The following is a 72,089-nucleotide window of genomic DNA, read 5'->3' as shown; positions in this document are numbered from 1 at the left end:
GAAAACAATTAAACCACTTCACAGATGTTTGTACACATCACAAGTGTGTCAACCTCATTAACACAAATGAGTACAATTTGTTGGAAAATAATTTAAAAACCCACTAATTGTTTATATTTCTTACTAGTGAAGCTAATCATTTCCCTCCCCATTTTTTGGAGGCTTAAACTAATTTGAAAGATTAAGAATTAACAATGTTTCAGGAAAAACGTATATCTAATTTTGTATGTCTCCATTACTTGTTGCAAGAATATACAGAAAGTTGGTAGTAATTTTGTATCTCTGTTTTCCCTTTATTTCTTCTATTTTTATTAATCATTGAAGCATCTATATTTTGTCTCTCTCAAAATCTTTAGGTTGATACATGATTTTCTACATGAACTATTACCACATTTTCTCATGTGGTATGTCTAACGCTTTGTTAGAATTAATTTTAGGAAAAGACTTCACTGCAGACATTGTATACTAAAATGTGTTATAGATATGGTATAGACACTTCATAGGTATGTTCTCACTCTACACATATTTGAAGGCAACTTGGTTTCACTGCTCATTCACACTCTAAGCCCTGTTTTTAGTAATATTTCAATATAATACGATGCTTAAGTTATTTTTTTTTTTTTCTGATGTTGCACTGACTTCTTTGGAAGACCATGCAACATAATACAAACACACAAAAAAAGCTCATACTCCATTTACTGTCCTATTTCCCCTGCCATCCCCATGTGGTGCTATCATAACTGCAGGGAGTGAAAAACCCTATTTCCACATAAAAACCATTTCTAGTTCCCTGATACAAGCCATAAATTCCACCTGCCTTGAGGTGTCAGTTATGAGCCATTGTCTTCTGGCACAACATCAAAACATAATGCGCGCATGCGCGCACGTGCGCACACGCATACAATCTATATCTGGACACACTAAGATATGATATAGCACAGACTTGAAGCTGATATCTCTGTCAGTGGACACACATCACTTCCTCAACACCCCCTGCGGTTTTGGGGTAGAATAAGCTTGCAGAGAAAGGTAATACTCCTACAGGGGTGAGAATTGCAATTTTCCCCACCCCCTGTGTGTACCTGTGGATTCGAGAATTAGGCTTATAATGTGCAAAATTAAAAGAACAGTAGGAAGGAAAATACACGTTTTAAAGAGAATTTTAGACTGAATACAGGCTTTTTCTAAGACACATATAAGAAAACTAGTATAATATTATTAAAAGGAACAACAAAATGCCTCTGATTCTAACATTGTTCAGGTTGTGGGAAAGAAAAAAGAAGACACTCATTTTTGAATGTACTGTATTTTTGAACAAATTTGGTTCCATGTGAAACTGACATTAATGACCAGCAGTTATTACCTTTAAGAATCAGAGAAAAAAGGGATTAGAATTGCGATTTTCAATTTTAATTGAAAAGAGTGGCACAGAGAAAGAACCATTCTTACTTAACTCATAATTTTCCAAGCTATGAGTTTCAGCACTTTTGGAAGAAACCAGATGAAGAAAATGATAATAAACATCCAAACAGCTTTTAGAACCAAAGAACTCCAGCTTTGTGTGTGTGTGTGTGTGTGTGTGTGTGTGTGTGTGTGTGAGTGGTAACATTTTAAGGTGCCAAGAGTGAAAAAAGAGTAATGACCTTTCCTCGTTCAGTTCCAATGAGTAGAATAATTAGCCTCAGTCTTATTATTAGGATGTAAATCTAGACAAATTACTTCTAATATTGCCTTTTTTCAGAATTTCCTTCTATTCGTCTACTCTTAACACTGAATTCCTTCTAAAATTGCATTTTTGTTTTCCTTTATATTAAATGCACATATAGTTGCTTGTGTAGTGTGTAAGTATACTTATAAGAGTAAATATAATATATACTATTTGTATTTTACACATATGGTATGTGTATATATGGAATGAGGTTATGCTTTTCTTCCTTTAATTTCCATTTCCATTCAGATAAGTAGCTATATAGAAGTTTGGTCCATGCTTTGAAAAACATTACTCAGAAAAAAAATCTTATATCCTGAGTTCATTCATTCTATTCATTTGAAAATGATGGACTTCGGGATGGGTTTCTCATTTCTGGTATATGGCAATCTGAAGCCATTGCTACAAAACACAATTACCATAACGGTATGTAGATAAATTTATAGTTTTTGCATTTAAAATTTTTGACAAACCTAATGTAATTAATTACATTATATATATATATATATATATATATATATATATATATAATACATAACATTATAACAACTTTTATGTTTAAAGTATTAGAATTTATATTTTTGCATTCTTCTTTATAGATTTCTGCATTTTAAAATATTTCTTTTTTTTAAGTTTATTTATTTATTTTGAGAGAGAGAGCACACAAGCAGCGTAGGGACAGAAAGAGGATCCATGCTGTCAGCACAAAGCTAGATGCAGAGCTTGATCTCATGAACTCTGAGATCATGATCTGAGCCAAAATCAAGAAGGATGCTTAAATGGCTGAACCACCCAGGAGCCTCTGTATTTTGAGATATTTCTAAGATGAACATATGGCATTTATACTTACAAAAACCATATTTTTGAAACAAGTACAAATTTTAATAACTGCTAAAAAATGGATATGTTGGAAATCTACTAACAAAAAAATTGTCTATTTTTAAGTTTATATTTTTATGTGGATCAACTTTATAGTGAGTTAATGTGGGCTAAAATTTGTGAATGATTCCATTTGCTTCCTTAGAAATTGACTACAATGTTGAAATAATGCAAAAGATAGGACAAATATTTAACATCAAAGAAAAACCTACAATGGTAAGGTCTATGCAATAAAGCATAACTGACAAGTACTTGAAATCCATCTTTAAAAAGAGAGTGGTTGCTGTGTGATGGAAAACCACTCTCTAGATCTTGAGTAAGAAAAAGAATTCTGTGGAAGTAGGTGTCACAATAATAAAAAGTCTATTCAATGATACTTTGACTAATTTGAGAAGGAGGGTAAAGATGGGAGCAAGGAAATCAGAAAGTGTTCTTAAATGTCCTCAGAATATATTTCTTCTATAAAAGAATAAAATGAATCTATAAAACCTAATAGCTTGCTATGAAAAAGAAGTAGCAAGTGAGAAGGAGGTCATGGAAAATAAAAGTACAATTGTCTAGGGAAAAAAATCAATATGTGTATGAGAAAATAAAGCTTAGAAAATCTACCAACATCTCTCTAACAGAATTTTCTGAAAAAGAAAAGAATGATAGTGGAATGAAGGAAATAATCAAAACTAAGAATACATTTTCACAGAGTTAAAGGCTTTGACTTTATTTAAAAGGCCTGTGAAATGTTAGAATTAATGACACCCATATCTATAGATACAGTCTCCTGAAATTCTGGGATTCAGATAAAGATAAAATCATGAAATTTTCAAGAGTGGGAAAATTTAAATGATATAAGCTAAAAGTGTATGAACAAATATACACTGTAGCATACACAGTTGGGAGACCACATGCTCTGTTCTCACCCTTACTGCTGCCCTACATTGTCCCAATCCCAACTTCCAAATGCCAGCACTTGGCATTTGAACTTTCTTAGAACTTTAGAACTTTCTCAGCTCATTGGCTCCCATTCCAGGGAATTCAATTTTACATTGGATGTCAATTCCACACCCAATGCTGGCAAAAACTGGGATACACAACCCCCTTGTCCTTCACTCCTCATATGGAATACTTTCAGGCACATCTACACTGACTTCTAGAGTATTAGGATTCAAAACCCAAAGTGATAGTTTACTTGATAATGAGGTCTCAATTGGCTGCCTTCTCTCCTCTGTGCCCATAACTCCCTAACTGTCAAGTATTTTTTAGGTTCACCTCCAAAATCACCTATTGAAATCAAATCCTTGCCTAAGACTTCTCTGAGGAAACACAAACTAAGAAAAAAAAAAGCCTACAGATTTTATCAGGCTTTTTATTAGTAATTTTAGAAAAAGCAATGCCTGCAAAGTTCTCAGAAAAAAATTTTTTCACCTAAAATGCTATGTCCCATCAACTGCTATAAAAATAACATAAACTGACAACATACAAGGGCCCTGATACATTTCTCAAATTCTGCAAAAGACTGAAAACAAAAACCAAAAGAGCTAAATAGACTAATAATTATTGGAAATAAAGCCCAGTAGCCCAGATCCATATAACCCATTTAAAAGGAAATCAGTATAGTAGAGAATTATTTGTTTTATTTAACAAAGATGTCAATTTATTAAATATATAGATTTTTAAATATCAAAATAGTGGAAAATCATAGGAAATTCTGGTGAAAAAGGGGTTTGGGAAAATATGTACAAGAAAGTGAAAATTTTAAAGTAATGTAAGTTAAAACACTGCAGTTGGTTGAAAATGTGTAAGAAAATACACCACACCTGATCTTGAAATTTGAGATAATGAGCTTAGTGACATACAATAATTATTTCTTTCTCTATGATTAACTCATGTTACTTGGCTTATAGAAAATGTTTATATAATAGGAAATCATCTCTGAAACTGTGAAGAATTACTGCACGTAACATGCTGGTTAAACTCTCAAGGCATTTCTTCAACATAAGAAAACAGACAGAGATTGGGAGATAAAAAGAGGAAGAAGGGAAAAGGACAGAGTTAAGATGGTGGAGAAGTAGGGTGACTGGGATTTTCCTTGTCCCTCAAACACCGCTATACTGAGGTCAGATCACTTAGAACACCCAGGAAATCAATGTGTGGAGTGACAGAAATATCTCCACAGGTGGAGAAGACAGCTTGGCCAGACAGAGGTGCAGGTATGTGAATTGGGGGAGATAAAACAGCATAGGCATAGAGGAGGGAACCCCTTCTGTGGAGAGATAATATGGAGAGGACAGAGAAGCTGTGGAATTGGAGTATTATGCTAATAAAAGAGAAAAACATCTCCAGACCACAGACGGGAAAATGAGAAATATGGAGAGTGCCAGTTTCTATTTTGCAAATAGCTTCAGGAGCTGAAGATTGGAGTTTCAAAAGTGCACAATTTTCTCCAGACTAGAGCCAGGCTTTATTCTCATGCCTTGGTGCTGGCCAGAGGGCGGGGCCTGCGGGTAGGTGGTATGTGTGGAGGGAGCCAGCCCCTAGGCATGGTAGTGATCTCAGGGATGTACGGGAAGAGAGCAGTCCCCTTCCTCTGGTACTGTGTGAAGAGGGTTTATTGCCTCCCCAAGGAAAAAACACCCTGCAAGCACCAGCCAAATTCCTTGAATCTTAATCGGCAGGGCTGAGTGGTGCTACATCAGAACAGAATCTGTGCAGTGCAGAGCCCCATAACACATGGGGTTTTGAATCCCACGTCTAGAAGGTGTGGGAGACTGTGCAACAGTGCAAGCTGACCACCCCTGCACTCTGTGAGGGCTGCCTGAACAGCATGGTTGGAGACACCCAGTCTGGGGAGGAGAGATTGTTGGGGTGTTGCCATTTTTCTCCCCAACACCAACATGGAGGGGCTTCAGGAACAGAAAAATCAGGAAACAGAACAGCAGCCCCCAGTGAAGGCAGGACCTGTTTACAACAAACTCCACCTCTCTGTGCCTGGCCACTGCTTATCTATGGGAAGAAGACTGTCACTGAACCAACCAGGCTGCCTCTCCTCCAGACCAGAATGGCCACCAGTCCCAGGCACCAACAAAAAACTGTCCTGTGGTTTGCATATTAGTTTTGTCTTTTTCTCCCTCTTCTCTTTTCTCTTCCTTTTCTTCCTACCCTCTTCTTTTTTTTTCCTTTGGAGTCAGGCTCATAGTTTCTGATTTGCTTTTTGGTCAATTCATATTTTATTTCTCTGTTTCGCTTGTTTGTTTAATCAGGCATTTTTACTCTATTCTTTTTGCACATTTTCTGTGTCTCCTTTATTTTCCTTTCTCTCTGTTTGGATTAAGCATTATACTTTGTTTTGATTTTCCGCTTGGTCTTTTTTTTGGCCCTTTCATTTGTCTCTTTGTATGGGATCAGGTCCCCCCCTTTCCTTTTTTCCAGGTTTACTTCAATGAAGAAATCAAAGCACACTTGGTGGAAAGTCCAAACAATCCACCACTATGAGCAAGGAGGAGCTTTGCAGAATACTACGAATGGGATAGAGCAGCCAAATACACAACAATAGAGTGCACACAATACACTCCAAAAACCCTTCCTGACATGCCAAGCCCAAGTGTATGACCCCTTTTTAATATAGTAGTACTCACAGGTAGAGGACACATAAGCTATTAAAACACATAAAAGACAGAAACTTAGCCAAAATAACAATATGGGAGAATTCTCAAAAACAAACAAACAAACAAACAAAAAAAACCCAGGAAAATATGATAGCCATAGGAGTGCTTAAAATAGATATAAACAATATATCTGAAAAAGAATTTAGGCTAACAGTCATAAAACTAATAAAAACTGGGCTTGAAAAAAACATAGAAGACAGCAGAGAATATATTGCTGCAGAGATCAAAGACCTAAGAAATAGTCATGATGAATCAATAAATGCTATAGATGAGCTGCAAAATAAACTACTTACAGTGACAGTAAGGATGGAAGAAGGAGAGAATAGGTGAAATAGAAGATAAAGTTATGGAAAATGATGAAACTGAAAAAAAAGAGGGAGAGGAAATTACTAGACCATGAGGGCAGAATTAGAAACCTCAGTGATCCCATGAAATAATATCCATATCACCGAAGTTCCAGAAGAAGAAGAGAGACAGAGAGAGGCAGGTTTATTTGAACAATTATACCTTAGAACCTCCCAAATCTAGGGAAGGAAACAGGCATCCAAGTCCAAAAGGCACCAAGAACTCCCTCCAAAATCAACAAGAACAGGTCAACACCATGAAATATCACAGTGAAACTGGCAAAATACAAAGATAAAGAGAGAATTCTGAAAGCAGCTAGGGACAAACAGGCCTTAACTTACAAGAGAAGACACATAAGGGTAGTAGCAGACCTATCCACTGAAACTTGGCAGGCCAGAAGGGAGGGGCAGGAAATATTCAATGTGCTGAATAGGAAACATATGCAGCCAAGAATCATTTATCCATCCAGCAAGGCCGTCATTCAGGACAGAAGGAGAGAGAAAAGTTTTCCCAGGTAAACAAAAAATAAAAGAGTTCATGACTACTAACCAGCCATGCAAGAGAGCCTAAGGGAGACTCTGATTGGAAAGCAGCAAAGACTACAAAGGATGAGAGACATCATCACTAACAAGAAACCTACAGATAACAATGACACTAAATCTGTATCATTCAATAATCACTCTGAATGTAAACTGACTAAAAGCTCCAATCAAAAGACATGGTGTCAGAATGGATAAAAAAAAAAAACAAGATCCAGCTATATGCTGCCTACAAGAGACTCATTTTAGACCTAAAGACACCTCCAGATTGAAAGTGAAGGGATAAGAAACCATCTGTCTTACTAATGGATGTCAAAAGAATGCCAAAGTAGCCATACTTATATCAGACAAACTATGTTTTAAAACAAAAACCATAATAATAGATGAAGAACAATATATCATAATTAGGGGATCTATCCAGCAAAACGATCTAACAATTTAAAGGTTTATGCCCCCAACATGAAGAACCAAAATATATCAATCAATTAATCACAAACATAAATAAATGTATAGACACTTATACCATGATTGTAGGGGACTTTAATACTCCACTTACAACAATGGACAGATCATTTAGATAGAAAATCAATAAGGAAACAATGGCCTGAATGGCACATTGGACCAGATGGCCTTAACAGATATATTCAGAACTTTTAATCCAAAAGCAGCATATACACACTCTTCTTGAGTGCACATGGAGCATTCTCCAAAACAGATCACATACTGGGTCATAAAACAGCCCTCAACAAGTATAAAAGGATTGAGATCATACCATGCATATTTTCAGATCACAATGCTATGAAACTTGAAATCAACCACAAGAAAAAATTTGGAAAGTCCAAAATACATGGAGGTTAAAGAACATCCTACTAAAGAATGAATGGGTCAACCAGTAAATTAAAGAAGAAATTGAAAAATATATGGAAGCAAGTGAATATGAAAACACGACAGTCCAAACCCTTTGGATGTAGCAAAGGCAGTCCTAAGAGGAAAATACATTGCAATTCAGACCTATCTCAAGAAGCAAGAAAGGTCCCAAATACACAACCTAACCTTACACCTAAAGGAGCCAGAAAGGCAGCAGCAAAGAAAGCCCAAAGCCAGCAGAAGAAAAGCAATAATAAAGATTAGAGCAGAAATAAATATAGAATCCAAAAAACCAGTAGAACAGATCAATGAATCTAAGAGCTGTTTTTTTTAAGAATAAAAAAATGATACACCCCTAGAGGGAGGACTCAAATAGATAAAATCCCAAATAAAAGAAGAGAGATCATAACTACTACCACAGAAATACAAACAGTTATTGCAGAATACTATGAAAAATTATATGCCAACAATGGACAAATTCCTAGACACACACATACTACAAAAACTAAAAAGGTAAGAAATAGAAAATTTGAATAGACACACAGCCAGCAAAAAAATTTAATAGTTATCAAAAATCTCTCAACAAATAACAGTCTTGGGCAAGATGGCTTCCCAGGGGAATTCTACCAGGCATTCAAAGCAGAGTTAATACCTATTCTTCTCAACTGTTATGAAAAATAGAAACAGAAGGAAAGCTTCCAGAATCATTCAATGAAGCCAGAATTACCTTAATTTCCAAACCAAAGGCCCCACTAAAAAGAAGAATTACAGGCCAATATCCCTAATGAATATGGATGCAAAAATTCTGAACATGATATGAGAAAACAGAATTCAACAGTAATCAATCAACATGATATATCACATTAATAGAAGAAAGATAAGAACCATGTGATCTTGTCAATAGATGCAAAAAAGACTTTGAAAAAATACAGCATATTTTATTAATAAAAAACCTCAAGAAAGTCAGGATAAGAACATACCATAACATCATAAAAGCCTATGAAAGGACCACAGCTAATATCATCCTCAATGGGAAAAACTGAGAGCTTTCACCCTCAGATCAGGAACACGACAGGGATGTCTGCTCTCACCACTGTCATTTAACGTAGTGTTAGAAATCCTAGCCTCAGCAATCAAACAACAAAACAAAATAAAAGGAATCAAAACTTGCAAAGAAGTAAAACTTTCACTCTTCGTAGATGACATGATACTCTGCATGGAAAACATGAAAGACTCCACCAAAAGAATGCCAGAACTGATATGTGAATTCAGCAAAGTCGCAGGATATAAAATCAATGCACAGAAATGAGTTGCATTTCTACTCACCAATAACGAAGTAACTGAAAGAGATATCAAGGAACCGATCCTATTTAAAATTGCATCAAAAACTATAAAATACCTAGGAATAAACCTAACCAAAGACATGAAAGATCTTTATGCAGAAAACTATAGAAAGCTTATGAAATAGACTGAAGAAGACAGAAAGAAATGAAAAAAAAAAAAAAACATTCCATGATCATGGATTGGAAGGAGAAATATTGTTAAAAGCAACCTACACATTCAATGCAAGCCCAATCAAATTGGCACCAGCATTCTTCACAGAGCCAGAACAAACGAATCCTAAAATTCATATGGAAACATAAAAGACCCTGAATAGACAAAGTAATGTTGAAAAAGAAAACCAAAGCTGGAGGCATCACAATCCCGGACTTTAGCTTGTATTACAAACCTGCACTCATCAAAACAGTATGGTATTGGCACAAAAACAGACACATAGTTCTCTGGAATACAATGGGGAACCCAGAAATGGACTCACAAACATATGGACAATTAATCTTCTACAAAGCAGGAAAGAGTATCCAATGGAAAAAATTCTCCTTAGTAAAAGGTGCTGGGAGAACTGGACAGCAACATGCAGAAGAATGAAACTGGTCCACTTTGTAACACCATACACAAAAATAAATTCAAAACAGATGAAAGACCTAAATGCGAAACAGGAAACCATTAAAATCCTACAGGAGAAAATAGTCAGCAACCTCTTTGACGGCCACAAAAACTTCTTACTTGACATGTCTCCAAAAGCAAGGGAAATAAAAGCAAAAATGAACTATTGGGACGTCATCACGATAAAAAGCTTCTGCACAGCAAAGGAAACAATCAGAAAATCTGAAAGGCAACCAACCGAATGGGGGAAGATATTTGCAAATGACATATCGGATAAAGGGTTAGTATCAAAAATCTATAAAGAACTTACCAAACCAACACTCGAAAACCAAATAACCCAGTTAAGAAATGGGCAGATGACATGAATAGGCACTTTTCTAAAGAAGACATACAGTTGGCTAACAAACACATGAAAAGATACTCAACATCACCCATCATCAGGGAAACACAAATCAAAACCACAATGAGATACCACCTCACACAGGTCAGACTGGCTAAAATGAACAACTCAGGAAACAACAGATGTTGGTGAGGATGTGGAGAAAGGGGAACACTTTTGCACTGTTGGTGGGAATGCAAACTGGTACAACAACTCTGGAAAACAGTATGAAGGTTCCCCAAAAAATTAAAAATAGAACTACCCTATGACCCAGCACTTGCACTACTAGGAATTTATCCAAAGGATTCAGGAGTGCTGATTCAAAGGGGCACATGCATCCCAATTTTTATAGCAGTGTTATCAACAACAGCCAAATTGTGTAAAGAGCCGAAATCCATCAACTGATGAATGCATAAAGAATGAAATCTTGCCATTTGCAACAATGTGGATGGAACTGGAGGGTATTATGCTAAGCAAAATAAGTCAGTCAGAGAAAGACAGATATATGATTTCACTCATGTGGAATTTGAGAAACTTAACAGATGACCACAGGGAAAGGGAAAGAAAAATAAGATAAAAACACAGAGGGAGGTAAACCATAAGAGACTCAAATACAGAGAACAAAATGAGGGTTCATGGTGGTAGGGGATGGGGGGTGGGAAAAATAGGTGATAGTAATTGATCAGGGCACTTGTTGGGATGAGCACTGGGTGTTATATATTAGTGCTGAATCACAGAAATCTACTCCTGAAGCCAAGACTACACTGTAAGGTAGCTAACTTGAAAATAAATGTTTTAAAAAAAGAGAGAGAAAGAAGAATCTGGGTCATAGGGTAGATCTATTTTTAATTTTTTGAGGAACCTCCACACTGTTTTCCGGAGTGGCTGCACCAGTTTGCATTCCCACCAACAGTGCAAGAGGGTTCCCGTTTCTCCACATCGTCTCCAGCATCTATAGTTTCTTGATTTGTTCATTTTAGCCACTCTGACTGGCATGAGGTGGTATCTCAGTGTGGTTTTGATTTGCATTTCCCTGAGGGGGGAAAAAAAAAGTTAAAGAGGGAGAGAGCCAAACCATAAGAAACTCCTAAAAACTGAGAATAAACTGAGGGTTGATGAGGAATGGGAGCGAGGGGAGGGTGGGTGATGGGCATTGAGGAGGGCACCTGTTGGGAGGAGCACTGGGTGTTGTATGGAAACCAATTTGATAATAAATTTCATATTAAAAAATTAAATACATACATAAATACATAAATACATAAATACATAAATAAATAAAAAGTCTTTATCTGAATTTTTCCTTCTTAGAAAGACACTAGTTCTAATGGAGTGGGGTTCATTTTACTGAGGTATAACCTCATTTTAACTATTTACATCACCAAAAACCCTATTTCCAAATCAGGTCACATTCTGAGGCACTGGGATTAGGACTTCAACATATGAATTTGGGAGAACACAACAAGTCATTATGAAAGAATCACATAGCATAAATATGTTTATGTTTATGGATAAAATGAAAATTATTCATTTCATACAACTAACGATTAATGGTAATTATAACACAATCTTAAAATGACACAAACTTAAGATTTTAGCAGCATTGGTTTACTTAGTGAATTGCTTTGCAATTTTATTTCAAAATTTTGTTCAACTATATCTTATGTACAATCTGTGGTATTCCAAAATTCCCAACATAGTTCATATTTTGTTTTTAATGTTGACAAATGATTTTGAAATAAAAGCACCAGGATAGAAACATCAGCCTTTTCTACTTGAACTTTTGACTAAACAGTTTCTCAGATAAGTTCAATTTATCTGACAAACATGATGTATATCTGTAACATAATTTTTGAAACGGCAACATGGTATTTTTATCACTTATGCCAGGCAAAAAGTGTGTCAGAAGGTAATTGGTTTTCAATAATCTTAGCACAACTGGCTTTTTTTGTCATCACAGAGACTTTCCTAACCTAAACAGTTTCCCCTCTCCATCCTCAAATATTTTCTTTCCTATTATCTTATTTCTTATTTTACCTTTGTTTACATAGTACTTAGCACTATTTGCAATGACGTTATGTGTTTTACTTAAGTGTCATTTTTGTTTTTTTGCTAAGTCGTATGAGTTCCTTGTATATTTTGGATATTAATCCCTTATTCAACATGTGGTTTGCAAACATTTTCTCTCATTCTGTCCATTGCTTTTTCATTTTGTTGATGGTTTCCCTTGCTAAGCAGAAGCTTTTAGTTTGATATAGTCCCACTTGTTTTTTTTTTTTTTTTTTTTGCTTTTGTTGACTTTGCTTTTGGTGTCAAATCCTAATTTCAAGGAACTTACCCCTATGTTTTCTTCTAGGAGTTTTATGATTTCAGGTCTTATGTTCAAGTCTTTAGTCTATTTTAAGCTAATTTTGTGTCTTAATAAGATAGGGGTCTAGTTTTATTCTTTTGTAGGAGGCAATCCAGTTTTCTCAACACCATTTACTGAAGAGAACATTCTTTCCCTTCCCCATTATATATATTTGGTTCTTTTGTTGAAAAGTAATTGACCAGATATGCATGGGTTTCTTTCTGAACTCTCCATTTTGCTCCATAGTCAGAAAGAAATAAACAAATATTGCATAGTATCCCTTATTTAAAAAAAAGTTAAACACAGAAATGGAGCAAACAGAGTTTGGTTAAAAGGGTACAAACTTTCAGTTATAAGATGAATAAGGTCTGAGAATCTAGATTATACAATAATTATAGTCAATACTGTATTGTATAATTGAAATCACCAGGAAAATAAGACTTAAATGTTACCACTAAAAAAAAGGGAAGAGGTAAACATGTGAGGTGATATTTGTGTTAATTAACTTGATGCGAACACTATTTTCATAATTTATACAGATATCTCATTATCATGTTGTATACCCTAAATAGCTTACAATTTTATCTGTCAATTACACTTCAATAAACCTGAAAAAAAACAAAAAAAAATAAGTGAATTTGTTGAAGCAATTTATAGTTATGAAATAGATCTGCTGAGAATAAAGCACACTAAATAAATATAACTCAATTAGTAACTAAAAATTTATCCATATTATACTTCCCTATCAACTGGCAAGCCACCATGATGGAGTTCTAATGGAATTTTTGTTCTACATGAACATATTATATGCATAGTGAGTAATGGAATAAAAAAAAAGAATCTTTCTTACTTGTTACTAAAAGTAATTAGACATGTGTGTGAATGACTATTACTAATAATAAGAATTTTATAGAAAATCACAGGGTCTTGTTTAACAAAAACTCGATTTTTTTCAGTATATAAATAGGCATGTCCAGGAAAACCTAATAGAAGTGAAAAATTCTATAAACTAATTGTCTTATGAGTTTATTTTAAAAGATTAGTTACAAAACTACACAAAGTAATAATTATCAGGGTATCTAGTTTCAACATGACAAGATAGAGAAAATTTTGAAAATTTTCCATATCTTCTTCTTTTTTTTTTTTTTTTGAATAGTTTGAGAAGAATAGGTATTAACTTGTCTTTAAATGTTTGGTAGAATTCCCCTAGGAAGCCATTTGGCCTTCGTCTTTTGTTTGTTGGGAGATATTTTTTGATAACTGATTCAATTTCTTTGCTGGTTATCAGTCTGTTCAAGTGTTCAATTTTCCTATTTCATTTTGGTAGTCTATATACTTCTAGGAATTTATCCATTTCTATGAGATTGCCCAATTTGTTGGCATATATATTTTTTATTATATTCTCTTATAATTGTTGCATTTCTGTGGTGTTAATTGTGATCTCTCCTCTCTCATTAGTGATTTAATTTATCTGGGTCCTTTCTCTTTTCTTTTTAATAAATCTGGCTAGGGTTTTATCAACCTTATTAACATTTTCAGAGAACCAGCTCCTTGTTTCACTGACTTGTTCTAATGTTTGTTTGTTTCTATATAATTTATTTCTGCTCAGGTCTTTATTATTTTTATTTATTATTTGTTGTTTTTTATCTAGCACCTTTAGGTGTAAGGTAGGTTGTGCATTTGAGATTTTTCTTGCTTCTTCATGTAAGCCTGTAATACTATATACTTCCCTCTTATGACTGCTTTTGTTGCATCCCAAAGGTTTTGGACCATTGTGTTTTAATTTTCATTTCTTTTCCCATGTATTTTCTTCATTTCTTATTTAATTTCCTAGTTGACCTATCCATTCTTTAAGATGGTCTTTACTCTCCATGTATTTGTAGCCTCTACAAATTTTTCCTTGTGGTTGACCACAAGTTTCAGCTTTGTGGTCCGAAAATATTCATGGCATGATCTCAGTCTTTTTGTACCTGTTGAAGCCTGATTTTTGACCGAGTATATGATCTATCTTAAAGAATGTCCCATATGCAGTGGAAACTTTTTCTCTTCCTTTCTAGTCTTTGTTACTTTTGGTCTTTCTTTCCCAATTAAAGATTCCCCTTTAATATTTCTTGTACTGTGGCTTAGTGGTTACTAACTCCTTTAGTTTTTGTTTGTCTGGGAAACTCTTTACTCTCCCTCTATTCAGAATAACAGCCTTAACAGCCTTATTCTATTCTGAATTACAGCAGGATACAGTATTCTTGGCTGCATATTTTTCCCATTCAGTACATTCAAAATATCATACCACTCCCTTATGGCCTGCCAAGTTTCTGTGGACAGGACTGCTGCTAACCTTATTTGTCTTCCCTTTTAAGTTGAGGGCTTCTTTTGTTACTTTTAAGATTTTTTATTTATCTCTATACTTTGCAAATTTAACAAAATATGTCTTGGCATTGGTCTGCTTTTGTTGATTTTGATGGGATTTCTCTGTGCCTCCTGGACATGGACGTTTGTTTCATTCTCCAGATTAGGGAAGTTTTCAGCTATAATTTGCTCAAATAAACCTTTTGCCCCCCTTCCCCTCTCTTCTTCCTCTGGGACTTCTATAATATGAATGTTACTATGCCTTATAGAATCACTGAGTTCTCTAAGTCTATATTCATGATCCAATATTTTTCTTTCCCTCTTCTTTTCAGCTTCATTATTTTCCATAATCTTTTCTATATCACTTACTCATTCCTCTGCTTCTTCCATCCTTGTAGTCATTATATCTAGTCAGCTTTGAATCTCAGTTATTCTATTTTTCATTTCAGCCTGACTAGTTTTTAGATCTTTTATCTCTGTGGTAAGGGACTCCCTGGTGTTTTCTATGCTTTACTCAAGCCCAGCAGCATTCTTATGATTGTTGCTTTTAACTTCTAGATCAGGCATATTATTTCTATCTCTTTTGATTACATCCCTGACCATGAATTCTTCTTGCTCTTTCTTTTGGGATGAAATCCTCATTTTGGCATTTTGTCTAGGTCTCTTCTCTGTGTTAAGAAAGCCTGTTATGCTTCTTGCTCCTGAGACTAACTAATGGTTTTATTAAGTGGTCATATACTGTCCAGGGCTGGGTGCTTCAGGAAGTTATCTCTGGTGTATGCTATGAGCCTTCTGTTGCTATGTTTTTGTTGCTCCTTCCCTCAGGTAATTCCTCTGCAGCAGTTTCTCCTTGCCTGCAGTGGGGAATGTTTGGACCTCAGCCACAATGTAGTGAGTTTTAACTAGGTGTGCTTTGGTCTTCTTGTTAAAAAAGACCTAATTATATTTCCACTAGAACTGAAGCTTTGCAGAACTCTATGGTCAGCAGACATGGTATGTGTGGAATTGGGGGAGAGGGGTTGTGTTCCTCTGTGGGAAGGGCCAGCTGTTCTGGTTCTCAGGCACACTTAACTGAAAAAAGCAGCACGGTCAGAGTGCAGGAAAGTGGAGCTTGATGTAAGCACTTTGGGCTGCCACTGTTGGTGTTGTCTTGCTTACCAAACTTAGATTATGTCAAGGGGCAGGGGAGGAAAATGGATACAACCCGCTCCCTAGTCCCCAGGGAAGGGAGTATGCACCAAGCCACTATCCAGGAAGCCTTCCCAGAAGAGTGAACAATCTCTCCTCACGTGTACCAGGCATCCCTCAGCTTGTTGCCTTCACCTGTGTCTGGGTCATCTGCCTACCTGGCAGTGCAGTGTACCTTTAGGGCCCATCCCCGACAGGCTAGTTGAGTTTTAAAATGCCAAACTTTTGGGATGGTGGGACCCATGATGGTCCTCTGGGGTAGGGTCTTGCCACCCTGGAACTGATGCATGTTTGTCTCAGAAGGGCAGATGCACCAAAGTGCAGGGGTGTTGAGTTTGGTGCAAAGTACACAGAGCCAGTGTCCAGGTTAACCATCCTCAGAAGGTGTCTCTGAGCCTATGCTGAGGGAAGGAATAAGGAAATGGTACCCACTGGCTCTTTTGTCCTGGGAGAGGCAAAGCCACTTCTCTCAGATGCCCTCCAAGAAGGGGGAACAGTCTCTCCAAGTACATCTGAGGGGATCCCTCAGATTATACTGTCTCTCCTAGGGCTATCTGTCCTCCTTCTCCACAGAAGCACTGCAGCACCCTCAGGGCTCTACACCAGTCATGCCATGGACCTTTTCTAAAAGTCCAGTCATTGAGCCCCACTGGTTGCAAAAACTTACAAAAATCAGCCCTTCTCATTTTCCTAGTCAATGACTTTGGGGAAGTTTTTTCTTTGTGTGATCTCCTGTGTGCTCCTCTCTCTCTCCCTCTCTCTTCCCTCTGTGAACAGGGTTCTCTCTCCTGCACAGTACATGAGATCCATTTCTCCCAAAACCAACTCTGTATCTCCTACTTTCCACAATGTGGTCTCTTTTTTCTCTCTAGTTGTGCAGTTATCCAGATCCATATCCTGGGTATTCAGAATGATGTAATACTTATCTAGTTGTGTTTGGAGGATGAGGCAAGCCTAGAATCCTTTATTACTCTGCCATCTTAGCTTCTCCCCCCAAAATTTATCTTTTTATCCACTATTAGTTTGGCTTAATATTTTAAATGTGGCACATGTAATCTTAACTAAAAAAATTATCAACATAACAGGAAAAAAAGACAAACAAGATGAACGGACACATCACAAAATAGATATATTAATAGATGATAAACACTCAGATGTTCAAAACCATTCATTATCAGAGAAGTTCAAATTAAAGCCACAATAAGATATTGCTACCCACCAGCAAAATTTCTCAAATTAAAAAAAAAAAAAGTTCTAACACCAATTGTTAACAAGAACATTAAGCAAGAGAAGAGTAATGTTGTAAAATCAATTTGAGGAATTCCTTGTATTTTATGTCACATACTAGGAAACAGTAAATATTCCTTTTAGATATATACCCAATAAAAATTTAATATATGTATCAAAGGACATGGACAGACATACTCACCTATGATATTTCACTCAAAACACTAGTATTTTCATTGTTTCATGTTTCTTTATAATCTTGATTCAGATATCTCATAATTTTAAATACTTAAATCTATGAGATAAATGTATTTCTGTAACATAATCAATGTCTTTCAAACATGTTAAAATTCAAAAACACTTATTTTAGGCACAGATATACTTCCATGTTTAATTAAAGGAGGCTTGATGTTTCTGCATAAATACCTGTTTGAATTGAAATTTGGCAATTTATAGACTAAATCAAATTATCATCATAACAAAAGAAGACATAACTGTAAGTATTTTAACTAGAATTTTTTGATAAAAATGTTTACCCTCCAAAAGACAACATTACATTTCCTCACTTACTATTTTTTCTGCTTTGTTAATTTAGTTGAAATTATGTTTGTTGTTAATTAAACTAATATGAAAATCCAGTTGGAAAATATGGTTATGAAAATTTTATTTTTCTTTCACTTGCTCATTTATATTTAATGTATGGCTGAAATACACCTTGTGTGATTCTACTTGTTTATATTGGAAAGAATTATAGCTACACATAATTTTTAATAGAGCCCTGAAAGTCTTGTGATTTAATCAATATCCACTTAAATATGCCAAACTTTATGAGTCTGGATATCTCTTAAAAAACAAAAGTTTATCATGAACTATTGTTTACGCCATTTATTTGAGAAATTTATGTATTGTTACCAATCCTGCTACTCCTTTTTAAAGGTCATGCAAATGTATGTTAAGGCATTATTTAATAATAACTGCAAAAATAACAATTCAAAGTACAGTTTTCACATCCAAATCTCATTCCTGAAAATATATAAATTTTCGCGGTTTTCCAATAAAGCAAATGTACAATTTTAAAAAAGGATACTGGCACCAACACCTTACCATTCATTCTGGTTCTAAGTTTCAGAGTTCTTATGCTTCTATCATTCCTCAAATCCTTTATTTAAAATTCTGGTATTTTTGTGCATCTAATCTTATCTGATCCTTTCAAGCAAGCTAATTTTCTTCAATTATTCCATAAATATTTGTGCTAAAAAATGTTTATTATCTTTTGTAGATAACTCTATTTGGTTGATTATCACATACTTTAACTAAATTATAACTAAATATTATAAAATATTCAGACTTTTGCATGGAGATATTTACAAAGTCTTCAATAGCACTTCAATACCCATTTTATTTTATTTTGTAATTAATCAAACTATAGTAAATTTATCTTTAAAGGTGAGTGAGCAGAACTTCTAGTTTCAACTCCAATACATAAAGAACTGGGAAGTCATCACCCTTCTTACAACAACAAAAAGATGGACATATTTAAATCAGTGACCTTCCTTGGATCCATCAGAGCAAGCTACCACCTGAATATCTACAAAAACAGACACAGTCAGAGAGATACAGCAACTGAGATCTGCTTTTCTAGAGCAAAAGTGGCTGCAGTGATAAACTAGTAAGAACATTTACATGGTTATTTAAATGAATTGGTGGAGACTGAATGTGGAGTTGGATGAGAGCGATAAGCTCCTGGAAGCCACCACATTTTCATAGGCTTTCCCTGCAGAAATTTGCCACAGCCTTCTGTCCACTCTAGTCCCTGGTTTCCATGGTGAAGATCTCTCAAAGATTCCCTCTTGGCTTTGGGAGTGACGACTCTAATATATATCAAAGCCTTCTCAGTAATAAAGGCCTACTCTTAAAGAAAAGTAACTTTGCGAGAGTATAATTCTAAAAGCTTACTGCAGGTGGGGGAAGGGAATTTGTTCTCCAGTACCCTCCAGCCTCCCTGTCTCACCTAAGGGGAAAATGCTAAAACACAGTTAACAGGGGTCAAGGCGTCAAACAAACAAACAACAAAAACAACAACACACAGATTGGGAACACTACAGCCAGGGAAGAGAAAAACACTGTACTACTGAAAAAATGCTAATAAGTGCACAGCCTTGAGACACAAACCACCTAAAAGATTTAAAGGATTATAGAATACTATCTGTACCCCACATCTTATCATCACATTTACTACATTCCAATATAATAACAGTGGATTACAAATGAAAGAGCTTCAAGACACAAACTATCTCTAAGGAAGGGTCTTCAAGGAAGCTTAAAAGAAAAAGGGAGACAAAAACAAAGACACAAAAGGAATTTGCACCTTCTGTTACCTAGCTTAACAAATACTAAAAACCCAACTACTATTCAAAATAACAGATCTGTACTGTAAAGTCTAGTTAATTTATTCCCTATTATCCAATACAAAATGTCTGACATTTAACAACAACAACAAATACAAGGCATACCAAAATGCAAAATTAATTATATTATTTGAAGTGATAAAGCAATTATAATAAAATTCATATATTGCACAGGTGCTATAATTATCTGACAGGGTATTTAGTGAATTTGATTATATGTCAATAGAAATTTTGTACACTAAAATTCAAAGGAAAAAAGAATGGGGAAAAAAAATGAATATCCTATTATATGAGACAACATGAAAAGCTACAAAATATGTGTAATCCAAATACCAGAAGAAAAGGGAAGAATACAGAAAAAGAAATATTTGAAGTAACAATGGCCAAGAAATTTCCAAAAATAGTATATATCAAATTATACATTCAAGAATCTCAGTGAGTACCAAGCAAGATTTAAAAGAGGAAGAAAAAGAAGAGGGAAGAAGAAGAAGAAGAAGAAGAAGAAGAAGAAGAAGAAGAAGAAGAAGAAAAGAAGAAGAAGAAGAAGAAGAAGAAGAAGAAGAAGAAGGAGGAGGAGGAGGAAGAGGAAAGAAAGGGTAAGCAAAATCACACTTAGCATATCAAATTCAACTGCAGAGAGAAAAAGAGAAAATATTAAAGAAGCAATCCAGAGAGGTGGACAACAGTTTACTTATAGAAGAACAAGATAGGAACTACAGATTTACTGTCTAAAACCATACATTCTAGAAGAGAGTGGAGTGATATTTAATGTGGTAAAAGAATAAAACCACCAACATAGATTTCTATATCCAGTGAAATTATCCCTCATTATTAAAGAAAAAAAAGAAGATATTCCTAGGCAAACAAAAACTGAAGGAATTTATCACTAGCTTAACTTCCCTGAAATAGATGTTTAAAAAGTTCTTCATGTAGGAAGAAATTTTATATATGTCAGAATTCATATCTAAATAAAAAGAAGGTCAGAATAGGAATAAATTAAGGTAAAATATTTTTCTATTTCTTATTCTTAATTGATCTAAAATATAACTCTTTGCTTAAAGTAATAAAAGAAAAATGTATTGGGTAATTATGGCATACAGGTAAGTGTAATAGTTATAGCATTATCACAAGCCAACAAGAGAGGGGAATTAAGCGTACCCCATTATAAGGTGCCAATGCCACACATGAAGTGGTATAATGCTATTTGATGGTGGATTTAGACTAGTTACAAATGCATATTGTAAACTCTAAAATAGTATTTTTAATTGAAATAAAGTTGATATACACAATGTTACATTAGTTTCAGGTGTACAGAATAGTGATTTGACAAGTATATACTATACTCACTATAAGTGTAGCTATAATCTGTCACCATAAAAAGCTATTACAATCCCATTGGCTATATTCCCTATGCTGTATAACCAAAACCTTTTTTAAAGCATAATTTGTATGCTAAAAGATAGAATGGAATAAGATAAATGCTCAATTAGAAAAAGGCAGAAAATGGCGAGGGAACGAAGCAAGGGCCAAATGTAACAAATAGATGAGTTATATATATGTTACATATTAATACAACTACATCAATCATCACTTTAAATTTAATGAATAAATACACCAATTAAGAGACAGAGACTGCCATAGTGGGTTAATTTTTTTTTTTTACCTTATTATATGTTGACTGCAAGGAATCAACTTTAAATAAAGACCTGCGTAGGTTACAAGTGATATGATAGAGAAAGATATAAGAAGGGCTGAAATAGCTATATTAATTTCAGACAAAATAAACTTCAGAACAAGAAATTTATGAGCAATAAAGTGGGCATTACAAAATAATAGAAGGGGCAATTCCCCAAGAACATGTTAGCAATCCCAAATGTGTATGTACTTATAAAGTATCAGAATACATGAGGTAAAAACCCCAAGGAGAAATAGACAAATCCACTATCAGTGTTGTAGACTAAAAATACTCTCTGTTGATAATTCATTAATCAAGCAAACAGAAAATCAGTAAGAATATAGATGACCTGAACAACACAATAAATTAACTTGATTTAATTGACACTTACAGAAAACTTTAACAACAACTGAATAAATGTTATTTTCCAACTCATATAAAACGTTCACCAAGACAGGACACATTCCAGGCCATAAAACATAATTTAGCAAATTAAAAACATATATACAAATATACTCGATAACATAATTAAAATAGAAATCAACAGCAAAAATATAACTAAAAAATGCTTTGACATTAAACACCACCCTTCTAATAACCAACAGATGTTTTTAAAATGCCTCAGTAGAAATTAAAAAAATAAAATCTTAAACTAAATGAATATAAAATTACAACTTATCAAAATTTTACTCATAATTTTGTGCAGCAAAAGCAGTGTTTGGGGGAGAAGTATAGCATGAATACTTTGAATACTTGTTAGAAAATAATAAAGATCTAAAATTAATATAACTAAGCATCCACCTTAGAAAACTGGAGAAACAAGAACAAATTAAGCTTTAAAACCAGGAGAAGTAAAACAATAAAAAAAAAAAAAAAAAAGCAGAAATCAAAGAAATTTAAAACAGGAAAAAATAGATAAAAATCAACAAAACCAAAGTTTGGACTCCTGAAAACCTTAATAAAATTGATGAACCTCTAGCCAGGCTAACCAAGTAAAAAGAGAGAAGACACCAATAACTAATATTATAAAGGAAAGACCTAGGACACTGACATACCAAATGCTGGCAAGTATAGGAGCAACAGGAAATCTCATTAACTGCTAGTGGGAATATAAAATGGTAAGACCGCTATGGAAAACAATTCGGCAGTTTCTTACAAAACTAAACAACTCTTAACATATGATCCAGTAATTATGCTCCCTGATATTTACCCAAAGGGGTTGAAAATGTAGGTCTACACAAATACCTGTAAATGGATATTTATAGAAGTTTCATTCATAATTGCCAAAACTTGGAAGCAAAATAAACTATGATACATTTAGACAATGGTATATTAGTGCTAAAAATAAATGAGCTATCATGAAAAGACACTTGAGGAACCCTGAATGCATGTTACTAAGTGAACAAAGAAAATTTGAAAAGCTACATACTATATGGTTCCAACTATATGACATTCTGGAAAAGATAACACTATAGAGACAATACAAAGATCAGTGGTGTACAGGGAGGGAAGAGGAGATAAATATAGGCAGAGCACAGAGGATTTAGGGCAGTAAAATACAAATGATCTTTGCATAATGCAGGAATTAGGGGTTCTAACTCCATAGCAGTTGAAAATCTACAAATAACTTTTGACTCCTTAAAAAGTTAACTATTAAAGTCAACTTAAAAGTTGACCAGAAACTTTATGGATAACATAAACAGTTAACTAACACATATTGTGTATGTTATATGTATTTTATACTGTATTTTTGTAACACAGTAAGCTAGAGAAAAGGAAATATTAAGAAAATTATAAGGAAAAGAAAATACATGTACCGTACTGTACTATATTTATATTTGTCCACTTATATGGACACTCATAATTCAAACTTGAGTTGTTCAAGGGTCAACTAATACTTGGTATATTATAATGATAGATATATGTCATTATGCATTTGTCAAAACCCATAGATTGTACAACAAGAGTGAACCCTAATGTAAATTATGGAGGTTGGGATTATGATGTGTCCAAGTAGATTCATCTAGAATAAAAATGCATCCTCCTGGTAAGTGATGTTAATAATGGGGGAGGCTGTGGGTGTAGATACACTGAGGTACATGGAAAATCTCTGTACTTTCCTCTCAATTTTAGTGTAAACCTAAAACTGCTCTAAAAAATAAAGTCTTAAAAAATAAGAAAAAAGGGGAGTTATTAGTACTGATCTTAGGCCCACTAAAAAGATTACAAGAGGATACTACGAACAATGCAATACCTATAGCTTGAGACCTTAGATTAGATGAAAATTTCCTTGAAAGACACAAACTGTCAAACTCAAAAAAAAAATTTAATAGGCCTATACCCACTAAAGATATTGAAGCAGTAATTAAAAACCTTCTTTAAAAAGAAAGCACCAGGTACAGATGATTTTGCTGGTAAAATTTTCTAAACATTTAAAGAATAAATAATACCAAATCTCTACAATCTCCTGAAGCTGAGAAAACACTGCCTAACTTATTCTATATAGTCCATAATGCCCTGATACCAAAACAAGAATATGGTATTACATGAAATAAAAGTGACATGGAATTATGTCATGAGCATAGATGCAAAGATATTCAAAAAACATTGGTTGGTTCCACTGATTCCATCAATGGTATATACAATTATACACCAGGATCAAACAGAATATATTCCAGGTATGCAAGGCTGGGTAATCAATGTAATCTAAAATATTAACAGGCTAAAAAAGCAAAATCATAAGATCATATTAATTAATAAAACATAATCCAACCCTCATTTATGACATACACACTCAGAAAATTATGAACATGGAAAACTTCCTGAACTGATAAATAATGTTTACAAAAAGCCTACAGCTGATATCATCATTACTATATAGGTGAAACAGAAGATTCTTTTATTCTAAGATCAGAAACAAGGCAAGGCAAGGATATCTATTCCTATTAACACTGTACTGGATTGCTGGATGTGCTAGCTAGTCCAAGATAAGAGGAAGCAAGGAAGGAAGGAAGGAGGGTTAAAAGAATGAAAGGAGGAAACAAAGAAGGGAAGGAGGGAGGAAGGAAGGAAAAGAAAGAGAGGCAGGGGTGGAGGGAGGGAAATAAGAGAAAGACAAATAATGTATGGTCTCACTTATATGTGGAATCTAAAAACAAAAACAAAAAAACCCCACAAAAACAACAACCAAAAAAATAGATACATAGAAGATATTTTGCTTGCCAAAGGTGAAGGGAGGGGGTGGGGAAATGGGTGAAAAAAAATGAATATAGTTACGATCACAGGATATATGGTCACTATACAAAAGTCAATTGTATTACTACATGACAATGAATAACTGAAATTTGAAATTAAAAAATCAACACCAATAAAAATACACCAAAAATTCCTTCTAAATATATCTATCAAAATATGTATAGGATCTGTATGCAGAAAACAACAAAATACCAGGGCACCTGGGTGGCTCAGTCAGTTAAGCATCAGACTCGAGCTCAGCTCAGGTTGTGAACTCACAATTCATGAGATCCAGCCACATATCAGGCTCTGTGCTGATGATGTGGAGTCTGCTTGGGATCCCCTCTCTCCCTCTCTCTCTCTCTGACCCTCCCCCACTGGCACTGTCCCTCTGTCTCAAAAAATAAACTTAAAAAAAAATAAAGAAAACAACAAAACGCTCATAAAAGAAATCAAGAAGATCTAAATAATGGCAAGATATTCCATGTTTATGGATTGGCAACTTGATTTACAGATTTAATGAATTTACAATAAAAATCCCAAAAAGTCATTTGCAGTAATGAACAAATTTATCCTAAAAGCTAATGTATGCAATTAAAAACAATCACGTAGGCAATTGGGACATCCCAGATTGGCTTGCAGACAAAGAAATCCAATTGTATTACAAATGAATGAAACATCACTGAAGGGTCTGAGGGAGAAGAAAAAAGTTAACTGATATAATTCTAAAAATGAGTGAGGAGTGATACATAAGAATTGAACTCTAGTTGATAAAGTTATTTCCTGTGAGGGTATGCATTAGCAATCCTAAAACCACTATACATGTATACTGGAATTGAACAAATAAATAGAAGACAGATTTAGGAAACCAGATTTTTCATGATTGGAATGGAGATTACACAAGCTGGTGAACAAGGCTAGAATTATCCACAGAGTAATATATCAGAGTTGAAGCCATCGGTATGAACTCAGGTTAAGCTTAGTATGGAACTAATGGTGATATGTGTAAATATATGTACAGACACAAATGCACACATACACATATCATATGTACATGAATAGAAGTATAGATATATCAAAGACTTTGAGTCTGGAGTTCTCTCTTGTCCAGCAAGAGAGCGGACACAGAATTGAATACAAGAGAGGCTAATGTCTGGGAAGAGACAAGAGCCCCAAGTAAGGGTCCTTGCTCTGTATTTATTAGGATCAAAGGGCTTACAAATGTGATGGACATACAGAAAGAGACAATGAAACAGTGATCATTAATTCAAGCCTGTCATAGAAGGGGGGTTTCAAAGACATGTGGGTTAGGGGTTTGGGTCAATTTAAAACAAAATCCCAGTGCTGAGCATATGGCTGTTTATGGCAGGCACCAGGCACCATGTCTGTTGATCTTAACTTGTTTATGGGATAACACAGATACAGCATACTACCTCAAGTTCAACAATGCACTTTTTTTTTTTTTTTTTGTTAATTAGCTCTGGGCAATTTCACCGTGCTGTGGTGGTCTTTCACCCTATTTACCTGTTTACCTATTCTCTGATGTGTTCGTCCTGTGGGAGCAGCTTCCCGTTCTATGCTTTTGTTCTAGCTGGGGGGTGCTTTTGCACTGTGGCTGCTTTCTGCTCTAAGCCTTGTTAACCCATTGGTGCAAGCTCAGGGAATTCTTAAACTTATTCCCCACTGAGATATATGTACATACACAGGTTACATACACATATATTTCCTTGCTCTGTCAACTGAGAGGGACTAAAGGCAGCAATATGCTCATAGCAATGAACACACAGAGACCATTGGTTTTGAATACCATTTATCAGTAAGAATAACCAGAGCTTCTTAAAGAAATGGCTAATTCTAGGATTGAGAGAGGGAATATACATGAGGATCCCAAAGCATCTTGTACTGTTAGAAAGCAAGAAAGTGCTAAAACAAACAGACAAACAAACAATGATGGAAATATGTAAAAAAAGATATAGAAGCCAACTGAAAAAATTCCCAATGACCAAAGACGGAAGAATATGAGCATAAAAAATATATTTATGAGTCCATAGAGGTATAATAAGTGATTGAATAAATAATAATTGGGTGAGAAAAGACAATTCTGCTGTGCAGAAAATATCCACATAATTTATGTAGATACACTGTCCTCAAAAAGGTACAAGATCACACAACATAACTACTCACTCCTTGAGTATCCTTCAGTGATGGCTACATATAATGATCTATTTTAAAGAGAACATATGGAAAGGGGAGAAAAATGAATTTCTTTACAGTGGAGAAACCTGACAACCAATGCCTCTGCCAAACGATCAAGGTCAACCTCAACCTCAGCAGTGATATGTCATGTTGATACTATGAATCCTTGATATGATGTGATAAGAATTACATCTTACCTTTGTGGTCTTCTTCCTTCAAACTATAACCCTAACCTAATAATTGATAAAAAAAAAATCGGACAAATCCTAATTAAGAGACATTCTACAAAATACCCAAGTGGTATTCCTCAAAATTCTCAAGATCCTCAAAGCAAGGAAATCCTGAAACCTGTCTTGACCAAGGAGTATCTAAGGAGACATGATAACCGTAAGTAATATAGAGTCATGAATAGAATCTTGGGACATAGAAAGGAGATTAAGTATAATGTCAGGAAATCCAAATAAAATATGGACTTTAGTTAATAATATATTAATATTGGTTCATTAATTGTAACAAATGGAACATAATAATATGATAATAATAGGGGAACCTGGGTGCATGGTACATGGGAATTCTTTTTACTATCTTCATATTTGTACTATCTTCACAATTTTTCTTTACATCTAAAACTACTCCACAATAAAAAATATACGAAGAAAAATAATGTGATTTGAGAAAATAATCAGTGACTACTTTTTTTTCCTTTTATTTATTTTTGTTTGTTTTGGCTTGGGACTTAGCAACACATTGGAAATGTATGTATTTTCCCCTTTGTCCATCAAAAATAGGACACCCAAAGATGTTTGTTCTGAAGTTTGGGCTTCATTAGAAAAGAGAAGTATTTATCAGGTTTTTCTGTTTCAGGTGAGTTCCTTATTAAAAGGAACATTAAATAGTGCTCTTGAAAATGGACCTTTGCCTATACATAATATAAAACAAAACAAAACAAAAAAAGAAATGAGATAAAGTAAATAAATTAGAAGCTATACATGGTAGTGGGTAATTTTTTAGACTTTGAAGTCACAGTTTATTCACATTTCAACTTTAGAACCTGATGCCTGTATAACACGGGTTAAGTTTGTAAAATCTAAATATTAACCTCTTTATCTGTAAAATGTAGATAATAATCATACCTTTCTAATAGTCCTTCAAGACATAAACTATCTAAATTACTTGGCATATAAAATGTGCTTAATAAATGTTAGTCAATATTACATTATTACCATTAACTCTCTTTTCACAGCCTCTTGGCTTCTTCTAATTTTTAACCACTGTAAAAATACAGTGCACATTCGGGCCACCTGGGTGGCTCAGTAGGTTGAGCATCTGGCTTCAGCTCAGGTCATGAACTTATGGTTCCTGGGCTTGAGCCCTGTGTCAGGCTCTGTGCTGACATCTCAGAGCCTGGAGCCTTCTTTGGATTCTGTGTCTCCCTCTCTCTCTGCCACTCCCCTCCTCATGCTCTGTCTCTCTCTCTCTCTCTCTCTCTCTCTCTCTCAAAAAATAAACATTAAAAAATTTTTAAATATAGATAGTACACATTCTATAAAACATGTTTTTATTAATTTTATGTATACACACATATTTTTGTGTGAATATACTTATACATACCTATGTCTATACAAATACTGTTTATTTTATTTGATTGTTTGACACCATGCCTTGCTATTTTTGCTTAAGTATACTAAAAACCTTTGTCTACACTTTCATGTTGCATATTACTTCTTGATATGGATCATATATAATTTATTGAGCATTTCTCTTTAGGTGGACATGTAGTTGTCTCCATTTTTAATCTTTTGAATGATGGTACTTTATGTATTTGTACACATTAGTAATAATAATAATAATAATAATAATAATAAATAAGATTTCCATAGTGCTTAATATGTACCCGATACCTTTATAAGTGATTAACAAATATTAAATCATTGAATACAACAACCCTATCTGTAGATATCCTCATCCCCACTTGACAAATATGGAAAAGAAGCACAGGGAGAATATCTAACTTGCCCAAGTTTTAATAGATGTTTCTTCTAACTTTATTTTAATGTCATAACTATATCTGAGGTTCCTATATCCCCCTGAGCCTATTTGATAAACATTTTTATATAAAATCATGCATTTGACATTTTAGATACAATTCCTTTTTATGTTTACTTATTTTTGAGAGATAGAGAGAGAGAGAGAGAGAGCAAGAGCATATGAGTGGGGGAGTGGCACAGAGAGAGGGAGACATAGAATCCTAAGAAGCTCCAGGCTCTGTGCTGTCAGTACAGAGCCCGACACAGGGCTCAAACTCACTAACTGTGAGATCATGACCTAAGCTGAAGTTGGACACCCAACTGACTGTACCACCCAGTCGCCCCTCAGATATATTAATATACAGTTATTTGTATCACCACCATTTATTTTATTTACTGATAGGATTATTTCACTTTCAAAATTGGTATTTAAATTATTTCATAGATACAAAAAGGAATAAAGATCAACATAATACACATTCATAGGCATATGTCCCAGTTTAAGGCAGACATATGACCAATATTGTTGGCACTTCTTGTGAACCCTTCCTGTTTTCATTCTCTTCCCTAACCCAGATCAAAGTAACTCCTATAGTTAACTTTCTGTTTGTCATTCTTTTTCATGCCTTTATAGTTTTATGAAGATATATGTATATATAAACTACATGGAGAATTGTCTTGCCAGTTTTTAAGCCATATATAAATATATCATGATGTGTATATATATTGTTTTTCAACTGTCTTTTTATTGCTTCATATTTTGTTTGTAAACTTTATGTGCAAATCAATAGCTCCAGTTTATTCATTTTAATAGCAGTAGGATATTTTGGGTACATGAACAGAGCACAATTCATTTATCTATTCTCTTGTTGATGAAATTTCAGATTAATTCCAGGATTTTACAATTGAGAAGAATACTATGGATGTTTTTATATATTCCTCCATGTGAATTTTTGACACACTTTATTTCAATACATACATCAGAGGAGAATTCTTGAGTCATGAGGTTAGCACACATCCTGAGCAGACTAAATGAGGGATACAGTAAGCAGAGTTAAGAATGCAGATATTAGAATCAGATTCTCTCATATAAAATTGACACTATTGACTCATGAGACTCATTTTCCTCCCTTATACAGTAGAGATACTAAAACTCGCCTCATGGGACTTCCATGGTCATTAAAGGAGCTAATATACATAAAGCACTTAATATTGCAGCTGGCATATAGAATTATATTGATAATTATTATTATCACTGTTATTAATATTATTTTGGTTTTTATTAATATAAGTATTAGGAGTTGAAATCATAGTGGTAATGAGAAGTCAATTCAAGGTCAAGTAGTTCATAGAAAAGACTTTGATTTTCTATGAGAATAGAAATAAAAGCAAGAAAAAGGAAGAAACAATTATATTAAAGATGCCACTGAGACTTTTCAGGAGAAAGAATATGATAGTTTGGAATATGTGCTTGTAATGGAGATTGTAAGAGGTGGTCAGACTCCAGATATATTTGGAAAGTACAAAAGCCAGGATTTGCTGATTTGTAGATAAGAGGAAAGTTAGGGAAGATTTTGAAGTGAGTATCCTAAATAGATGGAAGACTATAGAGTTGGCATAATTTAAAATAATGTATAATGAGTAGGGTTAGGGATAATCCAAGGAGGTCTGTTCTGGATGCATTAAGAATTCAAGTGGAAGAAACAAGAAGATAGCTGAATATTAGCAATTCCTAGTGCTGGTCCAGGCCATATATAATCTACATAAACATAGATATATAGGTTAAAAGAACACCGGTTATTAGAACATTTAAATTGATGAAACACTTGGGCACCTGGGTGGCTCAGTCGGTTGAGTATATGACTTTGGCTCAGGTCATGATCTCATGGTTTATGAGTTTGAGCCCTGCATCAGGCTCTGTGCTGACAGCTCAGAGCCTGGAGCCTGCTTCAGATTCTGTGCCTCCTTCTCTCTCTGCCCCCACCAGGTTCACACTTTGTCTCTTTCTCTCTCTCTCTCAAAAACAAATAAACATTGGAGGAGGGGCCAACATGGCAGAGAAGTAGGGGGATCCAAACTTCCCTCTTCTCTCAAACAAAGAAGTTAAAGCACAAGGAGTTTGAATCCCAAGATTCTGGGAGGAAAAGAGACCAGTTGTGCTTCCAGGGAACTGCCAGGACAACCTAACAGGCTATTATAGGGCTACTTCAATAAACAAATCAAAGCACACCTGGTGGAGGGTCCAAAACATCACTACAAGTAGGGAGATAACCAAAGTCACAACAGAGAGCAAGTAATACTTTCCAAAAAGCATCTCCTAAAGGGTTAGGCCCTGGACAGTGTATGACTCCTCTTTAATATAGTAATGCTCGCAGGTTCAGGGCACATAACAAGCTTTTAAAACACATAAGAGACAGAAAAGTAGTCAAAATGATGAAATGGAAGTATTCTCCTCAAAAGAAATGTCAGGACAAAATGATAGCTAAATAATTGATCAAAACAGATATAAACAATATAACTGAACAAGAATTTAGAATAATAGTCATAAGATTAATTTCTGGGCTTGAAAAAAGCATAGAAGACAGCACAGAATCTATTGCTGCAGAGATCAAGGAACTAAAAAATAGTAATGATGAATTGAAAAATGCTATATATGAGGTGCAAAATAAAATAGAGGTGGTCACAGCAAGGATTGAAGAGGTAGAAGGGAGAATAGGTGAATTATAAGATAAAATTATGGAAAAAGAAGGAGCTGAGAAAAAGAGATAAAAAATTCTGGATCATGAGGGAGGAAATTAGAGAATTAAGTGACTCAATGAAACAGAACAATATCCACATCATAGGAGTTCCAGAAGAAGAATAGAAAGGGGCTGAAGGTGTATTTGAACAAATCATAGCTGAGAACTTCCCCAATCTGGGGACAGAAACAAACATTGAAATCCAGGAGGCACAGAGAACACCCTTCAGATGTAACTTGAATTGATCTTCTGCATGACATACCATAGTGAAACTGGCAAAATACAAAGATAAAGAGAGAATTCTGAAAGCAGCTAGGAATAAATGGGCCTTAACATACAAGGGTAGACACATAATGGTAGTAGCAGACCTATCTACTGAAACATAGCAGGCAACAAAGGAGTGGCAGGAAATTTTCAATGTGATGAACAGGAAAAATATGCAGCCAAGATCCTTTATTCAGCAAGCCTGTCATTCAGAATAGAAAGAGAGATAAAGGTCTTCCAAAACAAACAAAAACTGAAGGAATTCATCACCACTAAACCAGCCCTACAAGAGATCCTAAGGGGGACTCTGTGAGTGAAATGCTGCAAGTACCAAAAAGGACATGAGACATCATTACAAGCATGAAACCTACAGATAACACAATGACTCTAAAACCATATCTTTCAATAATAACACTGAATTTAAATGGACTAAATGCTCCAATCAAAAGACACAGGGTATCAGAATGGAGAAAAAACAAAAACAAAAACAAAAACAAGATCCATCTATTTTCTGTCTACAAGAGACCCATTTTAGACCTGAGGACACCTTCAGATTGAAAGTGAGGGCATGGAGAACCATCTATCATGCTACCAGAAACCAAAAGAAAGCTGCAGTAACCATACTTATAGCAGAAAAACTCGATTTTAAACAAAAGGCTGTAACAAGAGATGAAGAAGGGTATTATATAATAAATATGGGCATCTATCCATCAAGAAGAGCTAACCGTTATAATGTCTATGCACCAAATTTGGAGGCACCCAAATATATAAAACAATTAATCATATACATAAGCAATCTTATTGGTAAGAATGTGGTAATTGCAGAGGACTTTAATACTCCACTTACAACAATAGACAGATCATCTAGGCAGAAAATCAGTAAAGAAACAATGGCCCTGAATGATACACTGGACCAGATAGACTTGACAGATATATTCATAACTTTAAATCCTAAAGCAGCAGAATATACATTCTTCTCACATGCACATGGAACATTCTCCAAGATAAATCACATACTGGGTCACAAAACAGCCCTCAATAAATATAAAAGAATTCAGATCATACCATGCACACTTTCAGATCACAATGCTACGAAACTTGAAATCAACCACAGGAAAGAGTTTGGAAAACCTCCAAATGCATGGAGGTTAAAGAACATCCTACTAAAGAATGAATGGGTCAACCAGGCAATTAAAAAAAATTTTAAAATATACAGAAACAAATGAAAATGAAAAGACAACAATCTAAACCCTTTGGGATGCAGCAAAGGTAGTCTTAAGAGGAAAATACATTGCAATCCAAGCCTATCTCAAGAAACAAGAAAAATCCCCAATACAAAATCTAACAGCATACCTAAAGGAACTGCTTCTAGGTTCTGCTTCTAGAGCAGAACAGCAAAGAAACCCCAAATCCAGCAGAAGAAGAGAAATAATACAGATTAGAGCAGAAATAAACAATATAGAATCCAACAACAACAACAACAACAACAACAACAACAACAGAACAGATCAATGAAACTAAGAGCTGGTTTTTGGAAAAAATAAACAAAATTAATAAAACCTCTAGCCAGGCTTCTCAAAAGAAAAGAGAGAGGACCCAAATAGATAAAATCACAAATGAAAATGGATTTATTACAACCAAACCCTCAGAAATACAACCAATTATCAGAGAATACTTGGTTGAAATATATGCCAACAAACTGGACAACTTGGAAGAAATGGACAAAGTCCTAAACACCCACACACTACCAAACTCAAATGGGAAGAAATAGAAAATTTGAACAGATTCCTAACTGGTAAAGAAACTGAATCATTTATCAAAAATCTCCCAACAAATAAGAGTCCTGGACCAGATGGCTTCCCTGGGGAATTCTACCAGACATTTAAAGCAAAGTTAATACCTATCCTTCTCAAGCTGTTCCAAAAAATAGAGATGGAAGGAAAACTTCCGGACACATTCTATGAAGTTAGCATTACTTTGATTCCCAAACCAGACAGAGACCCCAGAAAAAAAAGGAGAACTACAGGCAAATATCCTTGATGAACATGGATGCAAAAATTCTCAACAAGATACTAGCAAATTGAATTCAACAACATATATAAAGAATTATTCATCATGATCAAGTGGGATTCATTCCTGGGCTGCAGGTCTGTTTCAAGATTCGCAAATGAATCAATGTGATACATCACATTAATAAAAGAAAGGATAAGAGCCATACGACCCTGTCAGTAGATGCTGAAAAGCATTTGATAAAATAGAGCATCCTTTCTTAATAAAAACCCTCAAGAAAGTAGGGATAGAAGGAACATACCTAAACATCATAACATAATAAAAGCCATATATGAAAAGCCCACAGCTAGTATCATCCTCAATGGGGAAAAATTGAGAGCTTTCCCCCTGAGATCAGGAACTCGACAGGGATGTCCACTCTCACCACTGTTGTTTAACATAGTGTTGGAAGTCCTAGCATCAGCAATCAGACAACAAAAGGAAATCAAAGGTATCAAAATTGGCAAAGAGGACATCAAACTTTCACTTTTTGCAGATGACATGATACTCTACGTGGAAAACCTGAAAGACTCCACCAAAAGAATGCTAGAACTGATACATGAATTCAGCAAAGTCACAGCGTAAAAAAATCAATGTACAGAAATCAGTTGCATTTTTATACACCAATTATGAAGCAACAGAAAGAGAAATAAAGAAACTGATCCCGTTTACAACTGTACCACGAACCATAAAATAGCTAGGAATAAACCTAACCAAAGATGTAAAAGATCTGTATGCTGAGAACTATAGAAAGCTTATGAATGAATTGAAGAAGACACAAAGAAATGGAAAAACATTCCATGCTCATAGACTGGAAGTATAAATGTTGTTGAAATGTCAGTACTATCCCAAGCAATCTACACATTTAATCCAATCCCAATAAAAATTGCACCAGCATTCTTCTTGAAGCTAGAACAAAAAATCCTATAGTTTGTATGGAACCACAAAAGACCCTGAATAGCCAAAGTAATACTGAAGAAGAAAACCAAAGTGGGAGGCATCACAATCCCAGACTTTGCCTCTACTACAAAGCTGTAATCATCAAGACAGTATAATATTGGCACAAAAAAAAAAGACACAGAAATCAATGGAATAGAATAGAGAACCCATAATTGGACCCACAAATGTATGGTCAACTAATCTCTGACAAAGCAGAAAAGAGTATCTAATAGAAAAATGACAGTCTCTTTAGCAAATGGTGCTGGGAGAACTGGACAGCAACATGTAGAAGAATAAAACTAGACCACTTTCTTACACTGTACACAAAAATAAACTCAAAATGGATGAAAGACATCAATGTGAGACAGGAAACTATCAAAACCCTAGAGGAGAAAGCAGGCAACAACCTCTTTGACCTCAGCTGCAGCAATTTCTTACTCAACAAGTCTCTGAAGGCAAGGGAAATAAAAGCAAAAATGAACTATTGGGACCTCATCAAGATAAAAAGCTTCTGCACAATGAAGGAAACAATCAACAAAACTAAAAGGCAACTGATGGAATGGGAAAAGATATTTGCAAATGACATATCAGATAAAGGGCTAGTATCTAAATCTATAAAGAACTCACCAAAGTCCACACCTGAAAAACAAATAATCCTGTGAAGAAATGGGCAGAAGACATGAATATACACCTTTCTAAAGAAGACATCAGATGGCCAACAGACACATGAAATGATGCTCAACGTCACTCATCATCAGGGAAATACAAATCAAAGCCACACTGAGATACCACCTCACACCAATCAGAGTGGCTAACATGAACAAATCAGGAAATTATAGATGCTGGCAAGGATGTGGAGAAACAGGAACCCTCCTGCACTGCTGGCAGAAATGCAAACTGGTGGAGCCACTCTGGAAAACAGTGTGGAGGTTCCTCAAAAAATTAAAAATAGAACTACCCAATGACCCATCAATAGCACTGCTAGGAATTTACCTAGGGGTTACAGGAGTGCTGATGCATAGGGGCACATGTAACCCTATGTTTATAGCAGAGCTTTCAACAATAGCAAAATTATGGAAAGAACCTAAATATCCATCAACTGATGAATGGATAAAGAAGATATGGTTTATATATACAATGGAATACAGCTTGGCACTGAGAAAGAATAAAATCATGCCATTTGCAGCAACATGGATGGAACCGGAGGGTATTATGCTAAGTGAAATAAGTCAGAGAAAGACAGATATCATATGCTTTCACTCATAGGTGGATCTTGAGAAACTTGACAGAAGACCATGGAGGAAGGGGAGGAGGGGAAAAAGTCACAAAGAGAGGGGGAGGGAGGCGAACCATAAGAGACTCTTAAATACAGAGAACAAACTGAGGGTTGATGAGGCGGGGGAGAGGGTAAAGAGGGTAAAGGTGATGGGCATTAAGGAGGGCACTTGTTGTGATGAGCAACTGGGTGTTGTATGTAAGCCAATTTGACAACAAACTATATTTAAAAAAACAAATAAACTTAAAAAATAATAAAATAAATTGATGAAACACTAAAGAAAGATGGCTCTTAAACTTACAGCCAGCATACCCACATTATACACTGGAGTAATAAAAAGAGGAACTAGAAAGGAGACTGAGAAGGCAACCAGAATAAAGGAGGAAACCTGAGACAGTGTGGTATCCTGCAAGTTTAGTGAGGAAAAGGTTTTTCAGTAAGAAAAGTGGCCACCAATGTTAGATTTAGTTCACAGGTGAAGTAAGAAGCATGAGAATGGACGAGTAGATTTACTGGTTGAGTAGATTTACAGGGAAGTTACTGGTGAAAAACCGATACATTTGGTGGAGTGGTGAGAATGGATATGTGACCTATGTGGGTTTAAATAAGTACTGAAATTAGAGGCAGTGAGGAGAAAACATTCTTTCCAAGAGTTTTTGTCTGAAGTGAAGTAATAAACTGTTTGATAATATTTCTAGGATTTGTTATTGTTACTTGTTTTTGTTAGTGTCACATGGTCTTTGTAAGGACATTCAGTCTGCCACACTGTCAAAAACAAAAGCCACTAATATTGATTATATATGTTCTGCCTTTGATCTTAATACCACTTCATAATTATTTACTTTCTTGGTCTTTTCAGGAAATATGCAGTCAGAGGACCCAACTATCCTGCTTTTATCTTTCATTTATTTTTAATGTATATTTTCTCTGTATTTTTAAAATTGGCTTTTTTCTCTAATATTTTGAAACCATTTTCCTAATTCATTTTCAATACTGTTTTTCCCATAAATGAATCCAAATCTGCCTATTTTTCTTAGTAAAGTTAACCATAGTCCAGAGACTTAAAAATTCAGTAATCTCATTTCTCCATATCATTTATTTAAAATGGTTTTAATATCAACTTCTTTATTAATTCAGTAATTGTCTTAAAGGTGAACATTTTACATTTCAAAGAGAATTTTTCAATATTGGGAAAAGGGTGAATTTCTCTCACTTCTCTTCCTTCCTTCCTTCCTTTTCTTCCTTTTACTTGGAGAGATCATTAAAATATAGATTACTCAGCTTCTCCCCCAGCTTCTGATTCAGCATATATGGAGTAAGGATGAACAATGTGCATTTCTAGTAAGTTCCTAAGATATTCTAATTGTGCTAGTCTATTAACTACACTTTTAAAAGTACAGTGCAAAAGATTATCATCTGTAAAATTCTTATTTTTGTAATTTATTGTCTTTGATTACATTCATCATTAACTTTAATAAATATTTTGAATGTAGTATGTATGTTTGGTTATACACTTATATAAGTGTAAATATACACACATAAAATATGCATATCATAAATCATATGTACATATTTCATGTGAAAAAAATTAATTTTTACTGAAATTTTCATAAGCTTTTAAATATTTTTGCTTTTCATGAGCTTTTGCTGAGAGAGAGGGTTTAAAATTTTTTCTTACCAATATTGTGTTTTTGTCAATTTCACATGCCATTTTCTATTATTGTAATTTATTTCAAAGTTAGTTTCATAGGTTGATAAAGTCTAATGTTTGCTGAGTAGATTATGACTTCTCTCAACATAAAATATTTATTTGTCCTTTTTAATATTTCACCTTGCCATTTGCAATAACATGGATGGACCTAAATGGTATTATGCTAAGGTACATTAGTCAGACACAGAAAGACAAATACCATATGATTTCTACTTATATGTGGAATCTAAAAAAATAAAACAAACATGCAAAAAAATGGAACCAGAATTCTAAATAGAGAATAAACTGGTACTTTTATTCAGTTTGCATAAAAAGTGAGGTGAGGTGGGTAGGGAATTGGCAAAATAGGAAAAGGGGATTAAAAGCTATAAACTTTCATTTATAAAATAAATAAGTCACATAAATGAAAAGAACAGGATAGGGAATATAGTCAGTAATGTTGCAATATTGTTGTATGGTGACAGATGGTAACTACACTTATTGTGGTGAGCATAGCATAATGTATAGAAACGTCAAATCACTCGTGTGTACACCTAAAACTAATATAACACTGTATGTCAACTATATTCTGATTTAAAAAAATTTTTAATGTTTATTTATTTTTGAGAGAGAGACGGAGCATGAGTGGGTGAGGGGCACAGAAAGAGGGAGACACAGAACTTGAAACAGGCTCCAAGTTCTAAGCTGTCAGCACAGTGCCTGATGTGGGGCTCAAACCCACAAACCACAAAATCATGACCTGAGCCAAAGTCGGATGCTCAATCAACTGAGCCACCCAGGCGTCCCTGTACTCTGGTATTTTTAAAGCATGTATGTTTAAGTATAATCAATGTGTGGTGACATGTCAAGCTTGTGGAGATTTACATTCCATTTTCACGTGAAGTATTTACCACTGGATACAGGAACAAACCAAAAGATTTCACCTTGGCTTCTACTGCCTGATAGTCATATTTATGCATCTGCCCTCTTTTTTTTAATTTCTGCCTGGCATATATTTTTCTGGTTCTGTATTCTTAACCTTGCTGGGTCATTTCGTTTGCTTTATAATCCTTATACATAGAATTTGGCTGAATTTTTGCCTGTTGTTTTTTTAATTTTATTTTTAACCTTTCTTAAAAGTCTCAGAATGTAGTATGAAAATATAACCAGTTCGCACATGATCTTTGAAATTATTTTTGGTAACTCTTTTCTCTTACTTTTTCATGTTATTCTTCCATTCCCTCTCATAGTTATTTGAATTGTTTGAGATGTCTTTTTCTTAAGTCTCTCTCTCCCTTCCTCTTTCTCTTTTTCCCTCTCAAAGTTCTATGTATCTATTCCTATTCTTTGACTTATACATTAAGAACATATTTAAGTTTACATGCTTTCCATACTTTGAATTCATAACTATAAACTACAGCATCATTTTGCTCCATATCCTCCACTCTACCATCTAATTCTTTGTCATAAATAGTAATATATAATTGTTTTTAAGGCTTTAGTCTATGGTACAATTGATAATCTCACATTTATTTTCATGATATTTTCTTACCATTACTTCTTACAAAATATATATTTTGGCTTAGTTTTTTTGTCTGTTTTAATCACACTCCTTTAAACATTTTAACTCAATTTGGTTTTGAAACAATGATTCTACATCCATTATGAACTAGCATTCAAGAGTGGGGCAAAATATAGAACTAATAACCACTTGAACATGTCTGAGAATATGATAATCTTTTGTGTTTTCTTTAGTTAATTTTTTCAAATGTTTATTTATTATGACAGAGAGAAGGAGAGAGAGTACAAGACAGGGAGGGACAGAGAGAGAGGGAGAGAGAGCCCAATGTGGGGCTTGATGTCATAAATCATGAGATCGTGACCTGAGCTGAAATCAAGAGTCAGACACTTAACCAACTGGGCCACCTAGGTGCCCCTCCTGAGATTTATTTGTTTTACATTTTCAATATCATTCTACTTTCCTTGGGATTTTTGAGTTTGGAACTACTTCCCCTAGTGTTGACTCCTTCCATTTATATTTGTAATCCAGTGTGAACGCATAAGCCATACTACTTATAATAATTATTTTATTTTGTCTTGATTTTGTGGCTATATATATATATATATACACACACATATGCATAAGTGCATAAAGTCTACTAATTATAAACACAGAGCACAGTTAACCCACTCCATTTTACATATGTAGGTACCTGTACAACTACCACTCAGATAAATATTTACAACATATTTTCAAAACTCCAGATGTTTCCTACATGCTCCTTGCCTTACATATCCTGTTGAAGAAAACACTATTATGACCTTTGTCAACATAGATTATTTCTGTCTATTCCTGAACTAAATACAAATTGAATAAATATATATTTTATATCTAGTTTCTTTCACTCAACAAAATGTCTGTATGATTTACCCATGTGGCAGTTGTCAATTCTTTTTCAGTTGTGTGTAGCGTTCTGTTGCACATACCCACAAGTTTCAATCCATTCTTCTATTGATAGACTTAGAGGAGGATTTCCATGTTGCTGGGATCCCAATCACTAAGAAGGAAATGCTACCTAAGTGGCTTTCGTATCTCTGAGTGGGCATTTTGTTGCACTCAAGAGTGAAAAATTATTTTGGGGTGACAAGGTGGGGAACTAGAAGCTCAAAGAAAATTGCCAGTCACGTCTTTCTGGCATCACAGTGTCTATTCAGAACCCCACAATGGAAAATTTTATGAGGGAGCCAGCTGGCACAGTAACTTTGTCATTTGCAGAGCCCCAGCTTCAACATCCTAAAGCATAGCATGGTAGGTTGGGTTTTATGTTGAAACAGAAGATTTTAATAACCAGCACTGATGTCAGCGGCCTGCTTCTAGCCATTGTTGGAGAGAGACAAGATGTGGGGTTGAACAAGCTTGTTTCCTTATCTTATGGTGACTGTAAGCTATCTATCTATGGGTCTATCTATTGATCTATCTATTATTTTAAAGAATGAGAGAGAACAGAAATGGAGGAGAGGAGCAGAGGAAGAGAGAGTTAGAATCTTAAGTAGGGTTCACGCTCCACTGAGCCATTTAGGTGCCTCTGTAAGCTATTTAAATGTCTTTCCTAATATCTTGTTTATCAGTACAACTGCCTCAGAGAACAGAATGTCATCCTTCTATCTCCCTTTATTCTTCCTCTATGGATGCCGCATGAAAAAATATGTCAAAATGTGCTCTTCTATTTTCTTGAGCCCCAAAATTCATATTACAACATTTCCCAGTAAGGTCAAGGACTTTGTTTAGAATCTAGGTGTGGTTTTTACCTGGAAGACAAATGCCATTGCTAACTTCTGCTCAGTGTTAATAGAAGAAGAATGGTTTGACTAACATTCTGTTTAAATTGCTGAGCTCCTTCTTGCTTTAATTGATGACTTCTGAATTCAAAAATTTCAGGGTATCCTTTGAAGAAAATCTCTTATTTTAGTTTTTTGTACTGGGACTTAAACTACACCATTTTCCATGCTCTTTTATTTACTGTAATATGCAATTCCCTTGAAATCAACCATCTTGTCTTTTCAGTACCTTTATGAATATGCTCATATATGTATTAACATATTAATAAATTTTAGTAGGAAGGAGAAGTAGATAGTTTGATTCAGATAATCATCTTGATGCACTTTCACTTTTCCTTAACTTGAAACCATAAATTATCTTGTAGCTATATAGTTTTTCCAAATCAACAGCTAGGTGAGTAGACTCTGACAATTAGAGTGTAGGGAAAAGAGAACACAAAGATACTCGAAGCATGGGATACTGTAGATCATGTTGGGTAAGTTGGGTTCTTGTTGGAAATAAAAGGTTACACTTAAAGATTATAAATTAAACAAAAATAAACTTCTGGGAATAAAATAAACCTGTTTTCAGCTATATTTTTAACTGCGTAGGGCTTCTCATGCTTTGGAGTGATTTTTATGCAAGACTTTCAAACCTACATTTCATAAAAGAGATGGTCTTACATAGAATTTCAAAGGATAGAAAGAGTAACCAAAAAAAGATTAATGATTTTCTTCACAGAAAAAAAAAAAAAAACTTGATAATTTAGATTTGGATAGCACTAAACCAGTGGTTCTCAAATTTCATGCAATAGAATAACTTGGAGGGCTTGTTAATACACAAATTGTTGGAAACCTATCCCTGGGTTTCCCATTCCAGTCTGGGGTTTGGAGCAGCACTGAAGGCCTGCCTTTCTGAAAAGTTCCCTGGTAATACTGATACTGCTACGCAGAGACTCCAGGTTGAAAACCCACTGCTGTAAAAAGATATTGCAAAATACATAATCTATCAAATAGAAAGATAAGATAATCATTACTCAATTAGCAATAGAATATATAACTAAAATTGTGTAAGGCAGATTCTGTATACTCTTAAATGTGTTAGCTGTAATTTAATTAGTCTTAATATAACCTAGATGTACACCTATGTGCCTGTTCTCAAATTCTACAAACCTATCACCTCAAGGTCACTCCCTGTTGACCTTTTTAAATTCTGACCTGTAGAAAGCATCTGAGGGAGATCTAATGACATAGTGAGTACATTGAATAATGAAAACAACACAAACCATGCACTCTATAATATAGTAAACAAAATATTTTATATATATACAACAATTTTACTTATATATTTTTCTGTGCCTAGAATCATCATTATTTATAAGGTCCATGCATATGTCACTGCTGAGAGTCTATAAAGAGGAAAACTTAGAAAGTACATGCAGAATGCAAACAGCAGCCTTGAGAACAGTGAACATTAATTCAAAGTGTCTGCAAAGAAGGAGAGTGTTAATAGTTTTATAAATATAAGTATTTTTTTCATAATGGAAATCTTTTTCACTTTAATATCAATATGGATATATTGATATTATATCTATATCTATATCTATATATATAGATATAGATATAGATATATATTTTACACTAAGAATGTCCATGATTACCTATGACTGCTTAGAGAGAAATGTTTTAAAACCTACTGTGGAACAAATCAGGTTAATTCATAGCAATCCTCAAGGTCTGCCTATAGGGCTACACAAAACTATCAGAAGATATTTATCTATGACAACTTGGGTTTGGTTACCTGACTATCCAATGACCAGAGAAGGAGAGAATCGTCAGGTTTAGAGACAGTTTTATGTCAGGAGGAGGAAGGAGCAAAGCAAGGGCTGAGGAGGAGAACTGGAGAATGAGTGGTAACTTGTAACCGGGTGGCCTCAGGTAGGGAGTAGTGTTGTTTAGTAATAACATTGCTTGAGAAATGAACAGGTCCTCTACTCTGTCAAAGAAGGAATCAGAAGATATTAATAGAAATTATCATCATTTCTTTTAACAAAGGATGTCACCAATAATGAAATTATTTTGTGCCTCTGTCAATCCCAGAAAAAAAAAAAAAGAAAAAGAAAAAGAAAAAGAAAAAGAAAAAGAAAAAGAAAACAACAGGAAGATGTGAAATCAGTGAAATAAATCTATTTTTCTTTAAGTACAAAGTCTTACCAACAGCAAAATGTGTTCTTCTTACCTTTTTTTTTTTTCCTCCAGGAGAAATGGAATGTGGCTTTAATAAAGTAACTTACAAAAAAAAAAAATGTGGAAGGCCTCAGTACTCAGTGGTGAGAATATTGAGAATTGTCAAAGGGAGAGACTCATTAATCATAGCCCCGGGAAAGAGGGCCTAACAACCCTATAGCATCCTTATGCATCTTATCATCCCAACAGCTGACCTTTCTAATTAGAGGTGAAACAGAGGGAAGATGGTGGCTTAGGAGGATGCTGGGCTCACCGCATCCTGCGGATCACTTAGATTCCACCCACACCTGCCTAAATAACCCAGAAAATTGCCAGAAGACTAGCAGACCAGATTCTCCGGAGCCAAGCGTAGACGAGAGGCCCACGGAAGAGGGTAGGAAGGGCAGAGAGGCGGTGCGTGCTACAGGGACTGGCGGGAGGGACCAGGGGCAGAGGGGCAGCCTATCAGCCAAGCAGAGGCCCCGAGTCTGGCTTGCAAAAGCAGAAGGGCCGGAAGGAGTGTGTTCTGACAGCAAGCGGGACTTAACATCTGGAAGGTTGTAAGTTAACAGCTCTGCTCAGAGAACGGGAGGGCTGGAGGACAATGGACAACGGGAGGGAGAGTTGGTGAGCCCCGGATGACAGAGCTCAGCTTGGCGGGGAACAAGGCACTCACCAGCGCCATCTCCCTCGCCAGCCAAAATCCCAAAGGAACCTATTCCTGCCAGGGAACTTGCTTGCACCGGCAAACACCCAATGCTGTGCTTCTGCGGATCCATCCCTCTGGTGGCAGCTCTGACTCCCTCCTGGTGCAGCAGGGCCCCTCCCAAAGCAGATCTCCGAAGAAAAAGGAAGATGGAAAAGCAAGCTGAGCCTCCCCCTCCTGCCCCTGTGCACCTTGCCAATCCAGAGCAGCTAATACCCCAGATCCCCAGCACCACAAGCCTGGCAGTGTCCAAGTAGCCCAGATGGGCCACGCCACCCCACAGTGAACCCCGCCCCTAGGAGAGGGGAAGAGAAGGTACACACCAGTCTGACTGTGGCCCCAGCGGTGGGCTGGGGGCAGACATCAGGTCTGACTGCGGCCCCGCCCACCAATGCAAGTTATTCCAGACAGCACAGGGGAAGTGCCCTGCAGTTCTGTACCACTCCAGGGACTATCCAAAATGACAAAACGGAAGAATTCCCCTCAAAAAAACCTCCAGGAAATAACGACAGCTAACTAACTGATCAAAAACGATTTAAATATAAGAGAAAGTGAATTTAGAAAATAGTCATAGAATTAATCGCTGGGCTTGAAAACAGTATAAAGGACAGCAGAGAATCTATTGCTACAGAGATCAAGGGACTAAGGAACAGCCAGGAGGAGTTAAAAATGCTATTAATGAGCTGCAAAATAAAATGGAGACGACCACAGCTCAGATTGAAGAGGCAGAGGAGAGAATAGGTGAACTAGAAGATAAAATTATGGAAAAAGAAGAAGCTGAGAAAAAGAAAATCCAGGAATATCAGGGGAAAATTAGAGAACTAAATGATGCACTAAAGAGAAATAATCTACGTATAATTGGTATTCCAGAGGAGGAAGAGAGAGGGAAAGGTGCTGAAGGTGTACTTGAAGAAATAATAGCTGAGAACTTCCCTGATCTGGGGAAGGAAAAAGGCAGTGAAATCCAAGAGGCAGAGAACTCCCTTCAGATGTAACTTGAATCGATCTTCTGCACAACATATCATACATAAACTGGCAAAATACAAGGATAAAGAGAGAATTCTGAAAGCAGCTAGGGATAAACGTGCTCTAACATAAAAAGGGAGACCTATAAGACTCGTGACCAATCTCTCTACCGAAACTTGGCAGGCCAGAAAGGAATGGCAGGAAATCTTCAATGTGATAAACAGAAAAAAAATATGCAGTGAGAATCCTCTATCCAGCAAATCTGTCATTTAGAATAGAAGGAGACATAAAGGTCTTCCCAAACAAACAAAAACTGAAGGAATTCATCACCACTAAACCAGCCCTACAGGAGATCCTAAGGGGGACACTGTGAGACAAAGTACCAGAGACATCGCTACAAGCATGAAACCCTCAGACATCACAATGACTGTAAACCCATATCTTTCTATAATAACACTGAATGTAAATGGACTAAATGCGCCATCCAAAAGACATAGGGTATCAGAATGGATTTAAAAAAAAAAAAAAGACCCATCTATTTGCTGTCTACAAGAGACTGATTTTAGACTTGAGGACACCTTCAGATTGAGAGTGAGGGGATGGAGAACTATTTATCATGCTACTGGAAGTCAAAAGAAAGCTGGAGTAGCCATACTTATATCAGACAAACTAGACTCTAAATTAAAGGCTCTAACAAGAGATGAAGGGCATTATATAATCATTACAGGGTCTATCTGTCAAGAAGAACTAACAATTATAAATGGCCATGTGCTGAATACGGGAGACCCCAAATATATAAAACAATTACTCACAAACATAAGCAACCTTATTGATAAGAATGTCGTAATTGCAGGGGACTTTAATACCCCACTTACAACAATGGACAGATCATCTAGACACATGGTCAATAAAGAAACAAGGGCCCTGAATGATACATTGGATCAGATGGACTTGACAGATATATTTAGAACTCTGCATCCCAAAGCAACAGAATATACTTTCTTCTCAAGTGCACATGGAACATTCTCCAAGATAGGTCACATACTGGGTCACAAAACAGCCCTTCATAAGTATACAAGAATTGAGATCATACCATGCATACTTTCGGACCACAATGCTATGAAGCTTGAAATCAACCACAGGAAAAAGTCTGGAAAACCTCCAAAAGCATGGAGGTGAAAGAACACCCTACTAAAGAATGAATGGGTCAACCAGGCAATTAGAGAAGAAATTTAAAAATATATGGAAACAAACAAAAATGAAAATACAACAATCCAAACATTTTGGGATGCAGCAAAGGCAGTCCTGAGAGGAAAATACACTGCAATCCAGGCCTATCTCAAGAAACAAGAAAAATCCCAAATACAAAATCTAACAGCACACCTAAAGGAAATAGAAGCAGAACAGCAAAGGCACCCCAAACCCAGCAGAAGAAGAGAAATAATAAAGATCAGAGCAGAAATAAACAATATAGAATCTAAAAAAACTGTAGAGCATATCAATGAAGCCAAGAGTTGGATTTTTGAGAAAATAAACAAAATTGATAAGCCTCTAGCCAGGCTTCTCAAAAAGAAAAGGGAGAGGATCAAAATAGATAAAATAATGAATGAAAATGGAATTATGACAACCAATCCCTCAGAAATACAAGCAATTATCAGGGAATACTATGAAAAAGTACATGCCAACAAACTGGACAACCTGGAAGAAATGGACACATTCCTAAACACCCACACACTTCCAAAACTCAAACTGGAGGAAATAGAAAGCTTGAACAGACCCATAACCAGCGAAGAAATTGAATAAGTTATCAAAAATCTCCCAACAAATAAGAGTCCAGGACCAGATGGCTTCCCTGGGGAATTCTACCAGACATTTAAAGCAGAGATAATACCTATCCTTCTCAAGCTACTCCAAAAAATAGAAAGGGAAGGAAAACTTCCAGACTCATTCTATGAAGCCTGTATTACTTTGGTTCCTAAACCAGACAGAGACCCAGTAAAAAAAGAGAACTACAGGCCAATATCCTTGATGAATATGGATGCAAAAATCGTCAACAAAATACTAGCAAATTGAATTCAACAGCTTATAAAAAGAATTATTCACCATGATCAAGTGGGATTCATTCCTGGGATGCAGGGCTGGTTCAACATTGGCAAATCAATCAACGTGATACATCACATTAATAAAAGAAAAGAACCATATGATCCTGTCAATCGATGCAGAAAAAGCATTTGACAAAATTCAGCATCCTTTCTTAATAAAAACCCTCGAGAAAGTAGGGATAGAAGGAAGATATTTAAAGATCATAAAAGCCATTTATGAAAAGCCCACAGCTTTTCATCCTCAATGGGGAAAAACTGAGAACTTTCCCCCTGAGATCAGCAACTCAACAGGGATGTCCACTCTCACCGCTGTTGTTTAACATAGTGTTGGAAGTGCTAGCATCAGCAATCAGACAACAAAAGGAAATCAAAGGCATCAAAATTGGCAAAGATGAAGTCAAGCTTTCACTTTTTGCAGATGACATGATATTATACAGGGAAAATCCAACAGACTCCACCAAAAGTCTGCTAGAACTGATACATGAATTCAGCAAAGTTGCAGGATACAAAATCAATGTACAGAAATCAGTTGCATTCTTATACACTAATAATGAAGGAACAGAAAGACAAATAAAGAAACTGATCCCATTCACAATTGCACCAAGAGGCATAAAATACCTATGAATAAATCTAACCAAAGATGTACAAGATGTATGCTGAGAACTATAGAAAGCTTATGAAGGTAATTGAAGAAGATATAAATAAATGGAAAAACATTCCATGCTCATGGGTTGGAAGAATAAATATTGTTAAAATGTCAATACTACCCAAAGCTATCTACACATTCAATGCAATCCCAATCAAAATTGCACCAGCATTCTTCTCGAAGCTAGAACAAGCAATCCTAAAATTCATATGGAAGCACTAAAGGCCCCGAAGAGCCAAAGTAATTTTGAAGAAGAAGACAAAAGCAGGAGGCATCACTGTCCCAGACTTTAGCCTCTACTACAAAGCCGTAATCATCAAGACAGCATGGTATTGGCACAAAAACAGACACATAGACCAATGGAATAGAATAGAAACCCCAGAACTAGACCCACAAAAGTATGGCCAACTAATCTTTGACAAAGCAGAAAAGAATATCCAATGGAAAGAAGACAGTCTCTTTAACAAATGGTGCTGGGAGAACTGGACAGCAATATGCAGAAGAATGAAACTAGACCACGTTCTTACACCATTCACAAAAATAAACTCAAAATGGATAAAGGACCTGAATGTGAGACAGGAAACCATCAAAACCCTACAGGAGAAAGCAGGAAAAGACCTCTCTGACCTCAGCCGCAGCAATTTCTTACTTGACACATCCCCAAAGGCAAGGGAATTAAAAGCAAAAATGAACTATTGGGACCTCATGAAGATAAAAAGCTTCTGAACAGCAAAGGAAACAACCAACAAAACTAAAAGGCAACCAATGGAATGGGAAAAGATATTTGCAAATGACATATCGGACAAAGGGCTAGTATCCAAAATCTATAAAGAGCTCACCAAACTCCACACCCGAAAAACAAATAATCCAGTGAAGAAATGGGAAGAAAAGATGAATAGACATTTCTCTAAAGAAGACATCCGGATGGCCAACAGGCACATGAAAAGATGTTCAACATCGCTCCTCATCAGGGAAATACAAATCAAAACCACACTCAGGTATCACCTCACGCCAGTCAGAGTGGCCAAAATGAACAAATCAGGAGACTATAGATGCTGGAGAGGATGTGGAGAAATGGGAACCCTCTTGCACTGCTCGTGGGAATGCAAACTGGTACAGCCACTCTGGAAAACAGTGTGGAGGTTCCTCAAAAAATTAAAAATAGACCTACCCTATGACCCAGAAGCAGCACTACTAGGAATTTACCCAAGGGATACAGGAGTACTGATGCATAGGGGCACTTGTACCCCAATGTTTATAGCAGCACTCTCAACAATAGCCAAATTATGGAAAGAGCCTAAATGTCCATCAACTGATGAATGGATAAAGAAATTGTGGTTTACATACACAATGGAGTCTTTCTCATACACAATGAGAAAGAACGAAATATGGCCCTTTGTAGCAACATGGATGGAACTGGAGAGTGTTATGCTAAGTGAAATAAGCCATACAGATAAAGACAGATACCATATGGTTTCACTCTTATGTGGATCCTGAGAAATTTAACAGAAACCCATGGGGGAGGGGAAGGAAAAAAAAAAATAGAGGTTAGAGTGGGAGAGAGCCAAAGCATAAGAGACTCTTAAAAAACTAAGAACAAACTGAGGGTTGATGGGGGGTGGGAGGAAGGGGAGGGTGGGTGATGGGTATTGAGGAGGGCATCTTTTGGGATGAGCACTGGGTGTTGTATGGAAACCAATTTGACAATAAATTTCATATATTAAAAAAATAATTAGAAGTGAAACAAGGTCATGACAATTAGTTTTTAATGGAGACCACATGAAATGGAAAGCAACTTTGCTAGAGGAAAAGAAGTGAGAATGTTTAAAGAACAAGGTATCTTCCTATGGGAGAGGTGGAATTTTCCCAAGGGAAGGCAATAGGCCTGGCAGTGGAAGAGAAGGAAGGAAATTGGTGGGGAATGAGAGTGAGGTGAGGAATGGAAGGAGGAAATGCTCAGGGACTTCTTCACTGTGAAAGTATAGACATTTAAAAAGGGATCAGTCTCTGTATAGATGTAAATGAAATTCCAAGATACCTAGTAAATAACTATCATTCCTACATGAGAATTTTTTAGGAAAGAAACTTGCAGTTAGTTCCAGGGAAGTTGAGGGAAAAGGTGGACTACAGGAAGGGAAGCAAATACACTCAATTCTCCCAGCTACAGAGACCCAAGAGGGAGCCCTATGTCTCCATTATTGTTACATTGTGGTCATTAAAAGCAGGGAGATTGAAAAATACCCATTCAAAATATTCCATGGTCTTAGGGGAGTGTTCTTTGAGGGAAAAAAATCATGAGAAATAGTAAGTGAAAATCTTTTGATTGTCCCAAAAGGCATCCAATGGTTTCCCTTGAGTAGGGCCTCAGAAAATTCCTCGGAGAAATAAATGGAGTTTGCAAGATGTATGTGTTTGACTGTGCATGTGTCTTGCATTTTTTTCCTGAACCTGGGCATACTTTTTTAGTGGTTTGTACCTAATTGGATAAATATACAGAGAGAAGTTACAGCACTGCAATGCAGAAAAAATAAGAGTTAACTTTCCCAGGATAAAAAAAGAAATGGGAAACATTTTGTTTCTATTGTTTAGGGCACTGTTAGGTTTGCCAAAAAACAAAAAAAGAAAACAAATTAAAAAGCTAAGACCTGAGTTGTCATCAATAAGGAAACATAAAACCAGGATTGCAGCAATGGAGACCTGCTATGGGATTATAAGACTAAGTCTGTGGCTGGAAGCAATGTGGAGAAGCCAGGTCTCAGATGCCCTACATTAAACTAGGACCCATGTAGCATGCTAAAATGATCTCATCAGTGTCCATTCACTCCTGGTAAAAAAACAAACCTAAATTGCTTTTGGAAGAAATTACCACAAATTGGGTACAATTTAGATATAGTTTGTAAAAAATAACTAAGTATATCTTATAAATGAGCTTCAGCAAAAACCACAGATTTAAACTTTCAAAGACTTTTCATTTTGGAATTATATAAAGAATATAAAAAAGCTAAATCTGATCATTTAAAAATATAGAATTAAAATTAGCAATCAAAAAATGTATTATGAGTTAGAGGGTAGAAGTGAAGGAATAAATTAGAATAAAGGACAGAAAGACAGTATGTTGGAAACATGAAGTAAGCTTAGCAACCTGGAGGATAAGCAGCAAGATGGGACCAAGGATTTGTAAGGAGCATGTGGTGAATTTCAAAGTTATCACCGATATTCTAATTTTTAAATTGACAGGAGGGTTCATAAAAGCTCACTTCAATATTATCATAATATATTATTCTATTTGGAAAATCACAGTATTCTCTCATTCCTTCTTTCTGTTTATTTATCTCTTTCTCTGGTTTTTTCTCTCTCTTTTAATTACTATAATAAACCAAGGAGGCACAGACATGCTTTTCAAGGAATATTAAGATTTTTTATTATTAGAAGTCTTCTTAGGATATAAGACAAAGAAGGAGGGAAATGACCATAAAGTATTAAAAGTTAAGCCAGAAATTTAATTCTGCAGAGGCTGGTTCAAGTATCTTGATTTTTTTTTTACAAATTTATTTCACAGCATTTATTGAGTACCTACATTAGCAGGTGTTCTAATAGACATATACAATTAAGTAAGACAAGTTCCTAGAAGATTATTTTCTAGGAAACAAAAATGGATGAATCCACTTTTAAAATGGATGAATAAATGTATAATGTGTTATAAGAGTTACGGAAAATAAGTAATTATATAATGTGTTGGGCATTGGGAGTATTAGTCTACCTATCCTGCCATAACAAAATGCCAAAGACTAGGTGCTTAAATAACAGAAGATTGTTTCCCATAGTTCAGGAGGCTAGAAGTGTAAGATCAAGGGGCCAGCAAGGTGTGTTCATTCTGAGGTCTCTTCTCTTGGCTTCTAGGCAGGTGCCACCTCAGTGAGTGCTCACCTGATGTCTTTTGGCACATATGTGGGGGGCAGGGGTGTGGGGAGAGAGACAAAGGGAGCAAAAGCTCTCCGGTGTCTCTTCTAATAAGATCATTAATTTCATCATGAAAACCTCCCTCTCATGATCTCATCTAACCCTAATTACCTCCCAAAGACCCCATAACCAAATACTATCACATTGGAGGTTAGCATTTCAACATCTGAATTTGGGGAGACAAACATTCAGCCCATAATAGAGGGGGATATCAATAATGTTACTTTAGGAAAAATGAATTATCTAGTTCTTTGGGGATTCAACCAGAGATCAAATAATATAATTTCAATATCATTTCTCAACAAGTGCACTACTTAACAACTGTTTCACCCTAACATTTAAGGAAGTTACATACATACATGTTATGTTAGTTTATATATATGAAGGGGGCAGATGAAATTGCAATATGAATATATATCTTTTACCTCATTACACTTCTGATTCTTAAGAAGCTGCCATGACATTTAATTGCATATCTAGGTAGCTACACTGTGGTGAGCATAACATAAGGTATAGAGAAGCTGAAACACTATGTTGTATGCCTGAAACTAATGTAACATTGTGTGTAATCTATATTCAAATAAAAACAATTAAGTGATTTGTACATCTATTTACTAAAAATTACTAAGACATCAAGAGTTACACAGAAAGTGGTAGAATGAAATCAAATTGTAATAGATGTTCCCTATTTAAACAATTTTATAATTCTTGCCATTAAAAATTCGCTTAGAGCACAGAACCATGTATTTCAGAGAATGACATTTAAAAAGAAAAATGAGAGAACTATTTGGCATCAATTCATGATTTTGGCTCAGGGGATTTTCCCTCTCCCTCTCTCTCAGGCCCTCCCATGTTCGTGGGCTCGTGCGCGCTCTCTCTCTCTCTCTCTCTCTCTCTCTCCCAAATAACATATAATGTTATTTGTGTGGTTGTATTAGATTTTGGATTTTCTCTAATTTTTAAATTTCAGATTTGGTGTCCGGTTACCTCAGGGCTCAGGCAAGGAAAGGCCAAATACAGCCTCATGCTTCAGAATATGATTCAATCCCCTAAAAATTAATAGAAGGTAAATTCCTATAATCTTAGATCACGAAAAATAAAGCTGAGAATAAGCCACAAAATAGGTAGATAAAAGTGACTTGTCAGCATATAGGAAGCTAAGAGTAGATTCACTCTCCCTTGCCTCTGTATCACCAGAAGGATTAGTTGTATGTATGTATGTATGTATGTATGTATGTATGTATCTATCTATCTATCTATCTATTCCTGCCTGAGAAAAATATTCCCCCTCAGTTTAGAGAATCTGATATTTGCAACAGAAAAACATCAGCGAGAAGAGGATATTTTGGAAAAGTTTCTCCTAATTTTTAAATTTTATGTGTGGCTGAAACATGATTAATCTGTAAAAGAGCACTTATTTTGTAGCATTATAAACACATCAGTTGAGTGTATTATCATAATAATAGACCTGGCTATCACTGATTGAACACTTAGTATGTACTAAACACAGTCACGTATTTTTAATGCATTTTCATTTAATTTTCATAAAAACTCAATGTGCAAATATTATTTTTCTCATATTAAAGGTTATAAAAACTGTACAAAAATTACAGGGTTAATTATAATCCCCAAGATCACATATCTAATAGTGTAGCTTAAATTCAAATACACTTAAAAAAATAGACTTTGAGGGACGTTTTAAGTTTACAGAAAAATCAAGCAAAAACTTTCCTATCAGTTACCCCTATTAACTTCTTGCATTGGAATAATATGTTTGTTATAATTGATAAGCTAATATTAATAAATCATTAACTAAAATCCATAGTTTACATTAAAATTCAGTTTGTACTGTACATTCTATGGGTTTTGACAAATGTGTAATGACATATATCCACCATTACAGTATCATACAGAATAGTTTTACTGCCCTAAAGTCCCGTGTGTTCCACCTATGCATCCCTCTCTCCCTCCCCTGGAGCCTCAGGTAAACACTTATCATCTTACTGTCTCCATAGTTTTGCTTTTTCCAAAATGCCATATAGCTGAAATCATATATGTAGCCTTTTCAGATTGGCTTCTTTCACGTAGCAATATACAATTAAGTTCCCTCATATATTTTCTTGTTGTTTTTTTTTTTACCCAAAAAATAAGTTTATTTTCAAAATCAGGAAACAACCAGCAATGAAAAAACAGCGTTAGGTGAACATTTCATTACGCACTATTTTATTTGGAAAGATAAAATCTCAACAGATAAAGATTAAATAATGAATAATGTATTCTTTTAATTTTTTTTATTTATAATCCAAGTTAGTTAACATATGGTTCCTTCATGTATTTTCATTGGCTTGATAGTTCATTTCTTTTTAGCACTGAATAATATTCCATTGTCTGGATGTACCACAATTTACTTACCCATCACCTACTGAAGGAAATCTTAGTTGCTTCCAAACTTTGGCAATCATGAATAAAGCTGCTATAAACATCTGTGTGTAGGTTTTTGTATGGACATAAGCTTTTACTTCATTTGGAAACAAACAAATGAACAAACATGGAACACAATAGCTGGATCATAGAGTAAGAGTTATGTATATATGTATGTATGCATGGATATTTGTTTGTAGTATACAAATATAGACTAAATTGAGAAAATTAGGTGTGTATAAAAGCTGCTGCAGGTAATATAAAAATATTTCAACTAAAATTTTGGCAACATTCCTATCAACATGTCAGAGAAATAATTTATATTGAAGGGCCAAGCAAACACTAAAAAAAAATGATAATAATAATAATAGAGGAAGAGTCAAAAGCAGTATGTTAAGATATCATGGTTTTCTTTCTCTAGAGCTCTGTTCACTAATCTATACAAATCAGAGGTTTTTTTGGTATATTTCAATCTGGGGTGGAACTACAAAGAATATCATCTTCCCAAACTCTCCTGGCATGATATAGCCTAAGTTAACTCTAAGTACATTTCTGTCAAGCATTTGGAGAGTTAATCCCAACATACATTGAAGTTTTTGGATGTTCAAAACTGTCTGTGAGACTCTAAAAATAAAAGGAAAAACAAGTCCCAGGGCACCTGGGTGGCTCAGTCAGTTGAGAGTCTGACTCTTGATTTCAGCTCAGGTCATGATCCCAGGGTCATGCGATCAAGCCCTGTACTGGGCTCCATGCTGAGCATGGAGCCTGCTTACGATTCTCTCTTTCTCCCTCTACCCACTCCCCACCCACACTTTCTCTGTCTCTCTAAAAAAACTGAAATAGAAAACAAAACAAACAAAACTTCAGTTCCTACTATATCTTGTACATGGTATAGGTATTCCATCACCTTCCCCAAAATATAAACAACTAAATTCCAGTCAAAACTATGTTCAGAGAAGCAGAAAAAGAGGTGATTACTCATAGAGATGACTACTTATAAGGAGAAACTGAATTTTTCCCATAATGAGTATGTATTATTCAATTACCAAACTGCTCTGAACAAAATAAAAAATGGCTGTGAGATAATTACATACTTGTGGTTTTATAATACAGTTTGAAATGTCCTCTAGATTTTTAAACAATTTTCTCTGCAAAAAGAAATAGACTTATCTAGTGTTCAACTCCAAAGCACTTTTCAAATATTACATGCTGTACCATTTAGAATTTATGTAACATTTAGGGATCTTACTGAGCTGGAAAATAGAGAGATGCTGTTTTTTTTTTTTTTTTTTCCAATTAGTTCTTCACTCATTTTCCAGTCTAGTAGCAAAATACTGCTTAGAAAGTGAAAGTCAGAAAAAATGCTATAGGCTGTTCATGGTTTCCACTGGGAAGACCAAGTAGAAATACTTGATAAAATTTATATAGGTCTGAGGCAAAGGCATCTTAGCGTCAGAAGTAAAATATTTTTTAAACTGGTTTTGCAAAGTAACTGTAAATATGCTCTCTGAAGATTGAAAATATGTCAGATATGTTGCATAAATTGATTTAAAAAGCATAATATTATGCAAATTTTTATAAATTAAGTTCATGGTCTAGTTATCGAAGCACCCTACCAAAAATTAAAAGATGTTCTAAGGAATTCTGAATCTCATTATTTATCAGCAAATAACTGCTGGAAAAGGCTTTAGACAAGTAATCTTTCTAGGGCCAACATTTCTTTACACTTCAATTTCTCTTCAAATACAGCAGTGCTCAGATAAGAAAACAGAATTCAGTGAACATCTTAGAGGGCAATCCTAGGGAGTAGAAGTGTGTGAGTCTCAAACAAAGCATACTTTATTTAGATAGAGGTTGACTCTTTGTCCACTTCCCATAATCCCTGTGGTATAGCCATCTACTGCAGAGAACTGGGGAGCTCTCTCTCCAGACCCAGAGCACACTCCACTATGGTATCAGGACAATCAATTCAAAACACACTCTGCACTACATGCTACGTAGATACTATGCCACTGCATAATTTTATTTATCTGAGAGAAATTATTCTATTTTATATGACTGAATTAAATAGCATCTCATAGATTGAAAGAGTTAAAATAGCTAGGAAAATTAGTTAACTTACATTCATGGAGCAACGTGAATTAAATGAAGATCAATTTTTTAAAAGTCATACATTTTAATATAATCTCTAGTCTTTGCATCTTTCTACACAGTTCATACATGGCAGTGTATTTTGTAAATTCAAATAAATTGAAAGGTACTAATTTTTTTGTTTTAATTTAAGAGATGGTGTTTTGTGTTGAGAGAGAGAGCACACACGTACATGCATGGTGGTCAGGGGCGGGGGGGACAGAAAGAGAGGAAGAGAGGGAATCTTAAGTAGGCTCCACACCCAGCATGGAGCCCAATGCAGGGCTTGATCTCATGACCATGAGACCATGCCTGAGCCGAAATCAAGAGGCTGACACTTAACTAACTGAGCCTCCCAGGCGCCCTTAGAGAAGGTTTTTTGTTTGTTTTTAGGTTTTTGTTTTTGTTTTTTACACATAATTCTTATGACATAAACATAAAGCTTAGTCAAAAACAGTGATTCCAATTTCAAAATCATTTGTTCATCATTCCAGATCTCAAATTCTTATTCCTATATAATAATTCCTGTATAATATCACCACCACCCCCAAAGAAAAACCCAGCAAAATGAAATCTTTTTGCTCTGAAAAACACCTGGAAAACACAAGAATTCACTTTATAATCATCCAGTTTGAATTACTATTTCCGGCTATCTACTATAAGGCTGAGAGATGGCTTACATATTGATCTTGGACGTATGTACAGTTATACTGATAGTGCTTAAATGTCATTCTGTGAATTAGCTAAGACTTATTAACAAGCATGTTTTCTGCCTATATGCAGCAATTATATATGATACTATTAGCAGTATCAATTAAGATAAAGTAATAGCCTAATTGAATGCATGAGGAGTCTAATGGCTTTACTTTTCCTGATAATGGATTGCACTCTATCCTCATGTACAATAAGGTAGACACAGGATCAATAGAATTTTATGCTTAGAAAAACTACTAGCCCGAAGGACAACAATACCTAATTTAGGACTCATTATACAGGTTTTTATTTTAACCAGTGAAAAATACACATAAAATTAAACAGTCATTTCTAAAAACCAAAGTTCATGTCATTTCAGCCAAAAAAAACCAGGACTTTTATTATTTTTTTTTATATTTCTATGTATGAAGAGTTCATCTTACAGCTCTAATAATTCAGTTCAAACATTTTGTCTTGTTTTGAATTTGCTGTTTGACATTTTTACATTATACAAAATGAAATTTGGCATGGGTGAGACAGTATACCAATATTCCAGTTGCATAACTCAATTACCCATGATAAAATCTGAGGAAAAACATGAAGTTATTGTAACTTGTCTGAGCACTCCCCTGGTAAACTTATTTTGGTAGAGAAACTAATCTTTATTTTTCAGAGCCTTTGAGAATGATAGTGTCTCATATCAATCACTGCCTTGCATTTGACTATAAAACAGCCTTGGGAAAGCTTCAGGCTTCTAGGTATTTTCCAATATTCTTGATAGAAGCAATTCTGGGAAAGCAGGAAGGATGACAAATGTATTCAAGTAGTTTCAGTAGGTAACCTACTCAGATGAAGCTAGGGTATTTTTAAGCAACTACAGAGTGAATGAGCTCTGCCACAGTCTAAGCTTTAACTAAAGCTTTGTAAAATTCTTAAGTCTTACTTCTTGTACTTCCCTCATCATCTAAGTCAATAATGGGAGATACTAACCAGAATGGTAGCTATTTCATAGAAAAGGAAGAGGCTTGTTGTGAGAATGTTACATTGCAGTAGTCACAGTCCACAAGTGTACAGAACAATGACACGGGAGACTTTTAGTCTCCAAACACAGTACTAGTGCTCTAATTTAGCACACTATAAATTTAAATATTCATATTTTAGTGGAATATGGGTCAATAGGCACAGACACAATTAGTTAGGAGTGAAAACTGGCACAAACTAACTGGAGAATAATTTGTATGTGCATGTAAAATGCATGTAACTGCTGACTCAGCAATTTAATTGCACTACCTTATGTGAATATACTCATAAAACTTTTCTGAGATGTATTATAATGTAGCTTAGCTTGAAATAGCAAAATTAGGATACATTCAAAATGTGAATAAATATTTGAGTGATTATTAAATAATCTATAGTACATATACATGAGGTATATCTACATGTATAAATACAGAATATTTGCAAAATATATTATTATAATTAAAGGCTGAAGTACACACAAGATTTAGTGTACAATCTCATTGTGGAAATAAAATTAAGAGTATAAAATAAGAGGGACACCTGGGTGGCTCAGTCAGTGAACCATTCGACTTCAGCTCAGGGCATGATCTTACAGTTCGTGAGTTCGAGACCTGCATTGGGCTCTGTGCTAAAAATATTAATATATACTATACTAAAAAAGTATATAGTTGCATAATTATTCATAAAGTAGTTTATGTTAAAATAAATATTCATTTTACATGACTATACATTTTTTATCTAGTTATTACATTTTTGGTGGCAAAACCATTTTAATTATCTAAGCATCTTTATCAACATAATTCTTTCCTGGGTTAGAGAATTTCAATCCTGAGATATTGACCATTGTGAGTTTTTGAGAAAAACAGAAAATAAATCAAAAATAGTATTATAACTATTTTGATTATTTTGTTACATAGTTTTAATAACATTAATTTATATTAATGTTCATTAATGGCATCTGTTACACTATATCATGTTCATTGAGGTTCTTATGGCACATGAAGCAAGCATAAGAGAAGACTGTTTTCAGTGGACGGCTTCCTAAAATTTCTGAATCAAATCGATCAGGTAGAGTACACTACAGGCTGTGTTTCACACAATTAAATCTTCAAGTAGAAGTTAAAAGTCATTTCTACTGTCTTAATGTAGAAGACATTGAAATAATGCTTTATAACAATAATATTTTTCTTATTTTCTTTGCCTTTTTCATCTTTTATCACATTATAATAAATAAAATTATACTTGGCAATGGAGATTTGTCCCATCCTTATATTTCCAAATATAGTAATGTCATTTTCTGGACTAGGATATATATTTGGAAGACTGTATTAACTAAGTTGACGTACTTAATTTAAATTGTCAGATGGACAAGATAAATATAGAAATGTTAATAGCAAATTTAATAGAAATTTAATCTTGACAGAAAAAAAAAGTCTCCTTGTAAGCAAATGTTTTATTGCAGAAGTACCAGTACACAGGATAATACATAGAATGATGATACAGGAGTAATTATGACCCTCAATTATAGCACTTAAGCACACAGCACATAAATAAAAATATTATTTTTACATAAAGAGTTCTTACTGAATGTAGGAAAATTTTTGTATATAGCAAACAAGCAAATAATAAGTGAATGAATAAAAATTACTAACTATCTACAATGCTAAAATATTCATAGGACTTTCAGAAGGTGGAGTAAGACCCTGAAAAAATCCTTTCATGAAGAAAAGCTGTGAGAACTATAGCAAAAACTATCAAAATCAACTTTTCAGGACTGAAAATTAAACCAAAGATCTGCAACAATCTAAGGAGTGTTTACTTAAGAAAAACAGCTAAATTTCAGTAAGAACAGTAACCTCTGTGGCATTTTAACCTTCTCTAATTCTTTCTCTTGCCAGCTCTGTGGTAGGTAGTCTTAAAAACCAAGACCACCCTATTAGAGTAGCATTGAAATTTAGCTGTCAAGTAGCCTCTGAAAGGTGCAGAACCAGTTTAGAGCTCCACAAAAGTCCCATTCCCAGAGAATGGTCACTATTTTGTTTTTATATTTTTTATTCTAAAAAATCAAAGTTTGATAATACATTTTTGGTGAGGTTTCTTTTTTTTTTTTTTTAATATATGAAATTTATTGTCAAATTGGTTTCCATACAACACCCAGTCCTCATCCCAAAAGGTGCCCTCCTCAATACCCATCACCCACCCTCCCCTCCCTCCCACCCCCCATTAACCCTCAGTTTGTTCTCAGTTTTTAACAGAATGGTCACTATTTGATCTGTCTAGCATCTTGCTGAAAAGCTCCATTCTCAGGGCCTGTGTTTATTTGACCTGATTCAGAGCTTACTCTGTGCAAATAGTCTTATTCCAAAAGGATTTGTTTAAAAAAAATAAGTGACAATTGTTTAACATCACAGCTGTCTGAGACATCATTACCAGCTAGGACTGTCAGGAGGCAGATCAAAAAACTTGAAACAAAAGGAATTAATGTTCACAGGACACTGAAAAGATCCGGCAAACTGGGAATATCTAGAAGGCCACTTGCATACACAGGGTGATGCACTTGCTCAGGAAAGACCAGCAAAGGCCTTAATTTCTTATCTCTGGCCAGCCTTATCTTAAGGCAAGCAGAAAATGAATAAGGCAGAAATGCAAACTGCCTACTAAGAGTGTTGAAGTCATAACATGACATATACAAATAGCTCCTCAGTGAAAGCTGGGAATCTTATTAGTTCAAGGTATTTAAGGAAATCTCTGCCTAATAATTATATGAGCACTAAGCTAATCAGGCAGAGACTTCAGTGGCCACATATAACAATACAGATTTAGAGAATTAGTCCAGAAAAGTCTCTAAATAAACAAACATCAAGAATAGCCACGGCAATCCCTGCGTGAAGTAATGTGAGTGTGTGGGGGGGTATCTGATTTCTAAAATTGCCACTTTGCATTTTTAATACATGTATCTGCTTCAATAATGTATATAGAAAACTCACAAGGCAACAACAACAACAAAACCCAACAACAAAAACCCACACAGTTTAAGAAATAGGCAAAGGATATGAATAGGCATTTCTCAAAACAAGAAGTACAAGTGGCCAATAAACACATGAAAAGAGGCTTAACATTATTAGCCATCAGGGAAATTCAAATTGAAGGCACAAGATACTCTTTGCTTGCCCTGTGATAACTATAATAAAAAAAGACAGATAATAAAATGGGTTGGTGGTGTTGTGGAGAAATCTGAATCTTCATGCATTGTTAATAGGGACATAAAAGGTTGCTTGCTGCCTGTTTGGAAAAGTGTGACAGTTCTTCAAAAAGTTAAATACGGTTATCATATAGTCCAGCTACTCTATTCCTAGAGAATTGAAAGCATATGCGCGCGCGCACACACACACACACACACACACAAACTTACACACAAATGTTCATAGTAGCATTATTCATAGTAACCAAAAATGGAAACACACATAGGTGCATCAACTGATAAAGAGATAAAGTGTGGCACACCATACAATAAAATGTTATTTTGGACAAAAAAAATAAACAGAATTGTATTACAAATGAAAATCTAGGGATCAGGAGTGTTCAGCACTATTGAGTCATTGCTATTTCCTTATCTTTTCAATGAACAGAGCTCAGAAATATATATAATGTGTGTGCATGTATGTATCTCTGTACATACACATATTTGTTTTTATTTTCTTTATAACTATATTTTCAACTACATACTGAAATCCATAAGTTCAGACCAATATTTTCAATGCCAATCCAACACTAGAGTCCATTCCCATTTATTTTTTTCTCTTGTAACTCTTTATTCCAATAGTGAGAAATATGGCTCCTATTATTGTCATTATTTTTACTTATTCAATCAATAACTAAACCAATGTTCCATAGCTGGCAGCCAACCACTCTCCAACCCCAGCATAAAAGCATTTCTCCTCACTTTGATTCTAACATCCTTTCCTAGACCACTACTATCTCTACCTTCTGTACAAACGACCTCTTCACCCAAATCAGGCTTCAACCCAGCATGCCATGCTAACACCCCTCCCTACTCATAGACAACATTTTTACTCTACACAAACTTCCAATACACTATTCAGGATGAAACACCCTAGCGGTGCCATCTTCCTCACCTTACTGGTGTTACCTCATCCTGTGTCAGGCCTCCAATGTCACCTTGCTCCCACAATTGCTTTCCTTACCCCACTTTGGCTTCAGTGCTATAGTGTAGAACTCATGCATCCCAAACTCCACACAGATATCATTCTCACACACTTTAACATCTGACACACATAATGGGTCACCCTCCTACTCAAATGTCCTCCTCACATTGTTTTGTCTCTGAAGACTTCCTCCACATCTGTCACAGCTCCCCACCTCCTGAATGGCTATCCTCCTCACACTGGTCCAGTTAAGACACTCCCAACTGTCACTCAGCTGTCATCACAGCTAAATCTCACATGATATCTATCTTCCTGGGGCTCTTCAAAACAGACTGAGGGAAGGAGAGGGAAAAAAAGGAAGGAGGAGAAAACAGAGAAGAGGAAAAGTTCTAATTTCCACCATATACTGAGAACATCTTACAATGTTTATACATATGTGCCATATCTTAGATTTTATAATACTATGGTATATCAAAATATAATGGTTTATTAAATATTTTCCAGTTTAAAGTGTGTTTTATTTCTAATTATTTTTCACAGTTAGAAACTCAAAGAGATCGGGACTCATTAGGTGGCTCAGTCAGTCAGGCTACCAACTTTGGCTCAGGTCATAATCTTGTTCATGGGTTAGAGCCCTGTGTCAGGCTCTGTGCTGACAGCTCAGAGCCTGGAGCCTGCTTCAGATTCTGTGTCTCCCTCTCTCTCTCTGTCCCTCCCCCACTAGCGCTCTCTCTCTCAAAAATAAATAAACATTAAAAAAATTAAAAGAAACTCTAAGAGGTCAAATAATTATATTACTTTTAGAACTTTAAATGTACTTTGCAGGGTGCCTGGGTGGCTCAGTCAGTTGAGTGTCTGGCTTTGGGTCAAGTCATGATCTTATGGTTTTTGAGTTCTAGCCCCCCATTGGGCCCTGTGCTGAGAGCTTGTAGCCTGGAGCCTGGTTTGGATTCTTTGTCTCTCCCTCTGTCTCTCTCTCTTTCTCTCTCTCAAAAATAAATAAACATAAAAAAAAAATAAATTTACTTGGACAAATTGTTTTCTTGAGCTCTTGTGGTCATTTAAATTGCACTGGCATTTATATTACCATCTCTTGACCTTTGGCTGGGGCTATACGTATACCGTATAATATGAGAGATAAAATGAAGCATATCAATTTATTTGGTCATTGGTTACCAGTAGAATTTGCTTTTGTTTGTATTGTAAAAACACTTGCAACTGCAAGTAATCACTTGGAAACTGCAAAAACAGTGAGACATATTTGTATCTTCTAGATTTTCTCTCATGTTTCTTTAAAAAAAAAAAGTTTTAATGTTTATTTTTGAGAGAGAGAGAGACAAAGCATAAGCAGGTAAGGGGCAGAGAGAGAGGAAGACAGAATCCAAAGCAGGCTTCAGGCTCTGAGTTATCAGCACACAGCCTTACATGGGGCTCAAATTCACAAACCATGAGATCATGACCTGAGCTGAAGTTGGACACTTATGTCTATTTCTATGCTAGTTTAATAGGTTATCATCATAAAACATACTGATATCTTATTTACAAAAGTCCTCTTCCATGCTTTTTTTTTTTTTTTTTTAATTTCTTGGGGCACCTGGGTGGCTCAGTTGGTTAAGCATCTGCCTTTGGTTCAGGTCATGAACTCACCATTTGTCAGTTCGAGTCCCACGTGGAGCTCTATGCTGACAGCCCAGAACCTGGAGTCTACTTTGGATTCTGCCTCCATCTCTCTTTGTTCCTCCCCCACTCGCACTGTCTCTCTCACAAAAATAAATATTTTAAAAAATAATACACAAATTAAAAAAATAAAATTTCTATGGCATTTCTTTTGCAGATTAATTTTACTATAATTTTTTTTCATTAAAATATCACACACATTGATTGGAATTGTGCTAAATATGCACATTAATTTTGGGAACATGTAAAATTATTTTTCTATAGGACATTTAGTCAGAACTTTTATTTGTGGCCTTAGATTTTCTCATCCTTTAAGTTTATAAATCCTGCAGATTTCCTGTTAAATTTATCCGTTGTTTTATATTTTTGTTTTCTTTGATAGAATGTTCATTATCCCTTTTGATCCTCATTTCCATAGCATATCAGAAAAACATTGATTTTTGTGTACTCATCTGTTGCAAGCCATCGCCAAAAATTCTAACAATTTTCATATTTTTTTCAGCCAAAATTTCTGTTTACCTTAAAGTGAAAATATAAGTGTGGAATATGTTATTTTTCTTTTGCTTGATTACCTATATTTAAAAAATTGTTGTGTTGATTTAATAATGAATATATAATTAAACTGTAGTTTATAGTAAAATTAAACCAAATCATACATATGCTATAGAATTGTAATCTCTATTTACTAAGGTCTCCTGGCTCAACTACCATTCCTATGGAGAAACCAAATTACTGGAAAACTATTTCCAATAAGTGTAAATACTTAACTAAGGAGACTTAAATTTTAGAACCCTCTCCAAAGCCATGAGTATTAACTTGCAGGAGAACATCATATCAATAGCTAACCAGTTTTTGTTTATATTAAGTACTTAGGAAAATTTGAGATAGGCTAAGATACACTCTCAAACTCACAAATATTTTGAATTTTTACATTAAATATGTGTTGATCCAAACATACAATAATCACCTCAACCTAACTATAAGGCCAATGAACACATCTAGGTAAAGTACAAACTGCAGAGTTGTTAAATTCTAAACAGATAATATAACATAAATTTACATGTAAAAACACTCGAGTTTTGGATAATTATATTGTCTCCAATTGGTCTATTTTCAATTCCTGATCAGACAACATTTTAGCAATTCATAAAATAGTAAACTTGGAAAAGCTACTCAACATTTCAGGGATCCCAATTTTTTCATCATTTTACAGGGAACATTAGATAAAACTGTTAGAAGGCCTTTTTCTATATTTATCCTCATAATTCAAATCCTTAAAGCTAAATACATAAAGTTCATTATTGGCCAACTTTTCTCTTAGGATTACTCATGTATTTTATTGAAACTATTTCACCCACTTGGAATGCAAGAATGCTTGTATTTTGTGAAGATTTTTGAACCTATGTTCATCAGAGATATTGGCTTGTGGTTCTAGGTTTTGTGGTGTCTTTATCTGGTTGTATCAGGGGTAATGCTGGCCTCACAGAATAAATTTGGAAGTTTTCCTTCCTCTTCTATATTTTTGGAACAGTTTCAGAAGAATAGGTATTAACTCTTCTTTAAATGATAAAATTGCCTGTGAATATATCTGGACATGGACTTCCATTTGTTGAGGGTTTTTTTATTATTATTATTACTGATTCAATCTCCTTGCTGTTAATAAATCTGTTCAAATTTTCTACTTCTTCCTCACTTTTGGTACGTAATATGTTTCTAGGAATCTATTCATTTTTTCTAGGTTGTCCAATTTGTTGGCATACAGTTTTTCATAATATTCTCTTATAATTGTTTGTATTTCTGTGGTGTTGGCTGTTATTTATCCTCTCTCATTTGTGATTTTATTTATTTGGGTCCTTTCTCTTTTCTTTTTGATAAGTCTGGCTAGAAGTTTATCAATTTTATTAATATTTTCAAGAACCAGCTCCTGGTTTCATTGAACTACTCTACTGTTTTACTTTGCTTTCATTTCTGTATCATTTATTTCTGCTCTAATCTTTATTATTCCCTTCCTTTTGCTGGCTTTAGTCTCCATTTGTTGTTCTTTTTCTAGCTTCTTTAGGCATAAGGTTAGGTTGTTTATTTTTCTCTTGCTTTTTGAGGTAGACCTGTATGGCTATAATCTTCCCTCTTAGAATTACTTTTACTGCACCCCTAAAATTTTGAACCCTTCTGTTTTCATTTTCATTTGTTTTCACGTAATTTTTTATTTCTTCTTTGATTTCTTGGTTAACCCATTCATTGTTTAATAGAATGTTATTTAGCCTCCATGTACTTGTGGCCTTTCCAGATTTTTTTCTTGTGGTTGACTTCTAGTTTCATAGTGTTGTAGTCAGAAAAGATGCATGGTATGACTTCGATCTTTTTTTAATTTCTGGAGACTTGCTTTATGACCTAATAGGTAATCTATTTTAAAGAATGTTCCATTTGCTCTTGAAAAGAATGTGCATTCTGCTGTTTTAGGATGGAATATTTTCAATATATATGTGAAATCCATCTGGTCTAGCACGTCATTCAAAGCCACTGTTTCCTTGTTGATTTTCTGTTTGTATGATGTGTCCATCAATGCAAATGGAGAGTTAAAGTCCCCTACTATTATGTATTATTGTCAGTAAGTTTCTTACTTATGTTTGTTACTAACTCTTATGTATTTAGGTGCTTCACTTTGGGTGCATAAATATTTACAATTTTGTATCTTCTTTTTGGATTGTTCCCTTTATTACTGCATAGCATTCTTCTTTGTCTCATTAAAGTCTTTGTTCTCTTTATCCTCTGGATATCTATTACTGGTTCTTGATTTGTGGTTACTGTTAGGTTTTTATATAACATCTTCCCATCTTTGGCATATAGCAGGGCTTGGAGGGCTGGTTTAGTGGTCAAGAACACTTTTAGTTTTGTCTGAAAAATTCCCTCTCCTTCTATTCTGAATAACCTTGCTGAATACAGTATTTTGGCTGCAGATTTTTCCCATTCAGCACTTTGAATATATCATGCCATTCTCTTCTAAACTGCAAAATTTCTGCTGAAAAATTTGCTGAGAGCTACACAGGGCTTCTCCTTGTATGTAACTGTCTTTTCTCTTTCTGCTTTTAAAATGTTTTCTTTATCATTACTTTTTACCATTTTAATGACTATTTGTCTTGGTATGGCCCTCCTTCGGTTGATTCTTTGGGGGGATTTCTGTGCTTCCTGGATCTAGCTGTTTCCTTCCCTAGATTATAGAAGTTTTCAGCTATTATTTCTTCAAATAATTTCCTGCCCCCTTTTCTCTCTTCTCTTCTCTGATTCCTTTGATGCCAATGTTACTACACTTGATGGAGTTACTGAGTTTCTCTAAAACTATTCTGAATTTGCATATGTTTTCCCTTTCATTTGCTCAGCTTGGTTACTTTCCATTACTCTATGTTCCAGGTCATTAATTTGTTTCTCTGCTTCCTCTAGCCGGCTATTTATTCCATGAAGTGTAATTTTAATTTCATTTATTGTGTTCTTCATCTCTGATCAGTTAGTTTTTTACCTCTTTGTGAAAGATCTCACTGATGCCCTCTATTCTTTTCTCCAGTACAGTTGTCATTATGATCATTAAATTCTCTATCAGGAATATTAATTTTATCTGTTTTGCTTATGTCTCTTGCTGTGGTTTGGTCCTGTTCTTTCATTTGGAACATATTTCTCTGTCTCCTCATTTTGTCTAACTCTATGTCTGTTTCTCTGAGCTATAGAAGTCAGCTACATCTCCTGCTCTTGAAGGTAGTAGAACTATGAAGAAGAGGTCCTATAATGCCCTGAAGTGCAGGATCCCCTGTACCCCAGGACCTGGAGCTTCAGGTAGTCACTCCTGTGTGTGTTTTGTGTGCTCTCCTGTGTTTTGGCCACTTTTCCCTTCAGGCCAGTTGTCTATAGGGGTTCTTTTTGCCTCTTGTGTGCAGTGTTTGGTCCCTAGCAGGTGTGGGACATGTTTTAACAAGGTATATGCTAGCTAAATGAGAACTTGAGCTAAGCTGCTGGGACCTGGCCAACCGAAATGGATCTGCAATGTGTGTATATAGGTGGAGCACGCATTTTTGCAAGGTGCACCTCAGGCTTCTACAGCTCCTGACACAGCTGCCAGGACCAAGGCCAGCACAAGGTACAGGTAGGGAGATGCAGTGATGCCGAGTTTTAGAGCAGTCTTTTGGGGAAGGGGCCCCACAGCTCTAGCACTAAGGCTGGGGAGAGTAGATCTGCCACAGTACTGGGGTGGTGCTTGGTACAATCAAGTTAAAAGATTAGGCAGGAGAGTGCTGGCACTGTGCTGGTTCCTGTAGGTGGCTATGTGTTTATGCTGGTGGGATGGAAATGGTGCCTGCCAGTTTCTTTCTTCTTGGAAGGGTCTCTCTGAGATCCCTATGTCTCTGTGACATGCTCTGTTATGAGGAAATCATTCTTCCTCCTGTGTACCCCAGCTGTTTTTCAAACTGCTAGTGCCATCTCCTCAGGCAGTATATCTCCTCAGGCAGTTGTGCTGTCTCTTTAAGGGCAGGGACTCAGGTTTCTAACACCCTCAGGGCTCTCCCAGTGCCCTGATAATGATTTCAGGCCAGGTGGTTGTAAGAAATCATGAAATTAGCCCCTTACCATTTTCAAAGTCAAATGTTATGGGGATTTGTCTCCTCTGTGTGGGGTCTCCGATGTGGTCATCTGTTCCTTGCTCTTCACTGCTCTCTTGGCTTCTTCCTGTCCACTGAAGGCCAGAGTCTGTTTAGGTCTCAAATCATGTCTCCACCTTTCCCCCTTCTTCAATGTGGCTTCTTCTCTACATTTGTGGAGTTTATTCTGCCAGTCTTTAGGTCATTTTCTGAGTCATTTATGCTAATATGGGTATTATCTAGTTGTATCCCTGAGATGAGGTGAGATTATGGTCCTCCTACCCTATCTTTCCCTTTGCACATTCAACAGTTTTAATACAACTTCCTTGGTATGATATTATTTTTTATCTTGTTCCACCCAAGACTGAATTCTTATTCTTATTACAGTCCTTACTCTATAAAATTCTTAGCCAGGTTTTTGTTTTGTTTTGTTGTATTATTTCTATTCCATCTATGACAGTTTATTCTTCTGGAATTCTCAGTTAAAGAACATAGAGTTAACCAATCTCATGCCACTAAAGTGTATGTCCACATTTGTCACATATGTCCATCTGTACTATCTTCTAGATTCACTATTTTTCTTAATGTTCTATAATTTCTTAAATTATAGAATTCATACTATCTATGGAGTTTTAATTTTGTGATTATACTTTCAGTTTTCAAAATCACTTTTTTTCCATATATGCCTGAAATAGTTTTTCTCCCTGTTTTGACTTTATAACCTTTTGAAAATATGTATCTCTTCACTTCTAATCCTGGAACATCTCTCATATACTTATTATAAAATCTTTGAAAGAATGTTTTATTTTTTAAAGTTAAGCTGGCTTACAAAAATTATGTCTCTCTCTCTCTCTCTCTCTCTCTCACTTTAATTTGTTGACTACTAACTTTTTCATTATTTTTAATATTTCAAAATGCAAGCCTTTTTGTAGGGTTTTGTGGTTTTTTTTTAAACTCTTAATTTTTGCCATCATCATCCTTTTTCTAACTTTTATAGGTGTAAATATGATAAATTCTGTCTCAGAGACCAGTGTGACCAGTCCCTAGAAACCAGCTTGTTTCCCTCTCCATGACTTCTCTAGACTTCCTTGAGCAGCTCAACAACCATTACGGATCCATTTAATGAGGAGCACCCGGGTGGTTCAGTTGGTTAAGCTTCTGACTTCCGCTCAGGTCATGATCACGCAGTTGAGTTCAAACCCTGCATCAGGCTCTGTGCTGACAGCTCAGAGCCTGGACCTGCTTTGGATTCTGTCTGTCTGTCTCTCTCTCTGCCCCTCCCCCATTCATACTCTGTCTCTCTCTCTCTCTCAAAAATAAAAAATAAACAAAAAGAATCCGTTTAATGAGTGCAGAAAACCTTTGGCTTTAACTCACACTATTTCTCTAGTTCTGTGCTAGGAGTTTTGTCTTCTTTTCTCCAGATGTTTAAAAATGTCTTTCACAACTACCACCTATTTTGTGATCTAAATCAAGCATGCCCACAGCTTCAGGCTTTGTTCACTCTTCATCATTTCTGGCTTGTGCCTATTCCACTGAGATATTGTTTTCTGGGTTTTTTTAAAGCTATTTTTATTTTATTTTTTTATTTTATCTTATTTTATTTTATTGTAGAGAGAGAGTGTGAGTGAGTAGGGGAGGGGCAGAGAGAGGAGAGAGAGAATCCCAAGCAGACTCTATGCTCAGTGTGGAGCCTGGTGAGGAGCTCGATCCCACAAACCTGGGATCATGACCTGAGCCAAAATCAAGAGTTAGATACTCAACAGACTGAGCCACCCAGGTGCCCCAAAACTAGTTGTTGTTGTTGTTGTTTTTAATTTTTTAAGTTGATTTATTTTTGACAGAGACAGAGTGCAAGCATGAGCTGGGGAGGGGCAGAGAGAGAGGGAGACACAGAATCCGAACGAAGCAGGCTCCAGACTCCAGGCTGTCAGTACAGAGCCCGATGCAGGTCTTGAACTCACAGACCGTGAGATCATGACCTGAGCCGAAGTCAGATGCTTAACCGACTGAGCCACCCAGGTGCCCCAAAACTAGTTGGTATCCCCCTCTGTTTCATGTTCTTGTTTTGAAGTATGAACTTATGTACCCCTTAGTCTAGAAAAGGTAATTTTATTGCTGGAATTAATAACCTACAAATAATTGCTTCTCCTTCAACTCTGGTTTCCAGTACGTAACACTCATTTGATGCTCTAGTACATAAGTATTTTCCTTCACCATACTAGTTAATCCTTCACATTCCTTTTCACTTGTTTTCCTTTATCTTTCACACTCTTTAATGTTACACTGTCCTATCTCAGACCCTGGACCTATTATCTTTCCTTCTCCACACACTTCTTTGTGATTTCATCTAGTCACATGGTTATATAAATGCCACTCATATTTATCTACAGCCCAAAACTCTAAACTTGAATTTCCTCTAAACTGTAGACTTAAACACTGTATGCCTATTCAACATCTCCCCTGGAATATCTAAAAGGTATCCCAAACTTAACATGTACAAAAATAAGCTCCTGAACATCTGAAACCACCTTCATAAAGCTTAAAAAAGTTGTTTCTCCTGAGCCTTGTCTCAAGATATCCATGTAGTCTTCTTCTATAAAAAGTAAGCAAACACAAGGAAGATAAGGAACTCAAAACAAGTAGAATACCACACATGAAAATGTAAAAAGAGGATCCTCTGAAATCTCTGGATGATGGTTAAGGGAATCTGAGGGTATTAATTATGTAGCATACCCCAAGAACAACTGTTAAGATTAAAAAAGTAAGTCTAAAATTCAACATGCCCCACCAGAAAAGAAGCAAAAAATTACTGATATGATGGCATATGTTGACAGATTTATTCTTATGTTAGAGAATATGTAGAGGAATTAGCATGAAACAAAGTCAATTACTAATATTAGACAAAAGTGGTTGCATGGAAAACGAAATGTAATAATACTCGCCTTAAAAATAAACATATTTTCACAGACTGAAATTAATAAAAACCAGGAATATCAATTTAACCAAAGTTGAATAAAATTTTATTTGAAGGATAGACCAAGAGGCCTGTAAGTGTTTAGGGTGGGCAGAGGAGGAATAGGAAGAGTGTTAAATCATTATCTACCAAAATAGAATGGCAACAGAAAATGCCTGGCATAAATTAAGAGATAAATATCATTAGAAATATGTACTTAAATAGCTAATAGCTAAAGATTACCAGGTCAAGTAGAGGAATTAGGTGAGTTCTTTTTTAAATTATGAATCTTTTAATATGATTTGACTTGTGAACCCATGTACAAGTATTATTTTGATATAAACAAAACACTTTTAAAAAGAATAACTAGGAATAAATGTACATATTTCAAATTAAGAAACTAAATGAAAAATATTAAACCTCATCACTTAGAATAAAGAAATATGCAAGTGCTGTTTCATTAAAAAGATACACAAAATTGACATACCATTAGCTAGATTCACCAGGAAAAAAATGACTCAAACAATGAAATCAGAAATGAAATGAAAGAGAT

Source organism: Panthera uncia, chromosome B1 (assembly GCF_023721935.1).
Source record: "Panthera uncia isolate 11264 chromosome B1, Puncia_PCG_1.0, whole genome shotgun sequence".
NCBI lineage: Eukaryota > Metazoa > Chordata > Mammalia > Carnivora > Felidae > Panthera > Panthera uncia.
The sequence above is the reverse complement of the archived record's forward strand: the minus strand, read 5'-3'. Positions refer to the sequence as shown.